General features: G+C 46.4%; 2 protein-coding genes and 2 long non-coding RNA genes across 8 annotated transcripts; 1 reads left to right on the top strand and 3 right to left on the bottom strand.

Moving 5' to 3' along the window:
* Nucleotides 1–21,678: 21,678 nt before the first annotated feature.
* LOC123001378 (uncharacterized) lies at nt 21,679–30,301 on the bottom strand. Of its 2 annotated transcripts, none has more exons than XR_006410201.3 (3): nt 29,783–30,301; nt 28,370–28,495; nt 21,679–24,867 (listed from the first exon to the last, which is right to left on the bottom strand). It is a non-coding gene; the product is annotated as an uncharacterized LOC123001378 (long non-coding RNA). The 2 variants fall into 2 exon arrangements; XR_006410202.3 differs by having other exon boundaries at nt 23,037–24,867; nt 28,375–28,495; nt 29,783–30,131.
* Nucleotides 30,302–31,827: 1,526 nt separating this feature from the next.
* POU2AF3 (POU class 2 homeobox associating factor 3) lies at nt 31,828–40,487 on the bottom strand. Of its 4 annotated transcripts, none has more exons than XM_044386672.3 (4): nt 39,595–40,487; nt 35,491–35,662; nt 33,871–34,100; nt 31,828–32,497 (listed from the first exon to the last, which is right to left on the bottom strand). In XM_044386672.3, exons 2-4 carry the CDS (start codon nt 35,576–35,578, stop codon nt 32,126–32,128), a joined length of 690 nt encoding a protein of 229 aa, XP_044242607.1. In that variant the 5' UTR covers nt 35,579–35,662; nt 39,595–40,487; the 3' UTR covers nt 31,828–32,125. The 4 variants fall into 4 exon arrangements, with proteins under 4 accessions (XP_044242607.1, XP_026361580.1, XP_044242608.1 ...); XM_026505795.4 differs by having other exon boundaries at nt 35,491–35,658; XM_044386673.3 differs by having other exon boundaries at nt 35,491–35,545; nt 39,595–40,484.
* Nucleotides 33,762–45,757, top strand: LOC130544570 (uncharacterized). The gene is made up of 4 exons (XR_008960959.1): nt 33,762–33,978; nt 34,800–35,646; nt 36,351–38,869; nt 41,493–45,757. It is a non-coding gene; the product is annotated as an uncharacterized LOC130544570 (long non-coding RNA).
* A 5,020-nt stretch (nt 45,758–50,777) lies between these two features.
* POU2AF2 (POU class 2 homeobox associating factor 2) lies at nt 50,778–55,673 on the bottom strand. Its single transcript, XM_057316699.1, has 3 exons — nt 55,637–55,673; nt 52,795–53,099; nt 50,778–51,555 (listed from the first exon to the last, which is right to left on the bottom strand). Exons 1-3 carry the CDS (start codon nt 55,641–55,643, stop codon nt 51,154–51,156), a joined length of 714 nt encoding a protein of 237 aa, XP_057172682.1. The 5' UTR covers nt 55,644–55,673; the 3' UTR covers nt 50,778–51,153.
* Nucleotides 55,674–70,508: the final 14,835 nt, after the last annotated feature.

Here is a 70,508-nt window from a genome sequence, read left to right as displayed (position 1 = left end):
CCGCTGACTGAGGAGGCGGACATGGGGCTCTATCCAAGCACCCCTAAATCATGACCTGAGCTGAAGGCAGACACTTAACCGACTTAGCCACCCAGGTGCCCCAATAGTCTACTTTATTCTGCCATATATCTTGTTATCAGATTTTGGGGGACAACAGTACCTCCAGCTACTTAGCTCACTTTAGAGTATCACCACAGTTGTCTTTTTACTTATTCTCTCTGTAGGTCATAAACCAGAAAAATGACATGAAAGGAAAGGTACTTGAGGTTTTTTCCCCTCTAGTTTTGTCGAGGCTCAAGGGTAGGGGAAGATCTTTTAAAAATGCATTTTGCATTTCTCACCAGCTTTCATGATATTAGTGTGAGCCACTGATCTGCAATGTGGAAAACGTGACTAGCTCGGTCTGGGTCCTCTGCCAGACTGTGACCCATGAAGCTGCCCATTTCTAGCGCAGAAGAGGCAGCAAGGAGAAGACGCATACGTAGTGAGACAAGGAAGCTGGGCCTCTACAAAGTAATAACATCTCCAAGAGGCTCAAATTCTCTGATCCTTCCTCGAAGTGGAAGTTGGAGACCTATTCTAAAGCTAAACACGAATTTCTTGAAATCAGAAATCATAGATAACTTATTTTGTAGTAACTTACTTTGCGAGCCAGATGTGAGGCACTCACCTTGCTGAACTGAAGTAAGGACAGCCCGTTGAAGGAATACGGATGTGTGTGATGCAGCCGATTACAGCCAAGCCTCCTTTCTTAGACTCGGAGACACACGATGCTCCTCAGATGCCTTTTTCCCTCCTGAATGCTTGCAAAGAAACTTCCAGAAGCTGGTGTTCTTAATCAACTTGTTAGTTCTTCCATGTACAGCTATGGCTTCCATGGAAGGGCTTTAAAATGGAATTAATTAAATTAATTTCGTTAAGAACACTCAACATACTTCTAAGTGTACCATACAGTACTGTTATCTACAAGCGCAATGTTATACATGAGATCTCTACTCATCTTTCACAACTGAAATGTTACACCCACTGATTAGCAACTCCCTTTCCCCCCCTGCCTAGCCCTTGGCAACCACCAATCTAGTCTTTGCTTCTATGAGTTTGACTATTTTAGAAAAAAAAAAACTCCTATAAGTGGAATCCTGCAGTATTTGTCCTTCTGTGACTGGCTCATTTCACTTAGCATAATGTCCTCAATGGAGAAAGAGAATGTGGCATGCATACAGTGGATATTATTCAGCCTTAAAAAAGGCAATCCTACAATATATGACGACATTGATGAAGGGGTTCATTTGTTCATTCATTGACTCTACGTTATTCAGTGGCGACTCTGGACTAGGCAGGCATCATGAATTGTTATAGATTTCTACTCTGAAGTAGTTTTTGAGATCCGTGATTTTGGTATCCGTGTCCATTCTTACACATGTATATTTAGTTATTTATAAATTATATCCCTGAATTACTCTATGAATATCCATTATAAAACAGTCACAATAGAAATTTAAAAGATGAAGTAAACATAAAATAGATAACATTTTAACTATTAATGGTATAAAAGTTCTTTTAACCTTGCTAACTATATTTAGAAGGAGAAATATTGTTAAATATGTCTAAACTGATTTTTTTAAATCTTTGTGATACTTGAATTTGAAGATCTGGGTCTAAGTTTGACTGACTTAAGTACTTTGAATGGATGTCATAGCTGGAAAAGATACCATACAAAGATACTGAGATCCAAATAAAAATAGTGTATTGTTGGCTGTGCTAAATTACAAAAATAATTTCATAACTCCTTCCATTGGTTTTACAAAGATTTTATTTTTAAATCTGGCTAGTAGGGGTGCCTGCGAGGCTCAGTTGGTTAAGCATCTGCCTTCAGCTCAGGTCATGATCTCAGGATCCTGGGATGGAGTCCCACATTGGGCTCCCTGCTCAGTGGGGACTCTGCTTCTCCCTCTCCCTCTGCCCCTCCCCCTGCTTGTGCTTGCTCTTTGTCAAATAAAAAAATAAAAATCTTAAAAAAAAAATCTCGCTAGTAAATTCCCATCTTAGCTGATTTCAACTAGACTGACTAACTCATTGAAGATGTTGCCTTTTCACATTTTTAACACACTGAGTTAAAACCACTCAAAATCTTTATCTGAAAAACTCTTAAACAAGCTCAAACATTCTGCTTCTACTTAAAAAAAAAGTGTGAAGATAAGAGAGTTTTCATAGGTGACACACATCTATATTGTAATTGTTACCAACAAGATCAATGATGGATATATTCTTAAGTATCTACTAAACTTCCACTTCCTAAATGTTTTTCCCACTATATAAGTTTCTAAAAGCATCATTAAAATGTTATTTTTGCCTTGATGGGCCAATTAAATGCAAATTGTGTTTGTTATTTAAAAAAAAATCTGCAGGTAACCTATTTTGGACAGTCAACTCATCAACCAAGGAAGAATAGCAAATTTAGTATGATTATATATTTTTTAAATATACATAATTCATTTTTCAGTTTGACAGTTCTTCAGAGTCTTTTGCCTTGAGGCAATCAGAGATTCTCTTTGTGGTGCAAGCGTCTCCTACCATTATGAAAAAGGTGCTGTGTCTATAAAGTTAATCACACCGCTAATCATCACGTACCACTTCCTGTGTTGCAACAGGATGGAAGTGAAGGAATGGAGCAAGGGCACCATCGTCACCCTTCCTCCCATACAGAGCTCCCTCTCATCTCTGGGGACACTCTCAGACCCATGGGTCACATAACCAAGTTTGGGCACCAGCATCAGTCCATGCTGGGCTGACAATTCATCCGTGACTGAGAACTGAAAAATCCAGAGTTCCAGGAAATCTTCAGTTCAGGGCAAACTGGGACATTTGGTCCCCCTCCTCCACATACTTTTCATACAAGAAGATTTAGTTTTTCTCATAAATTAGTAGTTTCTTTCTGTGCCCCACTAGATTGTCTCATGTGATCCCTAAGACACATACACCCCGCTTTGGAGTTTGAATGAAAGATTCTTGCTTGCTGGAGTTGTCCCTGAAGGCTCCCCTGGGGACTACTGGAGGGAAGCCGGCTCTGGCCCGCAGAACGGTGCCACTCCTGCTCGAAGTCCGTACTCATCCGGGAACATCAAAATGATGTTGGAGAGAAGGAGCAGTGGTAGCATGGGACACGCGGTCATGCGCGCTCCCTTCCAACTCAAATCGAATCCTCACAAAAGCTTTTCTTTATCCAACCTGGTCCTCAAGTGACACCTGTATTAACATGACTGTCAACTCATTGGGGAAAATCCTAAAAGGAAGCACATTGGTCGTAAGGTCAAGGTACCAATCCAATCAGGCAAGAAACTATAACCGCAGTTCTCAGCTGAGACTGTGCGTTAGGGTCACCTGTGGGGGTTTAAAAATCCCCACATCAGACCGTGACTCGGACCCCCTGAAACAGAACTGCTCCAAGTGGGAACCAGACATCGGGAGTGTTTGGAGCTCGCCAGGTGATTCCAACATGCAGCCGAAGCTGAGAACCATGGCTCACCTACCCTGGCCCCTCCAGTGCTTTTGTGGATTCCTCTTGTGTCTGAATGCTGAAAAGCAGATCTCAGACGCAACTTGTGTGTGACACACAGAATCGATGCTGTTCGACTGAATCGGAGTCGGGTTCCTACCAAACCAGGCAGTGTTATGGTCCTACTGCGTAAGCTCCTCAGAGAGGGAAAGCCCAGAGGTCTTAGCAATCACTACGGCAGGCCTCTGGGGTGGGTAGACTCGGTTGAGAGATAGCAGCTAAAGCCATTTTAAATGCCAATTATCTGACAGCCTGTGACTTTCTTCGTGGGTAGACCCCTAAGCAAATGCAAGAATGAAACAAAGAAAAGAGCAGGGTATTTGGAGCCTTTTCCCTCTGTCTCACCCGTGTACTTTTTTTTTTTTTTTAAGATTTTATTTATTTAACAGAGAGAGACAGCCAGCAAGAGAGGGAACACAAGCAGGGGGAGTGGGAGAGGAAGAAGCAGGCTCCCAGTGGAGGAGCCTGATGTGGGGCTCGATCCCAGGACTCCGGGATCACGCCCTGAGCGTGAAGGCAGACGCTTAACAACTGCGCCACCCAGGCGCCCCTCACCCGCGTACTTTTAAACCTCAGTCAGGGACTGATGTATTCAAATATGGAGCAGGGATCCTGGAGACAGGAGCTATGGTAGAATCCACAGGTAGGCCCTCCCTCCCTGGGTAGTGCGCCACAACGAACTTCAAGCCAAACCAAACTGTAAAGCATGAACCATGCAGGACTGAAAAATCTGCTAATCCCAACGACAGGGTGTGATTCAGCCACCACCAATGTCCTTATTTGCTGTCTTAGAATTCTCCCTATTTCAGTGAAGCAAGATGTGGGTGTCTGTAGTGACTCAGGAAGGCTCCAGAGAGGCTGTCACTAACTTCTGGTAAATGAGACTGGAGACCCTTGCTTCATTTGCCACGGGCAATAAATAATTGCTTGATGTGCTGGGTACTGTGCTACTTGTCGGGGAATTCAAAAAGTCAGGCATAGCCCTTATCACAAGAAACTCAGGGTTAGCAGAGCAAATGGAAGGTTCTAATGTAGTGAAGTGAGCAGAGTGGTAAATAGAAATCCAGGTGCATTCTGTACCGCACACTTACTAAAAAAGCTGTTACTATGATCTCTTTGAATCCTCACAAAAAGCAAATAAGGAACGTACCATTTTAATTCCTGTTTACAGGGGGAAGAAACCCTTAAAGAGGTTAAGTAACTTGTCCAAGTTCACATATTCACCTCAATTCATCAAGCAATTATTTACTGTCTACCCTGTGAGAAAAAGGTGGACGCAGATGAAGATACGGATGAAGATAACCGGGGGGTTGGGACGTCCCCGCCCGGAGCGCCTCAGATTGCACTTACTCAGCGGTCTACGAATGGGGAGAATCCATTCCAAGGGAGCAGGCAGGGCGAGGCGGACACGAAGTTTCAGACGTGTGCTCCAGGACACCCAGTCAGCACCGAATCCGGAACGCATGTGGAGAGAGGACGCGCCATTTTAGGTCAGCCGGCCGGTTGCCCTGCGATCTAGAATCTCCGTGGTTCGTGGTGTTTCCCCTCAAAGTCCTCTGTGCTCTCTAGTAACCTCACGGTGCTAATTATCCATGTGCTGATACCCAGACCCCACGGCTTTTGCTACTAAATGAGATAATACCGTTTGGGATACACGGTATATACACGATGTAGAGAGATAAATGGACGTAGATTCACATAACTAAATATATTTCACGGATAACACAGACTGTAGCCAGAAATCTTACCTTGCTGTACTTCCGTGGTCTCTATGAAGCTTTTCCTTCAACAGACCTAAGTCCAACGGCTGTGTCTGCAGACGCGGCAACATGGCGTGTGCCGAGGCTGCTTCTCAGGTGTCTTTGATTTTCAAAGTTGCCGTTAAGGTTCTGAGCCTTCCATGCCACCTGTGGGCCCGGATTTTGTTTTCTCTATCAGTCAAGGGGAGTATCATTTGCCCATTTCTTCGGGTGAGGAATTTTAAGGATTATTAGGTTGTGGCTGCAAAGCACTCTCCACAAGCTTGCCCTTGGGGGCTTTCCCAAAATCGGAGGACGCGATGATGGTTGCTTTATGTCCGTCATGCTCCGTTTTTTGCATTCCTTTTGATATATTATTCACCCGCTCAACAAATGCTTTAGTGAGTTCAATTCTGTTACTCAAGTCTGACACAATCTACCTGGCGATAGTTTGGATCCCGCAGGTTAAGGGCTCAGTCCCACAAGACTACACCCCACCGCTTCAGACGACAACTGTAAATTCTGACCCTCGGGCTCTAGATTGGAACTCAGAGTATTTTACTTAACAGCCAGTTGGAAGAGGTGCACAAGGCAAAGGGTGCACCCACCCCTCTCCCCAAACCTGCAAATGTTCACCAATCCACAAGCTCTCTGAACCTTACCCTCTTTTCTTTAAATTTATTTATGAGGGGGTGGGTAGGGCAGAGTGAGAGGGAGAAGCAGGCTCCCTGCGCAATCCCAGGACCCTGATATCACGACCTGAGCCAAACCCAGACGCCTGCCCGACTGAGCCACCCAGGCACCCCCTCACCTTTTCGGCTTTTTAGGGAAGCTCCTTACACGGTCACTGATCGACTAAATCATTGGTCCTGAAGATAATTCGACTTCCAGCCCCTTTTCCCTCTCAGGAGGGTCTAGCCGCCAATCACAAGTTGGTTCCTCCGCAACAAGCCCCTCTTCAGGTTACCTAGGGGCTTTCCTAAATCACCTCATTAACAAAACAAAAAACACCTTGAGCCCTCTGTCAGGAAATTCCAAGGGTTTTAGGAGCACTGTGCTGGGAATGGGATACAGACTAAGTTTCTATTTCTTAAAATCACAGTATCATAGTAGCTACCATGTCCAGCCATGGTACTGGGGCACTTTATAAATCAAGAATTCCTTGCCTTTCTTTTTTGTTTCCTGACATAGTTAACATAAATCCGAATATCTAAGGGACTGAAATTAAATGTATTAAACACCTTGGTCAATTTCAACATAGAATTCAGTTCTTGCAAATTATTCATTAGAGTACCCTATCCTGCAGATTTTGATTTAAAAATGTGTTTCAGAGGAAGGAAAGATGTGGTCAGTATGAAGTTTTTATGAGAAAATTCGAAATAGGTATTTCCCTTTATTCTGAAGGGGATTCTCTTTTGTTTTTCCAAATATCTTGGATTTACATATATGCATTTCCCGCTTTTAAACAGAAATCTACATGCCATCTTACTAAATGGAAAAGCATAACCTTTTCTGCACAAGCTGATAAAGAGTGCAAGGGCTTTGGGTAAAGACGCGTTAACGACGCTCGGTCACCACTGTAGATCTGTATTCCTGTCTTTCTGCCTAGGGAAGCAAGTCAGGATGAAGATTTTGTGGAGTTGCAGCGTTTGGCCCTCTTGGCCCCGGGAACACTCACGCTGGTCTATGAACTTGAAGACAAGGAGGCAGAGAGGAGCTTCTCATGATGCTGAAGGGGCTTTTGAGCGGACCTGCCAGCTCACCGCAATGACTCAGCAACAGCTCACAAGGCCGAGTTCTGAGGCTACGGGTTCCCCACTGTGGTCCACCTGCAAGTTCTGATAGCTGCAAGCTCTGATTAGATGCACTTCTGAAAGGGAGTAAGAGGCTCTCTCACACATTGAAAGCCAGCTACCTCATCTCAGGTAGTGGTACATAGCCAAAAGAACAGTTTAGAGCAGACAAAACTAGGTTTGAATGGGTATAATATATGTAATAATATAATTAAAGTGCCCATTGTAACGTCTCACATTTCTATCATAAGCCTTCTATAAATGTTAGTTCCTTCTAAGTAGAAGGCGAGAAGAACTTCTTGCAGCTTACACTTAACATTTAAAAACAGCTCACACGTACGCTAGGAACACCTCATAAAATTTGAAGGCAAATTAACTTTCTTCTAGCTGATATTAAAACAGAATCACCTGGCTACAAAATAATTTACCTTGCTGTTTTTTGCAGTCGCTTGTCACCAGTTTTAGGTCCCACATAAGAGTATCTTTTATATACTTAAATAATGTAGTTGTCATAACCCTATATATTGGTGACCCCAGTTATTAAAATTAGAATGTACGTGCAGACTTACCGAAAACACGGTATATTCTTCTGGGAAAGTTCAATGCGGTGACGTGGATTCATCAGAAGCCTGTGTGCCGAATAACCCATCTGTGGCACAGACGGGCTGTGAGCTGGCAAACAGCAGGGACAGGCACACCTATCCCTGAATTCCTCGGGGTTTTGCCCTAAGGTTACCAGGGAGAGTTCTGATATTCCACATCAGTGTTACTTTTTCCCCCTACACATCATTTTATCATGAATATTTTCAAACATGTACAAAAATTCAAAAAACTGTACAATGAACACCCATATACTCCCCACCTACAGCTACAATGAACATCTACGTCTAGTTTATCACGGACGGATCTAATCCATCTATTTCTCCATTAATCTATTTTGTATTTAGATGCATTTCAAAGTGAGTTGTGGATATCGGTGCACTCACCCCTAAGTACTTTAGGATGCATGTATTAAACTGATATTAGATTAGGCTTCTTGTTTTTTATCCTGAGGTCAAATTTACATACAATGAAACATATAAACTCAATGAGCGCACCTGTATAACTTGAATCTCTATCAAGATACAAAACATTACTATCACTCCCGAATTCCCTCATGCCCCGACGCCGTCTCCACTGCCACCTCCTGGGAGACACACTACCAATTATTTTTCTGCATACATTAGCGTTGTCTGTTGTAGAATTAACATGAATGGGATCATACAGTATACACTCCCTTGTGTGACTCTCCTGTCACTCAGCACGATGCTTTTATATTCATCCACATTGTTGCACATAGACAGCGTCTCTTTCTTTGAATTGCTGAGTAGTATTCCATTGCAAGAACATCCCACAATTTGTTTATCCATTTACCTATTGATTGACACTTGGGCTGTTTCCAGTTTCTGGCTATTATGAATACAGTTGCTAAAAACATTCTTGTACAAGTCGGTTTACTTTGTGTATGTCTGTGTGTGCACACATATGCTTTTATTGATTTTGGGTAAGTCCCCAAGAATGAAATTACTGTATCATACAGTATGTATATGTTTAGTTTCATAAGAAAGCTGCCAGATCTTTTTCCAAAGTGGTTGTGCCATTTTATTCCACATCCTTGCTAATATTTGGTGTATTTCATTTTGGTCTTTCTTTACATTTCCGTAATGATTAATGATGTTGGACACTGTCCTACCCATATTTATTGTTCATTTGTCTTCCTTCAGGAAATGTCTGTTCAAATCTTTTGCCCATTTTTAAAAAGGTAATTTGTCTTCTTATTGAGTTATAGGATCTTTGTGTATTCTGAATACAATTCCCTTGCCTGATACATGTTTTGTGAATATTTTTCTCCAGGCTGCAGCTTCTGTATTCATTTTTCTAATAGTATCTTTTGATGAGAATAAGCTCTTAAATTTGATGCAGTATTTTCTTTCATGGGTATTTATTTCTGTGTCTTATCTAAGAAATCTTTGCCTACCACCCTCCCCCCTTCCAATTTGTGAAGATATCCTATTTTCTTCTAGAAGCTTGGTAGTTTTATGTTTTATATTGAAATCTAAGATCCATTTTTTGGTGGGGTATGAGATAAGAGTCAAGGGCTTTCCCCCCCCTATAAGTACTTTTGACTTTCTAATACCTTTTGTTGAAAAGCCGTTCCTTTCTCCATCGGATTTATCTGATGTTTTTGTTGAAAGTATTGAGTACATAAGTATGACTCTCATTCTGGACTTTCTTTTCTGATCTATTGATACATGCATCTATTCTTAATTCATGTAGCTTTGTAGTGAAACTTTAAATCAAATACGTTAAGTCCTCCAACTTTGTTCTCCTTTTTTCAAGATTGCTTTGAATATTTTTAGGCCCTTTACATTTCCACGTAAATTTTAGAATCAGTTTGTCAATTCCTACCAAAAAAATGAAGCCTAGTAAGATTATGATTGGGATTGCACTAAATTTGTAGATCAATCTACAGATAATTGGCATCTTAAAATATTTTTGAATGTTTTTGATGCCATATTTAATTAAGATTTCTCAACCCTGGCACTATTGACATTTTTGACTAGATAATTCTTCGTTGTGGGAGGCTGTTTGATGCTTTGCAGGATGGTTAGGGCCAAACCTGCCATCTCCCCATTAGATGATAATAGCTCTCCCTCACCCAGTTGTGACACCAAAAATGTCTCTAGACATAGCCAAATATCCCCTAGGGAATAAAATCACTCCTGGTTGAGAATTATATTTGATCTATATTTTAAAGATATATCCTAAAGTCATTGAGTTTTCTTTTAATACCTTTTTAAATATATGTATTTAAATCTATAAATTTCCCTTTAACACTACCTTAGCTATGTTTTGCAAATTTTTATTATTTTATTTTTATTTTATTATTTTTATTATAAATTATTTTTATATTGCATTTTTCATTACAATTAAATTAGGGATATTTTGTAATTTTCCTTGTGATTTCTTTTTTGACCTGTGGGTATGTGGATATGTTTTGTTCACTTTCCAAGTATTTTGGCATTTTCCAGATATCATATTACTGGTTTGCAATTTAATTCTATTGTGAGAGAATATATTCTGTAAGACTGCCAATCTTTTCAAATGTATTAAGACTTGTTTTATGAACCACCATTTGGTATTTCTTGGTGAACATACCATGTTCTCTTGAGGAAAAAAAATCAAATTCTGTAATTATTGGATGTAGTATTTTATACATGTTAATTCAGTTAATGTGGTTAATAGTGTTGTTTAGGTCTTGTATGTATTTACTGGTGATTTTTGTCTAGCTATTCTATCAATTGCTAAAAGAGGGGGTGTTAAAATCTCTATGACTATAAGTTTATTTATTTCTCTATTTAGTTCTGTTGACTTTTGCTTCGTGTATTTTGAATTTCTGTTATTAGGCACATACGCATTTACAGTTGTCATGCCTTCTTTATAAATAGATTCTTTTATCATTCTAAAATATCCCTCTTTGTCTGTGGTCCTACTGTTTGTTTTGAAGTCTACTCTATTTGATGTTAATATAGCCACTTCAACCTCCTTGTGCTTACTGTTTGCTCAGTATTGGTGTTCCTTTGTAAGTAGAAATAATCCTGTAATATTTTATATTTATACTGCATTATTTATGAACAGATTCAGTTTCTACATTCTCCTTTGATCTCCACAGCAATCTTATGGGGAAACGATGCTGTCATCGTCATTTTACAGAGATGAAACTGAGTCCACAGGAATTAAGTGACTTTCCCAAGAGCACCGTGCTTAGGGAGTGGAAACAGTGCCTGGTTCCTGTCTTGTTCCAGCGCCTGGCTCTGGGCCATTACGATAGGCTTTTCTTCGTAGATGAGGTGGAAGGAGAATTGAAGGATTCTAGTGTGGCATGCCGAGTGATAAGTCAGGACAAATGTGGGAAACATGCGGAGAAAGTGGTCCATTTTCTAACAGCTAAAGACATGGATGCTCACAGTTCCTGTCCAGGGCTCCAGGTGGACTCTAAAGAAAAAGCTTTTGCTTATAAAGGCAGCGAGACATTGTCACCGTGGGGTGAATGGAATCATGAAGATCTCTGAGCATCAGAGGGGGTGGGGTTGTGAGCACCGCCGTCATAAGACGCATTTGAAGAGCATCAGTGATGTGTTTCCATTTTGTCATATGTACAGTGTGGCCTGGAGTTAGACGGATGGATCAGATGCTCTCTGCTCAGCCCCCTGCCCTAAGATTCCATGACTCCTTCTTATGGAAGCCGGAAGAAAAGCTGAGGTCTCAAGCTGCCACTCACATGGGGAAACTGACCTTCTCTAAGGAGGCTTTCCTTGCTTCTCACCCGGCCATCTAAGCCACAGGTGGCCGGACTGTTGGTCCTCCTGGGGCTTGTCTGCTCCAGCTGGACCTGGTTGCTCAGCTATGCAAATATCAATTACGAGCTTGAATTTGTGCCGACCTCACCTTTGGCTTTGAAACTTCCAGTGCCCGCATGCCTGCCTGAAAGAAATCTGTCTAGGGAATTTGGAGAATTGTTCGTTTGTTTGTTGTTTGTCTTTTGGGCAAGTGGTGAATTTTATAACTCATAGACATGAACTTGTGATTTTATTAAATATTCCTAGCTTTACAGTGTTTTCTGTAACAAAAAAATCACTTCACCTTCAGTAGCCTCCCAGTCCACTTCACTTCAATCACCTGCTTTTCCTAAAATAAACCGTAGACCTTTCTGCTTCTGTGTCCTTGACATGCCCTTTCTCTCCTGTTGACCGTCCTCCAATGCCCAGTTCAAATACCACCTTCTCTGAGAAACCCCCACTATCTTGTCAGTCAGAGTAAATGACTCTGAGCCCCTGGGGCCCATTGTAGGAATCCTCCCACCTTCTGTGAGGCTCGAGGATCCCCTGGAGGAAACGCATTCCCCTACAAGAGGGGCGGGAAGGCAGAGTTTGGGCTTCCAAGCAGCTTCAGAGCAAACCCACAAACCCACTGGGTGAGCTGTGTTCCCATCACACGAGTGGTCCCCCTCTGCTTATCAGCTTGTCAAGTCCTGGGAAACTCTGCATTGATCAGCGGTGTCTGTTTTGAAGCTGGAGCTGGATGGAAAGGGTTAAGCAGTTAGGCAAGTCCCCTGTGGCTTGGTAATTTCTGGAGAATCCTGGCACAAGTCATTTGCATAATGCAGACTTATCTCCTGGATGATGCAGTGCCCTGCGAGCCCAATGCAAACGAGCTCCAGCTGTGTTAACGTGTGAGGCTGAGGGGCTGCTTGGACCTCTGCTGGGAGTCCTTGCAGGAGATCAGTCTTGCCCCTTCCAGCCCCAGGAACAGTAAAGTACAGATGGAACGTCCTACGTCAGGGGTGAGAATGGTGCTGGTGGCGACTCTCACCTCTTCCTCACCACATGGGGTTAGGGGTACGGTCCGGAGCGTGAATGGGGCAGAGAGATGGGAGGCTCTTCGGTCTAGCCCCAAGACTCCTCCATTTGTGGGCCTCTTGCTGGCCACACAGACGCTCAAGGTCATCTTCTCCCGTGGTCCCACAAGACTTGTTATTAATTAATAAACACTCGCACAGTGCTACTATGTTCTAGGCTCTGCTCTAAGAACTTCACGGGTATTAACTCATTTCGTATGACAGTAACCGCAGCAGTCCTGCTCGGGAGTCTGTGGCCGGCTGAGAGCATGGCCCACGAGGTCGGATGGATCTAGTTTCAAATCCTGATTCGAACAGGAGCGTTGTGACCAAGGGCAAGCTGCTTGGTGCGTCTCTGCCCTAGCTTCTCCATCTATAAAATGGGTTCTGGAAGGATTGCCCTGAAGATTAGATGAGATAATATAAGAGATGCAAAGCACCTAGCCTGGGGCTTGGTGTCTTGAGAGATTGGTGGCACTGAGGAAGAAAGAAAGAAAACCTGATGTCTCAGAGATCCTTCTCCGTAGCCCACGGGATTGCCAAAACATTCTCCCCGGAACGGAAGATCGTCTTCAGTGTTCTAGAGACATGTGGCCCCTCTCCCACTGAACTCTGGACTCCATCCTTCGGCGACCTGCTGCCTGTGGAGGGGTGGAAGGGAGTGTGGGACGGCAGTGAATCAGCACTCCTACCACCGGAGTCTCAGGGTGCTGTGCAAATGGAAACCTCAGTCCTGTGCATTTGTGCTACTGATCAGAGTCATTTCTCTGCTATGGGCTTGGGGGTGGTTGATGGGGAGAGAGAACCCTCCGGCTCACCCTTGCAGAGCAGGCCCCCTGCTCGGAGGAGTTACAAGAGCCCACGCTCCTTATCTGTAGTGAGCTCTGCCATCAGAAGCCTGATGACTTCTCTCAACAAGGAGACCTAGGGCGTGGGACACCCCCTCCTCACCTGGTGGGAGATCGCTGTGTTCTAATCTTGCCCCTTCAGCTGGCTGGGGAGGAGGAAAGACAGGAGTCCTAAGCAGGGGCCTGGGATGTCCCAGGGAAGACATGCAAAGAGGCCCGGGTCCTGGATGGCACAGAATAGTCTGAAGGGCCTCAGTGGACCTGGCAAACTCAGACCAAGGATAACCTTTGCCCCCTCAAAACTTCACTTGACGCTGGTCCTTTCCTTTAGGTCTGGGGCTCTTAGACTCCCTCAGAGCCAGCAGCCCCTGGCCCCTGGGTGAGGAGGGCCTGGATGGTCAGCAGCGTCAGGCACAGGGGACAGGGATCCTGCACGCCCGGCCCTTCACACAGCCCCTCCCCCAAGGTAACCTGCCTGGAGAAAGTTAATGAGTGATTTATTAAGTCCTGCAGGTGACGTTGCTGCTCTTGACCTCCCAGACCCAGAAGGCCGGAGGAGACTGCTATTGAGGGTTTAACGGTCAGAAAACTGATTTTGCCAAGGAGCACACATTTGGATTTTATGGATTTTTGAGCAGCTTCTTTGCAGAGATGGCTCACGAGAGACTTCTTGGTGTGTAGCGAGACTTCTTGGTGTGTAGCCCTGCGCGGCTCCGTGGGGACCAGGTCTCCGCCGAATCGAGATAAGGCAGGTAGCGCTATTACCAATATTTAATCAGGATACACAGGATTGGCTCTGTAACGCCACACCGAGGACCTGTGTTTGTAAACTCTGGCTAAGTGCCAAGGAGAGTCCCTCCCTTGCTCTAAGGGCGAGATGAGGGAGTTGCTTTTCCCCAAGTCAGTCACTGGAATTCAGATGGAGATGTCGTGCTGGGTAGCTCCCCCTTCCCGGATGACTCCATCCTTCACAGCCAGGCTGCCCTCTGCGTCTGCGCTGGGCTGCGGGGACAGAACCTGGGGCACTAGCCCTTCCTTTCTGTGAAAGATCCCTCCCATCCTCCTAATTGGAGTCCCCCCCACCCAACCCACCCCCACCATTATCATCCTGGTCTGCTCTGTCTACCTTCCCTGCTCAGCCCTCGTCAGGGTCACCTGAGTGGTGGCCTCACAGGAATCATTCTCCTCCTTTCTGTTTCCAAATGACTTATTCTAGGGATGTGGTCTTTCTGTGGGAACCCCCTGCCCTGAGAGCTGAGGGGCTCAGCCGTGCTGGGGACGGGACGGTGGGTGAGTCCTGGGTCTCTGGACCTGCTTCCATAAACACCCCCCGATCTCAACAGACAAGAGCTATCACTCACGTTCTCCACCCAACTCCCCTGTGGCTGTCACTTGCCCTTCCGTGTCTTCACTCCTGGGGTGTGTGTGTGTGTGTGCGTGCACGTGCGTGTGTATGGGGGGGATGGCATGAGCTCTCCATAGCTCCCTGATAGAAATCCTGCAGTTGTGTGTGGTGACGACTACTCCCCCGCGGGCCTCTGCCAGCTCCGTGGTGTAAGTGACAGCTCCTCCCGGGTCTTTGGAAGGAATACGAGCTGCCGATAGTGCTTGATCACGTCTGCTCTGGGCGTGAAGTGCTTTCTCCATTACCTCATGCAATTCCTCACTACACCTTCTGAGCTAAGTGCTATTTTCAGCTAGCTGACAAGGCTGACAAGACACAGAGATGTTCAGTAAACTTATTTAAGGTCACACAGCTAGTGAGTGGTCAAGTCCGCATGGAAGCCGAGATCTGTCTGAGTCTACACCACATCCTTTAACACCACATGCTCCTCTAATGTAAATAATTAAAACACCTTTATTTGCAATTTCCTATAATTGCACAAGTAGCACAGGGATGCATTATTCTTGTGAAAAAATGAAAACTGCTCAGATAAGGCTGGAATCCCATTCGATCGACATCCCCTATATTTTGTCACTTTTCCCCACTCGAGTGGTAATCATCCTCAGTTTGGCTCATACAATTTCAGGGCTTTTCGTATCTCACATTCACCTTAGTATGTGCATAGAAAACATTGCATTGCTCAGTACCCGTCAATTCACCAAACTGTGCTCAGAACCAGCATTTTGAAGACTCGTTCACTTCATGATATCTTGACCCTCTTTCCAGGTAAGCATCGTGGATTCATTCATTTCTGTCTGCCACTGCCTAGAATTTGCTATTGTGGGTACACACCTCCGCTGTCTGGTTTCTGTGTCGTTTGTCATTCCACAGTTGGTGAACATCTCAGTGGTTATCGGATTTCCACCGTTGTGATGTTTCAACCAAAATCCCTGGACATGGCTCTTCGTGTACTTTTGTTGAGTATTTTCCCACAGCAGACGAAGCAGAACCGACGTGTGCCACAGAATGCAAATTTAAAATTTTAGTGGATACCGACACGTGACTCTCCAAAGTGGTCGCACCAGTAAGTAACGTTGTAACAATCGTTGGCACATGTGGGGTAAAGTGCCCTCTCTCCAGGAGGACAGTGCGAGAGAAAATGGGCTCTAGCGGCACTAGAGCTCCCACAGCCGCAGGCAGCCTGAGAGGCGGGCGGGTAACCGGCACTCTGAGTCTCAGTGCTCACATTTGCAAGATGGGGCCAACAATCTCACTCACTCAGAGGGCTCTTGCGAGGATTAGTTGAGATGATCTATGAAAGCTCATAGTGTATGGCCATGTCCACCTGAAGAATCGGTGACAAGGATCATTAGCTGCATGGGAAGGAAATGATGAGCAGCGGCCCTCGAGCGGTCTTTCCTGGAAGATCTTTAAGCATAGCGAGCTCACCCCTGGACTGGACCCAGCGCCGTCTCCTGGAGGCAGAGCCCTGGATGGCGGTACGAGGGACCAGCCAATTTCAGAGCGAGCTGTGAGTCGCCAGCCATGACCTCAGCCTTGACAGGCCAGCCTAGCAGAGGTGAAGGCTGTGTAGCGTGGACATTCATCATCTTTTTATGCAAACTACACATTTACAAGAAATGCTCTTGTGCTTTCGAGTTGTCAACTTTTTGCCTTTGAAATATTTCACTTTTTAAACCCTAATTTCTTTCACATTTTGTATGGCAAATGTGCAGGATTCTAGGCCATCGAGGCAATGCCAATAAAGTAGTAAAGCTTTCGTTTGGTGGGTTTTATTTTCCTATCAGCATGGCAAATCTTGGCTCTGACCTTCGCTCGATCTGAGTAACTTTGAGAAAACCGTGGAACTGCTTTAAGTCTCAATCCTTTGTAAAAATTGGATGACAAAAATGTCTATAAGAAAAGCTAGTGCTTATGGAACACTTAAAGAGTACAAGATATTGTGCTTATTAATCACCTTATGTGTGTTATTGGGTTATTACCTAATTTAATGCTCACAATAAGTAGAAGTAGGTGGTGGTCCCTGAAGGCAAATCTGGGTTGAAACCCACTAGCAGTGTAGCCTTGGGAAAGTGACCTAGTGTCTCTGTGACTCAGGAAGTTTTGTTGAGAAGGGTAATGGACTGCTATACAAGACTCCAGGAACAGCCCATGGGATCTCCGTGTGAGAGCCCCCCCGCCCTCGCCACCCCAGCCATGATGCCCCCACCAGGTACCACCCTGGTTGTTGGGCTGAAAGGCAGGGAGATAAAGGCCTTTGTGACAACCTAGGTAAATATAACCATGAGAGCAATAACCGACCCCCAAGTGCCAGGGCTGGGCCAGCTCTCCTGAGGGGTGGCCTCTTGGGCTTGGTAGTTGGTAGCACTGTTGGCAGTTCTCAGCTTGACAGGAAGCAGAAGGGCTCACACATTTCAGAGAGAGGTGGGGTGGGGGCAGGATTTATTTTAAGGAATTGGCTCACGTGACGAAGGAACCTGGCAAATTCTGCAGCATGGGCCAGCAGGCTGAAGACCAGGGAAGGGCTGATGAAGTGGAAACTGAGGCACAGAGGGGTGAAGTTACTTGCCCAAGGGCAAACGGCAGTGAAAAGAGGAGCCAGAATTTGGATCCAAGCAAACTTTCCCTCAGAGCCTATGCGCCTAACTGCTGTAGTCTGTGGCCTTGGGACGATGAGGTCATTACTGTATCTGTTCCCCTGCTGAGTTTTTGAGAAGTTAAAAAAAGGTATGAAGCGTGCACAGTGGCTGGCAACGAGGAGACGCTCAGTGGTTGCTAATTCTGGTCTCTTTGCTCTCTTCTGTTATTAGAAATGAGGCATGAGGCCACGGACAGCCTGGTTGCTATTACCATCTGATTCTGATCCCTGTGTACCCAGGAACAGCGTGCTGTGTGTGTGTTTGTGAAGTCGGGGGGCTGGCGGCTGTGGGGATGCTGGGCCGGCCGCCTGCACGCCTCTGGGTGTCTCCAAGCCAAACCGGAGCCAAGCCCTGGACAGGCCAGGAGCCTGGTGGGAGGTAACAGGGCTTGGGCTGACCTGTTACAGCCAGCAGGCGGATAGGGGCTGGGTGGGTCCAGGGGCCTTTATGAGCCTGCCCTTTGTCCTGGACTGTGGCCTTGGCACGCACCCAGCCCCTGTCTCTGCTGCCAGACGCCAAGCACTGTCGCGAGGATGAGGAACCAGTCAGACGATGATCCCTGAGGCCACCTCACCTGACCTTCTGGCCCAGTTATCGTTCCATCTGACTTGAGAGCCAGGAGGAAGCAGGTGCGCTGCCCGGCTGTGGTACGTGCAGATGATGCTCCTGTCGGCAGGTTGCTCACCGTGGCCTCTGTGGGGTAAGTGACCAAGTGCAAGGAGGTGAGCTCTGGGGCCAGCAGCTCTGAGCGCAAATCCTGACTCCATTTACTAACTTCGTGACCTGGTCAAATCACTTTACTTCTCTAAGACTCAGTTCCGTCATCTATAAAAGGGGCGTACTGTTACTGATCTCTGAGCTGCGGGGTTAGTTCAGTTAAAGGAGCTCCCTTATGTCAAAGGTCATGGTCTAGAATAGGAGCTCCTTTCCTCTCATCTCTCCTTGGAATCACTCCTTGCCTGATGAAGACGTTGGTCCTGAGGCTACCTTCTCTGATGATCTGCCGTCTTCCTTGAGCTTACAAGCATTGAGGAGGGCCCAGTGCACCCTGGGCAGTCCCCGTGCTTGGAGCATGGGCACAGAGTGACTGACAAAGCCAGGCCAGGGTCCCCGTCCAGCACTCTCGAGAGGGGAGGCCAGACTCGGCTGAGACCCAGACGGCGGTGACAGTCACCCTGCAGGGAAAGCACCCCAAACCCGCTGAGATGGATGAATTCTGGTGCATTTCAGTTATATCTCCTGGGAACATGTCCTGGCTGGCTTTGATTGATTTATTTTGGCTTTCAAGTTGGAGCACATGAATTTCTGAATTTCAAAGCCCTCTAGCCAATATGCAAATGGTTTTAATTTGAGGTGTAACAGACAGGTGGAATCGACACTCCAAAGCCAGCACTTCCTTGGTAGTTCCTGCTGTAAGACTGATCACTAAAAAGCAAGACTATTTTTTCCCGTATTGGCTCTCTTCCATCCTGTGGTCCTTTTAGGCTGTTAGGTCTTTTTAGGTGTTAAAGAGGAAAACAAAGAGAAAATTCTGAGAAGAAGGAATTTTTCCCCCTGCTCTTGGATATGACATTGTTTTCTGTGGGTGGGTTTAACACGAGCGGGTTGGAGGCTGTTGTTTGGATGACAGTTGGGTCAATCTTGGATCAGAGAAGAAAATGCCTGGCAACTCTGGGGCTCCCCTCAGAACTCATTTTGCTTCTTCCTTTGGTCTCTTTTTCCTTTAATTCCTTGTGGGCTTTTTTGTGGGACACTCTGGTCCAACAGAAGAGACCCAAAGTAATTTTAATTAAGATAATAGTTGAGAGCATGAGCTTTAGAGTCGGACAGATGTGGATTCCCATCCTGATTCTTCCCTCTTCCTGTCCTTGGGACTCTGGGCACTTCCTTTCATCCTCCCTAGCCTACAGGTAACTTGGTTACCTGTACAACAGAAATACGAAGAGCTCCTGTTTCATTTTGCCGGGATGAAATTCCCAGCTCACAGTACAGCACGCCATACTTACAGACTCCCTCAAAGAGTGTTTAATCCTGTGCTCGATGGGTCACAGTGTGGGTGCACACATAAGAGGAGGGTTGATCTTGTTTTTTTTGGCCCTAAGGCGATCTGGGAGAAACAAGACAGCCATGACCAGAGAAAGATGACAGATCCCAGCCAGTGTGTCCAGAATGGTAAGGTGAATGCGGCAGGTGATGAGAGGAATGGAAACGCAGGGAAGAACGGCCCCCGGGAGGTGTGAGGAAATGCCTATCGTTTACTGAGCACTTACTATGGGCCAGGCTCCACAGGACTGGACCCCTTCATCCTTACCAGTGCCCTGCAGGTGAGCACGTTTACTCCTGTTTTATTCACGAAAGGGCACCGAGGCTCAGAGGTTTGAAATGACCTGTCCAAGGGCATACGGCCAGAAGTGGCTGGTTGGCACTGGAGTCCGTACCATGGAGGGCAGGCTTGCATTGACCTCAAAGGAGGGGTAGGGCTCGGAGAGGCACAGGCTTGGCTTGCTGCCTCGGGGGCTGTGGAACTGTGCCTCGCTAGGAAGCCATTAGGAGTGCTGCCTAGGGCAGGAGGAGGCCCCCTTGGGACCCACTGTGGGGGTTGTCGTGCCTGGAGGGCTGCGGGCAGCAGTGCCGACCAGTCCGGGCAGCTGGAGACCACAGAAGACTTTTGCCTTGCCACAGCCCAGCGGTGAAACCTGACACGCACCCTGGGTGCACAAGGTGCCAGGCATTTGCCTTCTTATCAGGCTGGGCACATTCCACGGCCAAGTGGCCACCTGGGTCGCCTCTGTCAGGATAGATCCACTTGGAACTGTGTACACATTTGCATGGCTGCCCATCCTTCGAGTTTTGCATTTTTGAGAATTTGGCCTGGCTGCAGGGGGTGGGGAGCGGTGTGCTCGGGGTGATGCCCTGGTGGCTGCTTGCTCTTTCGCACTGGCCAGGTTAGGGCATCCTGGGACAAGTCTGGTCCTGGTGTAAGAGGACCTGGATTTGAATCCTGCCCATCTTTCTTGGCTGTATGTCTTTGGGCAGGTCACCTCAACTCTCTAGGCCTCCTCTTCCTCACCATAAAATGGGAATGATAAAAGTTATTAACCTTTGGTTTCATTTTGAGTATCAAATGTTATAGAGCCTGACCTGCTTGCCAGCTGCTCCATAAAACTAATAACCACCATTTTCAATGGTATCAGCTGCTTCTGGAATAGTGAGAGTTCTGAGCTCTAGAATAGTGCACAGGGATGAGTGCAAGAGTGTGTTGGGGGGCTTGATGCCACCTGTCTTGTTCGCACTTGGAGGAACCCGAGCTTCAAATCCAGAGCAGACCGAGGGGATGTGGGCCGAGTTTGAACAGAAGCAAGTCCTGTGCTCCAGATTGCTCAGACAGGCTGTGGGCTTGTGACACAGCTTTGCCCCGGAGAGGTCACCGCTGGGCTGACATGGGGCTGAGGGGGGTTTAGCTCACACACAGGACCCAGTTGGAAACTGTAGCAACCATCAAGTGCGGGTGCCGGTGGGGGATTCTCGCCCGTCGTATCCCGGGCTTACTGGAGAGAGAGCACAGTGTGTGTCCGACAGCCTGGATTTAACTGCAGCTTGCCAGCGTGTGATCTTGGGCAAGTTCCTGCCCCCCTCTTTGACCCTTTCTCACACTACGAGGCCTGCGTCCTTTGACCCCTCCCTCCCCCTTGGCATTTACAAGAGCCCTGTTAGGTTGGCATTATTACAATTATTATTGTGGCGAGCAAACCAGCTCAGACCACTTAAGGGACTTGCCCGAGATCACTTCTAAGAAACCCAGAGTGAGAACGATGTGTCACGTTGACATCAAGCCTCCTGTGTTGCAAACCTCAGCCAGGGGGGCCCCAGGGACCCTTGTGAAGACATTCTGGGCCAGTGGAGACCCTGAGCCCATTCTTTGGCTTCCTAATTACTGTGTTTTTCCAAACTAAATTCCTGCTCTCTGGTGATACCAGCTGGGTATTTGCATAGTATATCTCTGAGAACAATCTCAGGCCAAAACTCTGACATTTTATGAGAAGTTGACTAATTATGTGAGGCACCATTGGTCCGCTGCCATGGAGCAGATAGGGTAGGTTGACTATTTCAGAGGGTTGTAAAAATTCTCTGGACAGTTATTGCCAAAAAAGCTTTCAATGGACTGCACGGTGTTTTTATGGAGACATTTTTTGGGAGGGTAGGTCTGGCTTTAGGGAGAGTCTCTAAAGAATAATCTTCATTGGCCTGGAGTTTTGATTAGTTCAGCCTGAAATCGACTTTATTCTCAAACACCCGGTTGACCAGCCCGCAGTTCCAAAGTCCTAGGTGCACATAACACAGGGCTGGTGGAAAGAGAGGGTAGTTCTGGTTCATTCACGGTTCTCCTCTGAGTTTCAGAAAGTGGACCGACCCCTTCAACGTGGTGGTCCAGTGGATCAAACAAGAATTTTATTTTTCTCCAGCAAATGTAGGAAAAATCAGTGTGTCTGGAGAAGGTGTGGCTTCCGCAGATGCAACCTTGGCCTTGCGCTTGTCTGCAGAAGCACGTGGAAGCTGATGCCGTGAGTACCAGAGAGCAAGAAGGGCTGCCTAGTGGACGGCACTGGGCCAGGAGGGGCAGATTTCTGCAGTCAGGCCTCATGGAGGTCTGAGACCTCGGCTTAATCTTACCTCGCCCAGCTGCCAGCCTGGAGAGCCACGTGCAATCCCCGCACCCCTCTGCGAGAAGAGGTTGGCGAGAGAGAGGCAGGAGCTGGTGACATGAGTCAGGTCCAGAGCTGGAGACACAGTGGTTTGAGTGGCCATTTTGGAGACATCCAACTGGGGCTTGGGAGCTGGCTGACTCTTCTTTCCAACCCTCCACCCCCAACGAGGGCTGCCATCCCTCTGAACTTCACAGGCTGAAGTAGAAGGAATAGAGGACAAAAATATTTTTTTGGAAATTCTTTTTTGGAAAGGTAGCCCATCAGAAGGTACAAAGTTCCAGTTAGAAAAGAAGTAAGTCCTGGGGACACAATGTGCAGCATGGTGACTCTGGTTAACAACACTCCAGTGCATATTTGAAAGTTGCTAAGAGAGTAGATCTTAAAAGTTCTCACCCCAAGAAAAAAATTTTTGTAGTAACTCTGTGTGCTGTGGATATTAACTAGACTTATTGTGGTGATCGTTTTGCAATGTCTACAAATATTGAATCATTGCCTTGTACACCTGAAACGAATATGCTATACGTCAATTATACCTCAATAAAAAAAGAAATGCAGCAGCTCAGTCCCCACCCCAAACCTATTTAATCAACAATCATTTTTAACAAGATTCTCCCTCAGGTGGTTCATATGCTCATTAAAATTTAAGGGAAAAAAAAAGCCAAAGCTGCCAAAATGCATCAAATCCCTTCGAGTGCACCGTGGTCCCCCCACCAGCGGTGTCGGGGTCCCCTGCGAAGAAGGAGGGCTACTGCGCGGCCCCTCTTCCTTGCTCACACGGGGGCAAGTGGGCTCCTTTCCCACGAGCAGTCAGGGTGCACCCCGCAGCGGGCGCTCCAGCATCCTCACGTCCGTCCGTTCTGTTCCATCGGTATTTGGGACCTGTTCCTGGAATACAGTCTGTCCTTCTTTTCTTCTTTCCCTCCCTTCCCTCATCCTCTTTCTCTTTCTTTCTCTCCCCTCCTTCCTTCAACTTCCTCTGCCTCCCTGATTTTCCTTTTTTTCTAGCCTCTTTGTCCCCAACTCTCCCCTTTCTAGACATCGATATTGGTCCCTACCCCTGACAGTCTTGCCTCCTTAACAAAACTGTGGGCTCCCCGAGACGAGGGACCATGTCCCAAACTTGCACCCCTCCTGGCAAATGCAGAGACCTTCTAGAAGTACGTGTCAGCCTCGTTCTCAGGGAGGCCGTGTCCTCTCTGGCCCGCGCCCCTGCTGCAGAGACCAAGGCAGGGGCTCCCTTTCTCCGCATGCCTTCCTGGCCGCCTTCTTTGGCTGTGGCTCTAGCTGCCGCTGGGGCAGTTTCGGGAGCTGCTGGCTGCTCGTCTCTGGCCCCAGATGGCTTGTCCTGTCTTCTACAGCCCGGTGCTCTATCCGCAGCTGCTTGTCTCCACTCTTTTCCAGAAGCAAAGGAGCACGTCTAGAGCTCCCCTTTGCTGCATTTCTTTATGTTCTGGATGGCAGCAAAAATTCTTAGTAGCTGCTGGAAAAACTATACAAGTCAGAGCCTTAAGTTTCTGACTCAGCCTGTCTGAAAAAATAACACAAACAAAAAAAGACAAAATGAATTTGCTGAGCTCTATCCACAGGATGTTATTGCACAGAAAAATCTATCATTACCCACATATTAAGGGCAAAATCTTGGCTTTTCGTCAGTATGGACTGTGACCACAAAGCAAGAGATGCATGAGGGCGAGGGCTCAAGGAGTCTTCACAGAAGAGTTTCGTTGAAACTCAAGGTTAAAGAGCTCATGCCAATGGCGCCCTTGGCATGAACCAGGCACCTGGCTGTTTCATGCACATCCTCACTGAGTCCGCAAACTACTGTAGGAGGCAGGCAAGTATTATTGTTATGTCCACTTTACGCAGGAGAAGACTGAGGCTTAAGAAAGGGTAAGTCCTTTGGTGAAGCTTACGTGCCTTGGGATTCAAGCCTGAGAGGACTCTGGCGGGTGCCCGTGCTCTTAGCTCCTCTATTATTCTACCTCCGAAAGGAAAACCATAGTGTCAAAGTTTAGAAAGTTTTCTGGAAATCGGGCCCTGCAGTGAGACAATCCAGCTTAGATTGACACGTAAATCATCGAAAGACCGCCCTTCCGCCTGTGCACTTCCTGGGGCAGCATTGTCCACACAGTAACTGCGCAATAAACGCTTTGGAATGTGGAACAGCAAATCCTGGCTCTTCCCAAGAATGCTTCCTAAAGGGGCCTCCGGACTTTCTTTAGGACATTTAAAATAACAGCTCCATGGAAACAGCTCCACGGAGTCGTACCGGAGCGGCTTCCTCGTAGAGGCCACGATAATCTGATCAAAGTCTCCCAGTTACTCTTCCATTCTGCACGTTTCCCATTCATCATTTTGTTTTCAGAGTCAGTGATGTCCTCATTCTGCTGATGGGCAACGCCAAACGTGGATGGAGAGGGAGTCAGTAGGGTGCACTCCCCACTCAGGAGAATTCTGCTCTGGAAGCATCTAGGACTTTCCCTAAGAGGATGAGGACATAAACTATGGGATTAGACAGATGATGTTTGAATTATGGTCTTCTCACTTACTGACTTGGGCATTTGATTCAAACTCTAGATTTCCATTTTCTTGTCTATAAAATGAGATAACAATACCCAGCCTGTTGGTTGATGATGGGGGCCAAATGAAATAGTGGCATGTAGGTGGTCTGGCAGACACAAAGTGACTGGGGAGCTCCATCCGTAGTGGTGACCCACTGAAGTCAGCAGAAACATGATTTTCTCCTAAAGCGCAGAGAAAACATAAAAACCAGATAGGCATGGAAATCTTTCCCAAAGGCTTGAATAGGACGCTTCTTAGACAACTGTACCCTTGATGATGCTCGCAGAATCCCCATTCCCTCCAAGACAGGATGGCCCTTGTGTCAGCGCCTTGGGGGATTTGGAAAGATCTTGGAGGGTCTAGCCATGTCACGTCAATGGACTTCCTGGGATGATGCCTGGTGTGACCTCCTTGTGATCAAGGAAAATAGCATTCTACCAGTTGTCCCCAGGACAAAAACCAATTTTGAAGAGGTTTTCTGAGTGAGTAGGTTTTACTCCAATGATTTGTGTGTTTTGGTCATTAAATTGTAGCCCAGAGAGGTTGAGGTCCTTGTCCAACACTACAGAGCAAGTAAGTGATGGTACCAGGAATCAAACCTAGGACTGCGTGGCTCGAGGGCGCTGAAGTCTGGGCTGCATGCTTTGTGTGGAGACGATGGGGTCAATGTCTGGGTCTCCCTGCCTTTGGGCTGCAGGAAGGGGTTGCACTCCCCCCACCCCGGGGTAGACTGGGAGGGAAGACCGAGGCTCAGGCTGCGTGGCTGACCAGATGGGAAGGCTCAGTTATGTCCTCCGTGGATGGCCTCCCCCGGTTCCGCACGGAGCACTCACTTCTCCAGTCACTCTCACAGGACAGAAGACTAGCCTCTGAAAAGGGCAGCAGAGCCCTTTGTAGCTTGGCTCCTTCCTTTGGCCCCTGAGAAATGTTGGGGGGCAGACCTCATCCTCTTCATCTTATTCACAAAGCGTGGCCGTGAGTGAGCACAGAGCCCTCGGCAGAGAGACCCTCCAGCACGCACGTCTGCTTCTGCTCACAGAGACCGTGGCCCAAAGCTACTCACGGAGAGTCTGGCTCCTCAAACCCGGCTCAGAGTGGCTGCTGCGGGGACTGAGAAGCAGTCCCCGGGGGCGCTCAGGGGAGGAGAGCCAGGGTCCAGAGCTCCAGGGTTGACATCTGCCACGCCCATCGCCGGAGACCCCCCACCCCCCCAAACCCCGGCAGCTGCCCTGGGCCGGGACTCTAGTTCAAGTGTGGATGGAGGCCTGGCTGTGTTTGTCTGTCTCAGGGAAAGGGTGGTGTGCGGAAAGATTGACTGAGACAAGAAGGTGCTCAGGCTGAGGAGGGCTGGCGCCGGGGCCGTCTGCCCCCACAGGGGCACGGGGGCTGTCTTCCATGCCCCCCGCTGAATGCACGCGCTGGACACCGAGAGCAGTTTGAGGCTCACTGTGTGGGACCAGGCTGCCGGAGAAGGAAGCAACATCTCTGTGCCTAAATCAGGCCAAAAAGCATTTAAAATGAAGACACCAAGCCCCGCAGAAAGTGAGCGAGCTCTCCCACCTGCCCGGCTCAGCGCCTCAAGTGGAGGTGAGAAGAGAGGGAGAACATGGCAGGAGGTGAGTTTAAGTCTGGCCGTGTGTTCCCAACCATGCAAAGTCCCTCTGCAGCACAGAGAAAGCAGAAGGAGACACACAGAGAAAGTCAAAGAATTTCCATGTGATGTCACTCCGGTGATCCCTCCAGGCCAGAATCCGCTGATAATAATAATGAACATGGGGGGATGTTTACTATGGTCCAAGACCCATGCTTTTGATGAACTTTAAAACAACTGTCTTTCAATAACCTGATGAGGTTGGAAGAGACACCGAAGGTTGTATGCTGGGTTTGTCCCTTAAAGCGACCTCAAAAATGAGCACATGCCCCTTCATCTGTTGCTCCAGCCCTCAATCAGCTGTTTGTCGATAGCACATTGTTGACTCATAACAAGCGTATGTACAGTAAAGATCTTTGGACTGAGAAAGTTCACGGCCTTCTCTGCTGAAAGATGGCGGTGTCCTTGGACAAGTCACTTAGCTACTCTGGATTCAGTTTCCTCACCTGTGGAGAGCAGGTTGATGGGACAAAACCACGGGGTCTCGACCCTGGCTGTGCGTTGGGATCTTCTGGGGGAGTTTACAATATACTAATGCTTATTCACAGAGACCTCCACGCACCTACAGCACAGAAATGCTTGCCTGCAGAAAAACGAGGCCCATCGTCTAGTTAGCACTGTACTAATGAACCTTCTTGGGTTTAATATTATACGATACTTATTCGAGATGTCAGTCACCACTGAGGGGAGCTGAATAAAGGGTATGCATTATTTTTGTAATTTCCTGTAATTTCAAAATAAAGAGTTAAAAAAAATCCTAATGCCCAGATCACCCCAGAGGTTGTGATTCATTGGTGTGGGGTTGGACGTCAGCATCTTTACAACGTCCTCAGGTGTCTGTAACATGTGGCCAGGGTTGAGAACCATGGAACCAGGTGATCTCTGGGTCCCCTTCCAGCCCTAAAATATTATCTTAATCTCAACCCCTATTGAAACTATTTAAATGTTCAACTTGTAGGGGTAATTTTTTTTTTAGTGTATTACTTGCTATGTAAAAAGTTTCTTTTATCTGTCCTAAAGTTATCCCTTACTTGAGGGACCAGAGCTCTTGCCTGTTGACTTTCAAGAATTGCTACCCTCTGGCTGTGTCTTGGAGCAGCTGTTTCTCAACTGATGCCCTTCCTGGGATTCCCGCTGCTGGCCGGGCCACCGTCACTGGCTGGAGACCACTTTCGGTTTGCCCTGGACCACAAGGTGCCACCAGCACTGCTCAGATCTTGGCAGAGAAGGGCAAATGCCTCCCTCTAAAGAGGCTTCACTTTATTCTCTGTACTTCCACCCAAAGCTCTATGGGGAACCAGAAGCTGCTGAACAGCTGGGGTTACCCATAGCATTATAATGTGGCAGGGGGCATATTCAAACAACGCTGAATGGGACTGTGCTCTCACGGTCTGAAAGAAAGCGCCCCAAAACTGGACCTCTCACAGGAAGCCCGCCTGAGAGTGCTCCCCAATTCTCAGTCCTCTGATGGGCCCTCCTTTCAGAGAATGCCTCTTTCTTTGTACAACCATGATGAAATTCTAGTTCCCTTTAGGGTGACCGTCACCTTCCCACAAACTGATCTCTCCCTTGGATTCATCGCCCCCCTCATCAGGGCAGTCTGAGGACGAGAGTAACCACAGCAGTGCTCTTCTTGAAATCTGGCTTACTCCACCAAGAATTGCACAGTAGGGGAGGGGGGTGGTGGCTTGGAGCTGGGGCAGCTCCAGGTCCAGTCCTGACAGGTTAAGGGCAGATGTCTCCTCTTTCCTCCCCATTATCCAGATGACAACGAATGGTACTTTCCCTCTTTCTCTGTCTCTGTCTCTCTCTCACACACAGACACACACAATTTCCACATTTCTCAAGAACCAACAGCATGTCCTCTATCCATATTAAGCAAGAAAAACTATTTTTTGAGTGGATGCCGATTCCTGCCCTCAATGCGTCTGATGCTTCATTGTGTGCAGAGCCGTGCCCTCAGATTTTTTCATCCTCCAGCCCCTACATCTTGCCCAGAGGCCTCTAGGAACATAAGAAATGGGGCTACTTACCCTACCTTTCACAGCATAAATTCGCCTGGCTCTGAACGGCCCACTCTGGCCACACTACAATCCAGCTCCCAGGACCTAGAGACACCATGCAGACCAATCTCGTGTGGGTCATCTCCACACCTTCATCTGTAAAAGCAGGCAGGCAGTGTAAGTGTTAATAACTTTTCTGAGCAGCTCCGCCAGGGGCTGTGCTGCGGGTTACTTAGGGTTTGCGGATTTGGAGATGATGATTAATCCACATTTATTTTAATCTATGCTATTCACAATTTTCATTGGCCTTGATTCTAGACTGAATAATGATTTCTTTGAAGATTTTATTTCTTTATTTGAGAGAGAGAGAGAGAGCGAGCACAAGCCAGGGGAGAGGCAGAGGGAGAAGCAGACTCCTTGCTGAGCGGGGAGCCCGACTTGGGACTCGATCCCAGGACCCTGGGATCATGACCTGAGCTGAAGGCAGATGCTTAACTGATTGAGCCATCCAGGTGCCCCTGAATAATGATTTTTAAAAATGTTTTCTATCAAAAGATAGCACCCCCTTCCCTCCCTCCTCACCCCTCTCCCCCAGGTCCATCGCAGGTAACCTTCTCTGCACTTTACTCCCCGATGTCTGCTTGTGGCTCAGGCCCCAGCCAGGACGCCACTATTCTGGGCCATTGCTTGAGGTGGTCATTTCCAAATGTTTACTGCCTTCAACTGTGTCTCATCTTCTCTCTCAGGCTCCAAGAACTGACCTCTAATTTAAATTTCCCAAGAATTTGAAAATTAGTGCATGTCCATTGTAACTGAACTTCTCCCAGTTTTAAGTTTCTGAAGTCACATCTCCTTTTACCCTCTGACTGCATTTTGAAGGTACAGAATCAGTCGTGCACATAATAAGTGCTTAATTAATATTTTGTTTTATTAACCCAGTGCTTCTGAATAACAAAATTATTCATTCATTGACACTCCCATTTATAATCTTATTAAATGCCTCTGTGGTATGAGGACATGGCTACAGATGTGCTTGGAAAAGATCCAATTCCAAATAGATAATTCCTCCAGGTATAATGCCTGGAAAGTCTACTAACGGGACATTGGGACATTGGGACCACCCGAGCTGGAGAACTCAGTCTGGTCACAGGTGGTGCGACGTTGGGCAGGTTATTTTAGCTCTCCAAGCTACACTTTCATTGTTGATTTAAAAAAACAAGAACAGTAATAGCATCTATCTTGGGTTGCTGTTTGAGGATTAAATGAGATAAAGGCCGGCAGCCCTGGGCCATAGGAAGAGCTTAGTCCCTATTGGCTGCTAGGTCCTAGAGTGGGACGATTCAGACACTGAGCACGTGAGGGCTTTACAGAGGACCATCTCTGTCAGAATCAACTTAGGCCCATTTAAAAAATGCAGATACCTGGCTCCTACTGCAGACTTACTGAATCATACTTTCGGACACGGAGGCAGAGACGTCTGGATTTTCTGCAGCTTCCCGGGTATATGCTGACGAGAGGCCCTCCGGCTTGTCCCAGTGCAGCGGGCAGGTGTTCTCTCTGCTGCCGCAGGGCTCCCGAGCCGCTCTGTGTGAGCTCTAGCGCCTGAGACACCCGGTGGGCAGTGCTCATTCGCTTCCTCGTGTGCCGGGTGGCCTGTTGGCCAAATACCTGGAAAGATCTTAAAAGACCAATTTAAGGTGGAGCTATTCATCGTGAGGTGCATCGCAAGCTCTGTTAGCCCATGTTTCACATTCTTTTTTGACTCTTTTTCCAAACTAGATTTAGGCAAACACTAAGGGACATACGAAGAAAGAACAAGAAGCAAGGAGCAAATGCTGTTAGATCTGCAAGATATTGACTCAGAAGGCAGAGGATAGAAGCAGGGAATAAAAAAAAAAAAAAAAGAATGGCAATAGGAAAAGGATATTTTTGTGTCAACCCCTGGTCATCTTTGGGTTCTCTGCTCTTTGTCCCTTGGGGCCAGCCGGGGTGGGGCGGGGCGGATGGCGTGCAGGGGCTTCCGTCTGTCCGAACAGATGTTTATTGACGACAGGCCAGTTTCAATTTAGTTGGAAACTATTAAAAATTAAGCTTTATTGGCATCTCCGAAAGGCAGTGATTGTTCTGTTTCCCTGCTGGCACAGCTATCCCATGTGGCAGGCTGCAACTCGTTCTGTTTGCCCAAGCCCTCGTGGAGTCTGCAGGGAGGCGACAATGAGGCCTATCCGCTTCCTGATAGAACAAGGCCCTCTGAGGCGGCGCTTTGTCAGCTTCTCCCCCTTGGTCCCCAGAGTGGGGGCCTCTGCTCTGTGCTTGGCACTTTCTTCTCTGTGGACAGTCGGGCCTTCTGGAGAGCTCTGACTAGCTGTGTGGGGGACACACCCGTGTTTGTATGAGGAAGCCGGAGTTTAATGGGGGGATGATTTCAGAGGTTCCAGAGCAGTCTTCCACAGACAACGGCTCAAACCTTTCACCACCAGAGAGTGAGTACAAAGCACAGCTCTGGTGTTCTTCAGACCCAAGGCCGGGTACTTACTGACTGGGTAACAGTGGGCGGGTAACTTGACTTCTCTGAGTCTCAGACTCCTGATTTTGCCGTCAATGTTACTGTGGAGATTGCATGAGAGGAGAGAGGACTGAGAAAACGAAGGCAACTCTGGCACATGGGGAGGGCTCCGAAAATGGTAGCCGAGGCCAGGACCAATGGTACCAGTATTGCCGCCATTGTGCAGAAACTTGGGACATGGAAAACGCCCCCCGGGCTGCAGGGATTCACTGCAGGGATTCGATCCTGTGCTTTAATGCCCTCAGCAAACAGGATTGAACGGTAGAGTCTGGCATAGGTGGCTTAAGTAGCTCCTCTTCACCCTGAATGACAGTTGGGCTTGTTCAAATAATCAGAGGCGGTAAACTCTGAAATTCAGTCGTAAACAACGTGGTCAATCGGCTCAACCAATCTGCAAAAAACAAGCGATGCAATGCACGTTTGACTTACTGCAGAAATTTGGAAGTCTAAGGTAACAATGATTCCAAACTTTGTGGTCCATCAACAGTATGGAGGCTTTCAAGAGAAAAAAAAGAGCAAGTATTTGCCCAGAAAGTTTACAAAACAACACCTTGGACATGAAAAAGAATGATCTATGGGTTAATATTGCTATAGGCAAGATGTGCCATTTGGTCATATTAATATTTCGTTGACTAATGTTAGATATGAGAAGCTAATGATTCATAAATGTCTTTCTCTGATGTGGCTCCAAGATCTACACCCTCATTTGGAGGTGAGGCTGCCTCCCCTTTTCAGCCATCACAGCTGTGTCCACCCTCCATCTCTACGGGAGCCGAGGCATCTCACCAAATTAAGATAATTTAAAATTCAAGAATAAGTGAGATTAAACTACTGAAAAATAATTGGTGATTTCCAGAATTAGTTGTTATTATTCAAACCAATTGGAAACTATCAGAAAATTAAAAAAAATAATAAGCCAATGTTTAATAATACAAAATTTATTAGCTAAAAAAATTAGAATTTGTTCATTACATAGAAAAGTAAAACAACTGACCATTCCCTACAAAAATTGTAACTGTAAGCGTACAAAGTAGGAGTGGCACAGAGACCAGGTCTGAGGACTTGATAATAATGCGTAAGTGACCATCAGAACATTGCAAATGTGACATGGGAACCGGGCTTGTGATATTTTGTTAACAGGCTGCATACTTCCGGTTGTCATTTGGTGTGGCCGAAAGACAGAGATATTCACGCCATGTTCCAAAGTAACGTAACTGCTATTAACTATAGCAGATGTCCCAGTTTGTTCCCCTCTTATAGAACTCGCTGGCAGTGGCTGCTGAGGGGGCAAAGTTCACATAGTCTGCGCTGGGGTAGGAGAAGTACTCTGCGGCTCTGAGGGTGTCCAAGTGCTCGGCCTCGCAGGACGCGCAGTAGCAGACGGAGCTGCTGGCTGAGGAGAAGCAGTCGTACTGCGTGTACGAGGGCAAGTGCGAGGAGGCGTAGTCTTCCGGGGGATAGCCACAGTTTCTGGTGTCCAGAGAAGGGGGAGAAGTGTAATTCTCCGGCACACACGAAGATGCCTGCGCCAGCGAGTAACTGTAGTCTAAGGAACCAGACAGAGTGGAGGAATCCGAAGGCGATCCTGGGGTCTGGAGAAAGCCAAGGAACAAAGAACTTGATCATTCAGACAAGATTAAAAAAGCTGAATAGAGAGGATTTATTAACTCCGAGAAAGAACATGAGGGGGGAAAACACAACACAACACAACACCCAGCCCAACCCAGGGCTGCAGAAGTAATTTTATTTGCTGACTGCATGATTTCAGGACACCTTATTCTGTATTTGCCTTTTTCTTCCCCAACAATAAATCGCCTTGCTTCACTGGCTTCCTTTGTTATAACCAGGCTTTAGAGGATGCTTTGTTCTTAAGCCACAAAATCCCATTGTGCTCTAAGTCACCTGCACGTCCAATCTTGCTGTGGGCCACAATATAAGCGGCAGGTGGCCCCCTGGATGTTCCTCCACACCCTTGACCGTGGAGAACAACGTGAGCACACACAGGTGCTACTGGGGTCTTCAGGGAGCCAGTGTCTGGGAGACTCCAAGACGTGCATCTACTCTTACAGTCGCGGAAGTCTTGTCCCCAGAGGAGAAAGGTACCTTCTGCTTTCTCTTAAGCAGGCCTCCAGTTATTACTGAGAAAGCCTTCTTTGGAAGCCAGAAGGGAACTCGATGACTGGGGTCCTATGTGCGTATCCTGTGGAGTTAATTTCTTATACCCTGAAAATTTAGTCTGATACCTACACAGACTTTTGACAAAGCAAAAGAAAAAAGTATGTATGTTAAAAAAAAAGTTTAAAAAAACTATATGAGTATCTAAAAGACATTGCAAACAACTGGTGTCTACTAATGGAAATCCTACTCCATTTTAAATACCATATTTTCAGACACATGAGGTTCATCAAGAATAGAGAATCCAAATTCTTTGAAGTATGAGGGCTCCTTTTTTACTAGCTGTCTCAGACCCAAATGAGTTCTTGTGTCTACACCAGACCCAAACCACCAGTTAGTGGAGCCAGTTCAGTTCCAGAAGGAAACAAAAGCCCCTCATTGGAATGACGGTTTGGTACTGTGTAGACGCAGCCTTAATGCCATTTTCCAGAAAATCCAAGGACCACTGTTAAAATCAATGATTTCCAATTCACAGATGTCTTAACTAGAGTTTAAAAACATTCAGTGAATATTGCCAGGAAACCTCTTTTTATTGCCACACACCACTTGACTTGGGCGTAGCCGCCTTGGGAAACCATAATCACTCGTGTATCCAGAGGTTTGCCCCCTGCAATGTGTGGTTACCCCGACCCCCACTGAGTTTTCAATGGCTCTCTGCTCATTTCCTGGATGCCTTCCTGGTTGATAGTGTTCCTGTGATTTCTCACGAGATGATGCAAACCCTCTTACAAAGCATTACTACCCCAGAGTAGGCAACAATCAGGTTTTGTAAAGAACTGAGATAGATTACCAGGCTCTGGTTAAAGCAGAAAGGGGCAGCTTGGAAGCTGTCAGGGCAATAGTGCGGAGTGCTCTGCGTGGAATTGAACGAAGGGTCCAGGTGTGTCTCTGTCTGAAGGTAGGAATCAAAGATCTGGTCGAGGCAGCTTGTATTTTCTTCACAAGAAACACAACTGGAAAATTCTCGGGGTTGAAAATAATTGGGCACAGAAGAAACTGGTTCAGTCTCAAAATACATCCCTAGAAGAGAAAGGGGAAAAGAGATTTTTGTGGTTGTTGTTGTTGTTTAAAAATTATACTTACGACTTTGAATAAAATTCTATATTCTGAATATTTACCACGTCTAGGGGAGAAGGGGGTCTTATGAAGTTCTAGAAAAGTTAACAGGCAGGCAATTTGTATTTTTTCATTGCCCTCGTGAATTTGAGTCCCAGTGGATCGAATCTGGTTAATAATGTGGAAAGTGGCTGTAAATGTGGCCAGGGCAAAAATCAAAAGAATGACAATCCGACCTGTGTCCAACTGTCACAGTCAAATAATGGCTCAAGGCTCTATTTTCTTGGACTATGAGGCATCAACATCCCATCTGCAGTTCAAGTAAACCTCACCTCTCAGAAGTAACATACCACACTGTGCGAGGCTTTAGGAAAGCTTCTGAGGTCATGGGAATCAATTCTCTTGATTTAGGCTTATTGCTTTCCTAAACTTTCATGCTTACTCAGTAACTTAAACTTCGAGGAGTGATACAATGGCAATGCAAATGATAAAAACAGAAACCAAGAATGTGAAGTGAATCAGTAGTACTTGCTACAAATTACAAAAAGCAAAAATGTTTCCTTAGGAAACATGTTCACATGCTAACAAAATTAAAATAAATTGTTAGCTACCAAACAAACCTATTCTGAAAACAAGACTCCTCTGCCTTTTTATTATTAATAGGTTCGCTTTCTGATTGCTGGCCTTAAATGCTCAAAGAAGACAGGCTTAGAGTGCATCCATCAGAGGACAATAGAACACTGCATTTTTTGAAGCCTCAAGGTTCCTTCAGGTTAAAAGAAAGTGGCACGGTCAGTGGCGAGCTACCATAAGCACAGATTTCCTTGTACACGAAGCACCGAACTGCTGGCTGGCACAGGTAACACAATTATTCGAATTGGGCTGAGAACACTCATAGTTGTTTGAGCTGCTTCCCGGCGAGAGAGAGAAGGGGAAGGAAGCCCCGTTGGTGGCTGGCTAGACACTTAATCAACAGGAGCAAAGGCAGTATTCTAGAACCCGAGGGTGTCCTGTATACCACCTAACAGTGCATTAGAAAGGATAACAAGTTTCTGAAAACGATTCTGATCTGTGAGTCAAGTTTAGTGACTCGGCGATGAGGGACTGCAGTACATGCGAAGAACCAGCTCTCAGGACAGGACAGGAAGCCGCAAACAGATGTTGCAGAAGCAAGGACAAAAATGTGCCCTTGCTGGGCTTGTATCTGGAGTCCCTATGCCTCGTTCACCTTCTGATTGGTTGGATTCCAATTAAATAGTGGTGTCTATCTTAACCCCCGAATCAAGCACTGAGAGACTTAGAGATGGACTTCTGAAAGAGGTTTGGGGGGAACGGTGATGCTGGTTGTACTGACCTGCAGGAGATGGTGGGACTGGGTCTGGAAGGCGGACGCCGTTGCCTCCGGGCAGCTGCGAAAGCAAGAACAGGACCACAGAGCTCATGAACTCAAAGTGCTCTCAGGGGAAAGCGAAGACATTCTCCCATGAACTTTGTTGCCTTCTGTTCTAAGGTAAGCCAGATTCTTTCTTCCAAAAAAAAAAAAAAAAAAAAAAAAAAGGTGGCTATCGTGACATACAACCAATGTTCTGTTTTTTTTTAGATTCAGCTCTTATGTCGGCTTGGGGTTATTTCCCCCCAATATCAAATTTTCCCACTTAAATTTTAAATTTAAATTTAGATAAAAATGAATGTAAATGATTTGTATATTACAGAGAAATGGAATAGTTCGAGAATACCCAGTAAACAGCCTTTCTATTAAATGATTCAATTTAAAATGAATAAGAGCTAACTTATTTAATCCCAACCATTTGTGACTTAGTCCATCATTTTCTTCAAAATTTTCATATACTCTCTGGCTGCTTAGCGTTAGGAATTTGTTCTCCCAAAAGGACACAATTTCTAACTTTGCTAATCCTGAAGAGCTAAAACTATGCACGTGTTTACTAGCTACGAAATATTACAGTAGAAAATACTTTCTTCAAACTGTAGTCAGTGAGCTGAAGCCTCTCTACATTCTAGGTAATGCTCGGGAAGTATTTCAACTCTTTATATGAGTTGCTTTTTTCACTACTCTATCTGAATACCTGAGATTTAGTGACATTTATGAGATTAACCCTCTTAACTATTTAAAATAAAGCAGCCTGTCTCTTCCCATTGAACTGATAATTGTACTGAGTAATTCAGGATTTTTTTTTTTTTTTTTTTTTTTTTTAGGGTTTCAGATGGTGCCTTTAAAGTTTAAAGGGACCAGCATTGCTCTGCGGTCTATGCTGGGAAGCCAAGCTCACCCCACCTCTCTCTGGGATCCCCAGCTGTACTCACTCCCACAGCGCTCCGCCAGGGCACCCCTGCCAGCCGCTGCTGAAACAGGAGGTGGTGTTAATTTTGAAAATGATCCATGCCGTAATGTCATGAACCAGGAAGCTGGAATCCTTCACCAGCTCTTCATGCAAATATTTGGCTGCAGCTTGAGCTGAAGACCTTGGAAGGAGTGGGTTTTTAAAAAATCTGCTTCACGGCAGAGCTCACATTAACCCCATTCCTCCCCGGGAACGGTCTGTTTGTCCGCCTACCCACATTATCTCCCTCAGGTATGTTTACAGTCTCCTGCTCGATATTATCTTTCTAGTCATGGGTTCACTTCCTACTTTGCTCCAAGAATACAAAGAAAGGCACCTTTCTCTTAGGTTTCAAAACGGCACAAAAATCCACACTCTACAATTTATAAAAACACATCAAGGCTGTTTTTAAAAAATTGGTTATAAAAGGGTAAAGTGTATCTTTTCAGAAATACTCAAGTTTCCCTTTCTCCTAAAGGTAAAAGAAGTGTGTGTGTGTGTGTGGGGGGGGGGGTGTTTGTAAATTGATCTGGCCAAAATAAGGTTTTTTTAGATCAAATTTAAAAATCTGGCATGCACACATTTCTCCCGGCACTCTTTGTCACCTGGCATTTGCCTCGATCTATAACTTCCATTCATGATTGCCTTCTTAAAATTTCAAATGGTGGATACTATTCTGACTGTATAACAAATTAAGATAAATAGCTTCCTGCTTTGTATATTTGATAGAATTAACTCTCTCCTTGTCTTGAAGCTTCCCAGAGGCATCCTTTGACCACTGAACAAATTGGAGATCATCTCGGGAAACCAAAAGGTCCATACCAAGAAGCAGGCATACAATTTCCCCTGACAGCTGGCCTCCTTGAGGCTGAGTGTACCCTCACCGCTTTCCTAGAATCCCAGATCCTTCTGATGGTTCTGAGTGAGGGGTTTTACATCTGGCTCTCCTGATTAAATCATCTGTGTGTTACTTCTCTGTGCCTGTGAGGGCACGGGCCGATATAATCTTCCAGGAAGCCAAGAGCAGGCTTTCTGTGCATGTCCCTGCAAGGCATTGGTTCAAAAGTACTGCTTTATTATTTCTTGGGGGTGGTGGTGGTGGGGGGGGGAATTCAGAAAAACTTCGATAAATCACAGAGCTCCAGGAAACGGATACTGGTAAGACACACAAGTGAAATGTTTTACCCTTTGCTTTCATTCCCGCAGTTAGCTAACAAGGGGAACAGTGGCCAAACCAACCTGTAAGAGGCCAACAAAAATAAAATCACCATGCCCACGTGGGACTTCTCCAGGTGCATCGAAGCAGAATTCTACCACATACCAAACTCCTTAATGAAAGATTATACTTTGTTGTGACCATCCTGATGATTTTTTTTTTTTTTTTTGCATCAGAGGAATTTCCCAGTTCCCTTGTTCCTGGTTTTATTAATTTTATAACCATCTCTGTTACTGAAGGAAGTGATGGTTGAGACTACCAGACTTCCGCTCAGCAGAGCTGGATCTGCAGAAGGATGAATTTAGGGAGCCCAGAGGTAGAAATGGTTTTTGTTTTTGTTTTGTTTTGTATTTTTTACATTAAGAGTAAGACGACCTTGGCCCTATTTTTAGCTCTGCCTTTAGTAACTGTAAGACTTTGAACTTCAGCTCTAATAGAAGCATGCAGATCCCTATTTACCTCACTTGGTTGTTATAAGAACTAAATGAAATAATGAGTGTGTAAGAGCGCTTTCTCTTAACCACTGTAAAAACCCTCTGCAAATGGGAGGAAGCTTTATGGTGTTGGCTAGAATTCTGTACATGGAGGTACTAACTTCTCCAATGAATGTAAAAAAAAAAAAAAAAAAAAATCTGTGCTTTACAGGCTAATCACAGCAAGCTTACACCTGAGCTCGAAACTCTGAGCAAAGGGAGCGAAGGGCCATTCCTGGATAGCTGGCTTTTAATTCTTGGTTGTAATTTTATTTTAGTTGCTTTTCACAAGTAATAATAATGACAGCTAAGATTTATTGAGCACTTGCTAAATGGAAAGCACTCTCCTAAGTGCTTAATATGCAATAACTCATTCAACCCTCAAAATCCCATTGTCTCCAGCTTAAAGATGTGGACACAGGTGATGAGCCCGAGGAGTTGCTCCAGGACACGCACATACCACAGAGAAGCTGAGACCTGAACCCAGTCCACTGGTTCTAGAACCTGTGCTCATCACTCCTGTATCATTTGCCTCTGCCCACAAAGGCCCATTTCAGGAAGCTGTGCATTGCATACAAACAGCGCCAGGCTAAGAAACCATTGTGGGGAGAATGCCAATAAGCTGGAGACAGGACCAATCCTAACACTGGCGATGTGGGCTCGTCTGTCACGTCCCACATCCACACAAGCAACCCACAAGCAACGGTACGATCAAGGGCTTTCAGCGATGAATTACCCTCTGTTGGAGGAGAAGCCCAACTAGGTTATTTAGTTTTGCTGCTGCCCTGAGCACTCTTGGCAGTACTGTCTGCTTTAGAAAGTATATACAGTGGCAGGGTACCCTTATGCCTGCCCATATCACCTCGTGATAACCTGGAACTGCTTAAGGCTTCACATGAAGGAGGTGGTTCTATACCCCGACTTGTCTCTTCTGCAGATGCATGGCCCATTTCTGCTGGGAACTTCCTATGCCTGGTGATTTACGGATAAATGTCCTCAGAGGCTGGGTTTCATAAGAATGAGAAGCAGGGGGCATTTCCACAGAGCTTCTCTCCTTGAAGGGTGCGCTAAATTGAAATGAGTTTCTGGGAGAGAGTTTCTTTGCGCGTGTGAGGGCACACGCACGGTCTTCCCACCAGAATAACACCCTGCTGACCTGCTGGCTGCTGCTCTCCCTGCACCTGGCCGACAAGCCCTTTACATTCAACTATGATCAGTGAGGGAGGAGCTCCCCCCAGATCCTGAGCCCCACAGCATGCTCTAGCTGTTCTTTGTGGCTTCCTGCGCTGAACTGGGAAGACATGCAGCACAAAAGTTGGCCAGGTCTGGGGATGGTGACTGAGCTTACTGTGACCTCCTACACCTTTCCAGACACAGGGTTAGATGAGGCCGAAGGCAAGGCGGGGAGCAAGGGAAGGGCTTATGCTTACGGTTCCCCCTGAGGCGGCCTGGTGGGCCCTTCTCTGCTGCAGCAGCTCCTTCACGGTTATCTTCACCCGGACACCTTGATACACCTTCGGTTTTTCTGGGGAAAGGCAACTGAGTCAGTGGTCAAATGGGAGGTTTGGATGTCAGACTGGGATGTGGGGGGTCCTCCTTATAGGCTATGAGGAGGGAGGCCAGGTTTCTAAGTTTGGAGAATGCTGAAAGACAGGTGGGAAGGAACCCCAAATTTCACCAACTTGAAAGGGTGAGGAGAAGCTGGGCAGGTTTCAGGGCCCTAGTGGGAACAGAACCTGTGAAGATCTGTGGGGCCACCCGCCCCAGGCTAGGCCCTATCCCTAGACCAATAGCACACAGGGTTTTCTGCTCAGGAATGTGGAGAGCAGCCTAGGGAAGCTCACCACCTTGGCTAAATTAGGGGAACCGCGGGCTCTGGGCCCAGCCTGGGAGAGGGAATTATGGGCCTGGGAGGGGCCCACGGCCAAAGCAGGGGCGCCTTCTCTGATCTGGAGCCGGTGACGCAGCCCACCCCACCGCGATGCTCCCACCCGTGTGTTAGATCTGAGTCCTCATCTTCCCTACCAGGCCAAGCGCGGCTTCTGGGGAGGCTCTAACCTCTACATGCCCTTGGTCTGGAAGCCAGCCCTGGGACAAGCGGCGGGCGGGGGTGGGGGGCGGGTTGGAGAGCCCTGTCCTCGGGCAGCTGAGGGACTTGCTAGACCGACCACAGGAAAGGGACCAGGCCCGGGGCACGCACTCCCCCCCTCCCGAATTTGTCTTCGGCCCGTCTCCCTGGCCCCCTTTCTCCGCCTTTCCCGCTCTCCATCTTTTCCTCCTCCCTCCTTGGGCCCCCGCTCCAGCTCTCCCTTCTTCCCGTCGCTCCCCACGCCCTCCCCTTCTGGTGCAGGCGTCTCTCCGCAGCGCACCGAGCCTCCGGCCACGCCGAGCGGGGCTCTCGGGACGGCGCAGCCCGCGGGGAGGCCGCCCTCGGGGCTGGCGGGGCCGGGCCCGACTGCGCGGCCCGCGGGGAGGCCGAGCGGCGCCAGAGGGTTGGCGGGGAGGGAGTCCGGGCGCGCCAGGAGCGGGGCAGCCGCGGCCCCGGGTCGGCCCGGCGGAGCCGCAGTGAGTAGGTGAGACTCGGCGGGCTGCTGGGCCATGCGGGGCCGGGCCGGCGAGGTTTCGCGATCGGGGGCGGCCGCGGGAGCGCGGGCGATTCCGGCGCAGACCTCGACCCTGGAGTGAGCGCCGGGGCAATTGCGCGGGGAGGGGCGGGTAGCCCGGGCGCCGGGCCACAGAGCAGGGCCGCCAGCGCCGCGCCTGGTCACAGCCGAGACCGCAGCCGGACAGCAGGGAGCCCCCGCGCCGGGTCCGGGGAGCTAGGGGGTCTCCCCGGGAAAGGAGGCTGCGCTGTTCGCCGCCCAGACCTACGGAACTCCGCGCCTGGCCCGCAAGGCCTGGGCTCCGCGCCTTCGCGGCGGTCCAGTCTCGCCCAGCCGCCCCCCCCCCCCCCCCGAGCGGCTCGTGGCTCCGGTGGGCAGTGGGTGCAGCCTCGGGGCCGCAGAGGGGCTGCCACCGCCCACACCTGTGCGGCGGGCGGCGCGCGCGGCTCGAGTCCCGGGCTCACCGTGAGCCTCTAGCTCCGCCCGCCGCCGCTTCTGGGCACGCAGAGTCCGCGCCGAGAAGTGCCAGGGTCACAGCCATGGTGAAGTGGAAGGGCGGGTGGGGGACCGGGGTACGCGGACGTCCGCAGTGGCCCAGCGGGCCTCTGGGCCTCTGGCCTGGGGAGCAGGCGCCGAGTGGGAGCGGCCAGAGGTGGCCCGTGCCCTCTCGGGATCCCCGGCTCATACTCGCATGCCCTGACTTTGTGCCTCTCTGTTCTGTGCAGGAAAAGCTGTGGAAATACACCCGGATCGCAAGGCCCCTGGCTCGCGTGAGCCTACCCCAGGAGAAGCAGCCCAGTTACCCGACATGGTGGTCAGCAGACGCTGGGGCGCTGGCTGGATGCTGAAGCTGCAGGGACTCGGCGCCTCCCAGGGCTCCTGTGCAGGGAGAGAAGCAGAGATGCAGCATTTTTAAAGTTTCACAAAGCATCCAGCTGCACCCAGGTTCCTGGAGCAGGAGACAAACAGAATTAATGTTTTATACCTTCGGGTATAGGTTTGAGTTTTTTCCCCCTCATGCCAAGTATTTAAAACCTCTAGAAACCCATGATTTGACAATCAATGATTGCGCGATACTTTCAATTTGAATATTCAAAGGCTTCACAAAATGGACTATCTTCTGCAGAAATCCTGCACACAGCCTCCCCACAGACAGTCCAAAGAAACAGGGAGTGAGACCCCTTTGGGTCCTGGGCCTTGCTTTTAGTGTATTTTAAACATTTTGCCCACCTTTCCACAGACAGAGCAGGAGTCCTCAAAGATGCTCTGTATTTCTGCCTCAAAGGCAGCTCCGGGAGCCCCGAGTGACTTAAGGGGCCCTTCATGACCGCCCGAGCCAGGCTGGCCCATCAGACTGATTCCTGTATCCCTAGTCTCTGTTTTAAGGGAAAATCTCGGCTTTCGGGGAGTGAACATGGCAGCCAGCAGGTTCGGCATAGGAGGGAGTCACCCTGGCTCCAGGTTACAGGCCTCAGGCCTGGCAGAGGCCTCAGCTCTGTGTCTCATCTCCTTCTGGCCCCGCCTGGCCACCCGTGGCTTCCCTGCCTTTGGTCAGCTCTCTGCCTGGGCTCCCGACACTGCCGGTTCAAGTCAGAATGCCTGCCCATTCAGACCCTTTGCTCCTCCACCAGGAGCTGGGATGTCTGTGGGGCCTCACCCTCGAGATTTTCCAAGGCTGGCGTCTCTTGCACTGTGAGGTTCCCCCTCCTCTCCTCTTTCTCTGTCTTGAGCCGTCCCTGCCCTTTGTGCTGCAGGAGCATGTGTTGAGAAGCAATGATTAGGTTGACTCCTGCTCATTTTGGCTGAAAGGACATGGATTTGTGTTCAGGCCTTCTCACTTTGCGTGAGAGGTAGGAAATTCTTGACGCCAGGCTGCCAGGCTGGTGCAAGCCTGAGCCCCTCCCAGACGACACAACTGTGCTGGGTTATGTTGTCGGAGGACTTGTGGTGCCTCTTCCTTGTGATTGGAAGCTCAGGAAAACAGGAGTGGTCCAGAGAGGAAGTGAGTGCCAGGCCAGACCCCCTTCTAGTCCCTGAGGGAAGAGGGCAGCCCCAGAAGACAGAGAAACCGGCTGGGGTTCCCTTTGCAAATAAGCCAAGACATTCCCAGGATGCCAGGCCAGGTGATGGTTACGATGGTTACAGGCCTCTGCTCCCTGAGTTCTCTGAAATGCCAAGAGGGGAGCTGAGCCCCATAGGCCCCAGAAAAATCATCCGGATTCCGGTAATGGGTCCATTGCAAGGCAGGACAGGCCCAGATGGGGGAGTGGGGTTCTCCGAGGGGACCAGGCATTGGAGTCTGGGGTGGGGAGGAGCTGCTTGGCAGGGCACTGGGGCTGGGAACACTTGAGATGGCACCTGGCCCTGGAGGGCAGGACAGGGGTGTGTTTGTCTCTAGCCCAGCTGGAATCTGTCAGCCTCTGCAGTCTCTTTCCGTGGAGGCCTCTGAGCCTGTGTCCTGAGTTTTCCTGATGGGCTTCAGGCCTGAGGACCAGACTCGGGAGGAGGGGAAGGACACTGGGAGCTCAGAGACCCCCTGTTTCCTCTCTCCCTGCCCTGCCCGTCTGGGGAATAGTGAACAAAACTGTGGACACAGGGAGGGTCTCTTGTCCTCAAAGCTTCATCCATTACTTCTTTTCTCTTTTGTCTTTCTCTTTTCTGTTTTTCACTTATTTTTTGTTTGCTTTGTAAAATCTTTCTTTTGGACTTTCTATTTACTTTTTTCCAAGTTAGTTTCTTTCTTTCTCTCTTTCTTTCCCTTCCTCCTCCCACCCTCTCTTTTCTTCCTTCCTTCTTTTCTTCCCTCCCTCCCTCTCGTTCTTTCTTTTTTTCTTTCTTCCTTTCATCCCACCTCCTGTCACTGCCTTCCCCGTTTCTCGCCTGCATTGCTGTCCCCCCCCCCCCCCCGAGTGTGTCAGTTTCCCTCTGTTCTGGGTGCTTTCTCATTTCTTCAGGCTTACTCTCTTTGCTAACCTCTCCTTTTGCGTGGAGATGGGCAGCGGTGCCAGGAGGCCACTGAGCTCCCCCGGCCTCATCGCTGCAGCTGATGCTGATGTTTGGCTCCAGGGTATTCGCAGAAGGCGGGCGGAGGCTGGGGCCACGAGAGATGAGGTCCTTGGAAGTCACAGGGTCTGTGGAGACAACGAAGACCTCTGTCCCTTCCTTGAGAAGCCTCTGCCTGAACCACGGCAGCAGTTCTAGGGGCTTCCATGTTGGCCCCTGCGCTCGGCATGGGTGTTCCAGCGCCATTGCTGGCCGGCAACCTCAGAAAACCGGGTTTCCTCAGGCCTGAGCCCCGTTTTGAGAAATACGTCTCCTGGTTTTTACCCCGACATGAAGGAGTTTGGGTTTCTATCATGTGTTTCTATCCTTGTGAAACCCCAGCACAGATAGTTAAGATCCAGTCATCGTGCTTGTGGGTGCAAAGGAGAGTCCTTTCTAATGAGTTCCGTGACTCCTACAGATCCGTGTGTGTCATGAGCCTGGAGCAACCAGGTCTAGCCCGAGACCCCGTGGAGTTGGATGGTCCTCACAGGAGAATTTTCTAAGCCGTGTCATTTGTTGAGTGTTTACTGGACATCCGGCACTGTATTGTATAGACTCCGCGTGTCACGGAGGAGGCTCGAGGGGCGAGGGCCACGCCCAAGATTTCCGAGCACAGGAATGGCAGGACCGGGTCTCAAACTTGGTAAATCTGCCACCAAAGCTCTTGCTCTTCACCATCAATGCTGTCTTGCTGATCCTTTATAACAGAGGCTTTCGGCCTTTTTTGACTTGAACCCACGATCATAAGTCCATTTCACACGCTCACATACTGTATCACAACCCTTACGTGTTTATTTAACGAATCTCTCATGAAACAATGTACACCTATGTATACGAGGCATTCTGACCTTTCCTATCCTATTTTTTCCCATTTCATTCTATTTGTAAAAAATATATGCTGGTTGGGCGTCATGAAGATAATTTGCTGACCCACGAATGAGTTGTGACCAGCACTGGAAAAATTCTGTGAGATGGGCAAACATGCTTGTCAGCTCCGTGCATGTGAAAGTATTTGGTTGTGCTGTTTGTGTTCCTGTCAGGGTGTGTGAGGAGACCCAGGCAGGACAGCATGCCGACTTGAAAGGACTCTGTAAGGATTGGGGGTGCCAGAACCCCTGAAGGGGAGACCGGCTGGAGGAGAGGGTGAGCTGTTCATTAAGCTAATTACAGTTTGTGCTTCTCAGACTAGGGACTTTTCCTTCTCGCTGGGGGCCTTGTCACCTCCAGGGTGTCTGCCCTGAAATCCTGATAATCAATCTGGGGTTTTAATAAAAGACTGAAAAAAAAATGTTGTGAGCTTTCAACAGGCTTTAACAGGCTCACTTGCTTAAAAATATAACACAGGGTCCTGATGTTTGGATGTTGAAAGGGACCTTTGAGCTGTTGAATGAGTCTTAGAGTCTTTTTCCAACATTCCTGCTGGTGGTCAGCCAGCCTCTGGCTCCCTCCACCACTTGGCTGAGCTCCTGGCCTATGGGGGACATGCGTGGAGGAAATGGGAGCCCTGTCTTTGTAAGCTAGCCTGTTCCACCATTTAAATAGAATGATCATTGATTGAACCAAAATCCAATTAGGTATTAATTGTGTACCAACTATGTACCAGGCATGATAGCAAGCACCAGGAACACAAAGGCAAATCAATCCTGGTTTCTGCCATCAGCTGCTCTGTAAATAACATGAGATACTGATCACCTCCTCTGGCCAGGCCCCATGCTAGGCCTGAAGAAGTCATGCCCAGCTCTGCCCCTGCCCCAGGCCATTTCTTTTTGAGGCTTATTATTTGTAGTTTCTCTAGTTTTTCACATATTCTAGTTTTCCAGGTCTCTGGGCCACTGAGCTCAGAAACCCTCTAGTTTGTCACTGACCTTCTTAGAGTCACTGAGTACCCAGAATAGTGGGAATAGAATACATTTATTTTAAAGTTTTAAATGGAATATTTAACTGAATTTTTTGGCAGGCTTTCATATGCAAATGACACTGCAGAGCATTTTATTTTCCCCCCAAAGTAGGAGATTTCATGAATATGAAAAGACTTTCGGTATAAGGAAAAAGGGGGTTTATTCCCTCCAAATTTGACTACAGCTCTAAAATTCTCTTTATTAATGCAAAGTTCCTTTGTCATTTTGATTTTGGGACACTGTTACCAAACCTTGTGGGAAATATCAAGTTCCAAAAACATGGCAGAAACAAGCCCTTCCTGGGCCCAGAGTGAACGTTTGGTCCATATGAAAATGACCAGGAAAACTCACAGATGGAAGGTGTTTAATGACTGGTGGTCACTCAGGCTCTTCCCGTAAAACATATCCAAAGTGTTAACTTTTCCTTAAGATGCTTCTGTAGGGAATAAACATTTGATAATTTATCGTTTAAGTAAGGAAAATACTGTCAGATACTGCTTGAAAAGTTTACCTTTTACTTAAAACAGTTTTATTATGCAATATTTGAGACATATGAAAGCATATGAAGATGACGGTACTAAAAGCCTATGAATATATTACCAAGGTTCAGAAGGAAAAAAAATGAAATGATCTTTCATTTATGACTAAATTAATTTACTAAGCATTAAGCTTTTGGATTATTCCACTCAAGTATTTCGTTAGGAAGAAGGTCAGTTTTCCTAAGACACAAGAGCTAATTCTTAAATATCATTTGTTTTGTCCATATTTTCTTCCTTTTGGAACTTGTAAAGATTTTTTACTGTCCTCCTCTTTTGGCCTGTAATGTACTAACAATGATAGTACGTATTGCAAACCCACACCCCTTATTTGTCAGAGGTTAAGAGTAGAGGACACTTTTGTATCCAAGATCAAAGATAATATGGTATCATCATTTACAGATAATATTAGAAGATTTTCTTCTTATTTACTTAGCCTGATCTTTAGGGATTCTAGTTCCATATCTATTTATCATATTTGTTTTATTTACACCAGAGATAACACCCAACTTTGAATAACTTTTATTCATCAGATTTCTTAGCAACAGTACGCGTAGATACTAAATGAATACATAAACATTCTTCCGTCCTATGTCAAAGTTCAGTAGTATTCCTTCTTAGAGGAATTTAAAAATACTAAGCCAATCATCTTAGATATAGTACCACTCCTACTATCAACATTTGCAGAGACTATGGCTAGTGTGAAATACTAAACGCGGTTGGGTTTTCTTACACATCAGTCTCAGAGAGATGTGACCCACAGTCAGGGTCTAAAGAGTTAATAATTTTTGTGGTATAATTTTAGTTCAATTTAACAAGAATTTTAGTGAGCACCTGTACTATGCTGGGCACTAAGCCAGATGCTGGAGACACATCGCTGAGCCATTCCTGAGTCCCCTGGTTGGTAAGTCTGGTCAGAGACTCGCTCTTCGGCTCCGGTGGAGATCCTGCATCTAGGCTGTCTAGGGTCGGTACTTACCAAATAGGGTCTGTGAAGGATCAGTGTAATGTTTTGAATAGAAAAGATACTGGAGACAGAACCCAACGGTAGGACCTAAAGAAAGTATGATTTTGGTGTGTGGTTGGTAGAATCACTATAATGTTAAGGTGACTTAAACCTGGGAACCGTCAATAGTTTTTTGGGTTTTTTTTTAATTTATTTATTTAACAGAGAGAGAGAGACAGCCAGCGAGAGAGGGAACACAAGCAAGGGGAGTGGGGGAGGAAGAAGCAGGCTCCCAGCAGAGCATGGAGCCCGATGTGGGGCTCGATCCCAGGACCCCGGGATCACGCCCTGAGCCGAAGGCAGACGCTTAACGACTGAGCCACCCAGGAGCCCCTCATCAATAGTTTTTTAAGCGTTACTGATGTTTTATTTCTTGTGAATGTATTGAGATTTACATATTTTAAAAAAAGAGCACAAAGATACTAGTAATGCTTATTTTTTAAAAGATTTTATTTATTTATTTTTGTGAGAGAGAGAGAAAAGTTGGGGGGGGCAGAGATTGAGAGAGCACAAGCAAGAGTGAGGGGAAGGGCAGAGGGAGAAGTAGACTCCCCCCTGAGCAGGGAGCCTGACGCGGGGCTCAAGCCCAGGATCCCAGGATCCGGACCTGAGCCAAAGGCAGACACTTGACCAACTGAACTACCCCGGTGCTCAAACAGTTATATATATATGTGTGTGTGTGTGTGTGTGTGTGTGTGTGTGTGTGTGTGTGTACATCGGTATGTATGTACGTGTATATTTTACTATTGGGATTAGGAATTCTTTTCCCTTTGTGGAATTTCTTGCAGAGAATTCTAGTACTTTAGAGTACTAGAGAATTTCCTCCCCTACCACAATAGTACCATTATATTCTATTATTAACGAAGCTGTAGCAAGTCATACTGCTCATTTAAGAGCATTTATAAAACAAACGAGGTAAAGATGCGGTTTTCTTTCATTGCCTGGAGTTTGCATAACATTACAAGAGGAACACAAACACTCTCAACTACATGCTTTTACTGTCTGTTTCCAGTGATTTTGGGGAGGATTGTGTATACTTCAGTGTTTGCAGGGGCAAATTCGCTTTCTGGTTCTTCTGACATTATTATCTAGCCAGCTTTCTTGGGGAACATGAACTTGCCACCACCATTTCTGCTTACCTTCAACCTTAAAGGACCTAAAAGAGATAGTGTTTTGAACCTGAGTTCTCTGATTTTCCCTGCTTTCTCCAGGAAAGTTAGGAATCTGAGGATAGCAGGTATAGGGAAGGAAAGGGAGATGAGGATGAGCATTTTTCCCCCTGATGCTGGCATCGTGCATTATTATGACCAGACTAAGTCCCCAGCATGCAGAGGGACATAGAGCATACTTGAGTGGGAAACAGGATAGAGAAATAGGATTCATTTCTGTGTCGTAATTTTGTAGCTTGGTTTCACTTTTTGACAAAGTATTGCCAATTCCCAGAACAACAAACCTGAACCAAACTGAAATATAGTAATAACATAGAAACACATTGTCAAGCTCACTAGAACTCCCCCAAATCATTTACCACTTGGCATTACTAACACCACTCCCCAGGCCTCCACCCCCTTTAGACCAGGTAGCTTAAATGGATACTAGATGCAATATAAACCTTTCTTGTAAATTAGTTCTGTGAAGCACCATGAAAGGGCTTGGAGGCTTTAAGAAGAACGCGGATCGCACTGCACTCCCTGCATTTACCTCCGCTCGGAGGTCTGGACACATGGTCTACACAGGAGAACTGTGTTGTGTGCTACTTTGTAACAATGGTCAGCAGCGGATGACTGGAATTATTATGAAATGTATACAACCAATTTAGAAAAAAATGGCTTTTGAGACCCAGATCTCTTCTTTCAGATGCAGGGACCTGGATGACAGATGGCTCTGCCAAAGATCCTGGGACCAGGACTGAGGAAGTCTCACTGGACTTAAAAAGTAGCTTTCTTGCCCGCAGTGGAACTTGCCCTTTTCCAGTGAAGAGCTAATATGGAGCAAATAGAGATCAGGCTGTGACAAGGTGTGGTGAGAGGGAGGAAGTAGGGCAGGGGACCCGGGGGAGGGCAGCCCAGTGTCTGGGGACCATTAATGTTCCTTCCTGACCTGCTCCTTTGGGAATGCTCTGTCCCATGAGGCTCCGTATCCAAGCATTTCCATGCGCACTCCATAACTTGGGAGTGTATTTGCTTAGCCAGAAGATATCCACTAAGGCACAGAGAAGGAGGAGTATCAATTAGCCACTTCTAAGTGTGAATTACTGTCCGTATTTGTTTTTTCTGGACTCCTACACCAGGGGTAGAGCATAGGACACTGTAAGAGAAGATGTGATAGAAACTGTATTGAGTGGCTTTAGACAACCGGGTGGAACCGGGTGGAACCAATGGGCCCCCAGGAGATGGAAGGAAAAGGCATTGGGTCAAGAGGGACCAGAGGGGTCAGGAAAATGTGATAAGGGAATAAAGGAAGGAAGGTGGCAGGAAAGTAGTAGAAGGCATGGGGATGGGACCCATGGGCCTTGACCTATGCTTTGCAAAGTCAGTGTGTGTGAGGTTTTATGACAGGCTTGACTTACAGCCAGGCCCGCTGTTGGGTGGGAGTTGCTGTCAACTCAACTGGCAAAGGAATCTACCCCGATCAAATGTACAGGAGACAGAGGGAGGCTCCAGATGTCAGCGTCTTCATTTATACGTGGTAAGAGCTGTCCGTTTTGGACCAATGAGCCACCAGCAAGGTCTTCCTTCAAACGGCACATGTTGTGGGTCAGGCTACTGGTGCACACCTGGCCATAGGTCCTTCTCCAAAGCCCCTGTACTTCTTGGTGTTTTGTGGTCTGTTGTTTCTTGCCAACAGCGCAGCTATGCTCTCGGCATTTTCTTTCTTTATTCTTATTGGATCACAGAACACTGCTTTTACTAATCCACTCTAACGACTATGGGTTTTTCCATCGGAAAAACAATGTCTGGCTTAATTAAGGCTACGATGGATCAAAGAAAGTTTTGGGCCCATATCATTTTTTGGATTAGACCCATTTTTGGACATCCTAGACTTTAGGGCGGGGTCAAAGCTATGTATTTACGAAGCGACAGTCTCCTGACCTCATCGTATTTTAACCACAATAAAGCATTTACATATGGTGCCGTATTTGTTGCTGGGCCTTTACAAGTCACTAAGGAGAGAAACATATAATAATACTTCCCTCTTTTTAAATTAATTTTTAAAAAAGATTATTTATTTATTTAGAAGGACAGGGAGAGGCAGAGGAAGAGGGAGAGAGAGAATCTCAAGCAGACTCTGCACTGAGCACAGAGCCCGACATGGGGCTCGATTCCCCGACCCTGAGACCACGACTGGAGCCAGAATCAGGAGTTGGACGCTCAACTGATTGAGGCACCCGGGCACCCCAATACTTTCCTCTTTAAAAAATCACATGGTATAAAATGAGTTTTGTTTTATGTGCCCTAATCTATATTACATCCTATGCTTTCTCTCTTATTATAGAACACACTTAGTTCATAACTAAGAAAAACGGAACAGGAAAATCAGTATATTTCACGATCCGCACAAACTTTTTAAATGTAATTTAAGAAAAATATGAGCGCTAAAAATGGTATTTCAAAGCTAACAGAAATTCAGAACGTAATGGGTTACTAAAGTTCCAACGACACATGAGTACCCGGTGTCTCACTAGAATACAGTCCCTGAAATCCTGAATTAACGTCACGTTGTATTTCAGTGGGGTTGTGGAAGGAGGCTTACAAATGAATGCCGTGGTCCGCTTACAAAGGGTGGCATGATGGCCTATTCTAAAATCCAGCTCTGAATGAGCTGGAAACACCCTGCAAACGATCTGTGAAATACAGAACCCAGCTCAAAGAAAAGCACGCAGGAGTCCTTTGGGCACCCCTCAGTAAGCTCTGCGGCATTCGTACGACCCCCACGCCATGTTCCCCTCTTCTTTGGTCCATGAAGTAGGGTCCTGAAGGCCGGAGGTGTCTGCCCCCTCATCTGGGGAGAGGGGCACCACCTTGTGTGGTAGGTCATTGGACATCGTCATGAAAGGGGTGAAGGGATAGGGGGGTGGCGTGGGGTACCCCGGCACGTGGTACAGATCCTCCAGCGCATGCAGAGAGTAGGACGGAGCCCCAGCCAGGGGGGCCCCCCAGCTGGAGCTCCTGTGCGGGGTGGTGCTCCCTGACTCCAGCTGGGAGAGGCAGCCCGCGCTGGGTGGCAGGGTCTGCAGGGTGTCGGTGGGCACAGGGTCGGCCTGGCTGAGACCATCGGGCACCGTTTGCTCCCACGAGTCCCTCTGAGGAGAATGGAAAGGTCACTGGGGTTAGTCACTAGGGGGTACTCTGGTGCAGACAGATTTCCTCAGCAACACTGGCTGCCAGTTTCCAGAGCGGCCTGTTTCCGGTCTCCTCCCTCTGCCGTCCCCGCCTCCTTACCAGGTAGTTCCCTCTGGTGTTTGACACCAGCAGTGAGAGCTTTAGTTCCTTTCTGACTCTAGCATTAGACTCCCTATATACATTATAATTCTTTTCCCAGAAAACAACATTAAATGAGTAAAATGAGAGAACAACAGAATGAACAATAATACAGCATTTTACCGTTTCCAACAAACTAGGTCTTGCTTTCCTTTTGAGCCTCACAACACCCGGGGTCCTGAAATGCCCTTTCCACGCTGGGGATGTCAGCTCCAGCTACTCCCGAAAGAAGGAGGTCTCTAAGCTACATGATGGGCTTCTGCCCACCGTGAGCCAAGGGGTAGGAGCTTCCATAGGCTTGGAGCTGGAAAGATCTGGGTTCTGTCCATGTCTGTGCCAGTTACTACCTTCCTGACTCTGAGTACCTCACTCCGTTCATCTGTAAAATGGGGCTTTAATAAGGATATCTGGCGTTGTTGCAAGTTTTAAATGAACAAAGGCACACAGAAGTTCCTGGCTGGAGTGGATACTCCATAATGTTAATTCCCAGCCCCTTCACCCCCCTTTAGTCTAAAGTCCCATCTTTAGAGAGTCATTCCTTTGTAGTTGAAGGCTTTACAGTTTTCCATAAGATGGGTGTCAGTATTCTTCAGATCTTTATGAACTCACCTCTTTGTTGGGATCGGGGGAGAACCAGATTCTATAGGGTAGAAATACGGTGGGGAGGGGCGGCTCGGGGACTGGGAGGGCAGAAGGCCTGAAGCGCCGGCTCCGGCGGGCAGATTACAGCCTAGTCTGCGGGAGATGGGACCTCAGTGTCTTCCCTTGTGTGAGGGAGGAACGATGGGGGAACATCGGGCAAAATCAGCAGAGTACTAACAAAACGGATACAAACCCTGCCATATAGTCGTCCCCTCCCAAGCCCCTGGGGAGACCCACTGGAGGTCGTGGAAGCGGGAATCCTTGAGGGAGGCCCCTCGGAGCCGGTCCTGGTGCAGCAGCCTCAGGGGTGTGCAGGGCGAGCAGACCCGGCCTCCACCTGGGGCCAGGCGCCCGGACTGCCCAGACGCGCGGGCCCAGCCCTCGGCTACCCCCTAACCGTGGCAGAGCTGCATACTCACAAGCACGAAGTGCGTCGTGGGGTCCCCGGGGAAGGGCGGCGGCAGGAGCGGTGGCAGGGGCGAGGCGCTGAACAGAGAGCCGGTGCTGGGGGTCAGGCCCGGGGGCCGGTGGTCTCCGTAGGGCTCCGGGAAGTAGGGATCCAGGAGGCCTGGGTGGCTCTGCCCCGCGGGGGCCTCGCAGGCAAAGGGCTTGGCCGCTGGGCCCGAGGTGCACATGTCGCTTGCGAACTGTTTAGTGTTGTGGAAGTCTGAGTCGGAGAGGAACGATCTTCTGACCCCATAGTAACCTGACATGACCGGCGAACCTGCGGCCAAAGGGAAAACAAACGGGCAAAAATTTCCGCCATGGGAAGTCCGGGCCTGTCTGTGGCAGCTGACACTCTCCACGGGGAAGCGGTCTAATGCAGGCCGGTCACCAAGACGAGCATCTAAGTAGAGACAGGTCTTGAAAAGCATTAAATATTGCTGCATTGCCCCGTTTAACTGGTCCAGCCCAAATAACTAATATGTTTAACCTTCTCTCTGCCTTTGGAGATGAGTTCATTTGAGATGGTGCAGTAACTCTTCTCATTCACTCACTCAACATACATTAGGCACTTCCTGTGTTCCGGTTACTGCCCTAGGAAAAGTTTGGGCGTGAAGAGAAAGGAAATCCCTCGCCATTCACATTCTGTCGAATGAAGGGTCTTTTTCCCAGCGTCTGAGTCCGGTCCCCATATACGCAGGACGGCTAGCAGCAGGCTGCCCTTGGGCTCGGTGTCTGAGACTCAGGATCTCTAACCTCGCGGCTACTACAATCCCACCCCCATCGGAGGCAGGTTGCATGCTTCTACTTCTTCGTATACTGACCTTCCAACGTATGTCTCGTACCTAGCAGGCATCAAGAAATGGCTCGCTTGCTTTGGGATGATAGAGCTTTTGCGCCAAGTCAGAGGACTACAAAAAAAAATGTGTTTTCTGGCTTTGAAGAGTCTCGTGTTATTTGCTGCCCTCTTGTGTCCATGCAGAGTCCCTGACTCAGTTCACCTGGGCCCTGGGAGAGTTTGGGAAGAGAAGACCTCGCACAGAAAGGTTCCCTTGGGGGAAAACAGGGGAAGAAGCTGAAGCTAAGAAGAGTCTCACTCATGGCAAGGCCAGTAAAATTGTCCCATAAGGGAAGAGAGGTGTTTGGTACAGCCTTTCAGACCCAGCAGCTCCACGGTAGCAGGAAACACATCATCATTTAGAACACATTCGGGGACATAGACTCAAGCTCCGTAAAGTGGGTGGGTTAATGATTCCAGCTGGTGGCGGACGTGGTCTAATTAGCTGAGACCTACACCTTGAGGTCACAAAAAGGCTGAGCGGGGAGGAAGATGCAGGCGCTTGTCTTTCTTACCTTCCCCCAACCAGAGTGGGCCACTTGTGGACTCTGTCCCCGCCCTCTCTGCTTACGCGTCCACAGGGAGAGAAGACCGTTCTCCTTTGTTATGACGACACAGTCACACATTACTCCACCTACACGGCTCTTTGGCCCTTGCCACACAGTGTGACACTTTATATTATGCTCACTGCTCCCTCACCTGAGTTACACCCCTCTTTCTAATCCACGGGGCAGTTCCACGGGGCAGGGCTTACGTCTCATACATTTGCTGTAAATCCAGCAGTATAATACTGTGTTCAACAATTATATGTAAATTTATGCATGCATTCAGAGGAAATCAAAACTCCCTATAGAAACTTACAGCAAATTCTACTCACTCTACTTTCATCTTAAATTCCATAGCCCCAAACTTCTAATCTGCTCATGAATTTGACAGCTGCGGTTAGGGGTTTCATCATAAGCATGCTTCCATAGAAGAAAAATATCTGTGCAAGTGAAAATTAATATCAATAGATAAGATTCTGTTTCATGCCATGAATTTATATCCATGGGAGTCATTAAGGCTGAGAAGAGAATGAGGAATAGGTAAAGAAGGCATCCAGGATCTCACATCTTCGCTTCCAATTTCCAAATAAAAACAACCACCAAGAAAAAAACCTGTGCTCTCTTAAGCATATATTTTTCTCCTTCAAAAGGGGAAGGACAATTTGAGATAGCAAGAGAAGCTGCAAAAATGTCCTTCTATAGATGGGAGCAAATGTAACCAGATTCGGTGATGGTAAACACGATTAGAACATACACCATGAGACATTCAGATACGTGAGATCTCCTATTGCTCTCATTCCTCTCCTTATCCAGCTCTGAAGCTTACTAAAATTATTGAGAAAGCCTATGCCACTTCTGAGTTTGGGATCTGAAAGGAGTGTGTGTGTGTGTGTGTGTGTGCGCACGCGGGCACACGCACATGCACACAGGTGGATGGGAACCCCCAACCCTATTACTAAGAAGAATGCCCCTTTCCCATCCCTGCAGGAGTATTTAATGAGACCTATGTGTTGAAATGAGGACCAGATGCTTATCTAAGTGCCTGACCTATAGAGAGCACCCAATAAATGGTAGTTCCTCCATCTGCCCACCAGTCTCTTTCTGTTCTAAAGCAGGTGCATAATCTATCAGATCACCGTGCCAGCATTTTAGACATTTTAAAATTGTATCAAGGGGCTGATTACTATTGCTTCTGCTCACTAAGCTTCTGCTGGGCAAGGGATGGAAAGGCTGCCTTCAAGACAGAAGGAACTTTGAATTCAGGAATGACTGAATTAGGTCTGTCTTCCCTGATTTTATATTTTAAAAATACCTAGTTTGAAAAAGTAAAGTTTCCAAAGTGCTGTAAGGCCGTTATAAAAGAATGGAAGCCCCAGTGCCTGACTTACACGCAAAAGGGAATTAATTAGCTGCTGGTTGGACTCAAGCACTCACCTGGCATGTGAGCAGACGCAGGCGGGGCGTCGCGGGCGCTGCTCTGGAAGGCAAAGAGAGCGCAAGTGTTGTCCTTAGTTGCAAGTGTGAATTAAAAAAAAAAAAAAGATTAGGAATACATTTTACAAGCTTTATTTTCTGATACTAAGAAACATATTGGGGGTTCAACAAGGAGGGCAACCAAGATTAAGAATTCAATACCACGGGGCGCCTGGGTGGCTCAGTAGGTTAAGTGCCCAACTCTTGATTTGCACTCAGGTCATGATCTCAGGCACTCAGCGGTGGGGGAGGGCAAGGGGTGTGTGTGCTCAAGATTCTCTCCGTCTGCCCCTCCCCCCACTCGCATGCTATCTCTCTCAAATAAATAATCTTAAAAAAATATTCAAGTATCAGAGAACAAAGTTTTATGAGAGACAGAGAGAAACCAAAGTTAGATTCTGGTAAACATGCTAAAAGTACAGGTTAGATGAAACAGAATAATTTGTCTTTCGTTTTTTATTGTTCGTGGGAATATCAACTATAGATCAAGTGATTTATAGCCATACAGGACCTTTGAAGATATAACTAGTTATATTAAGATGAAGTCATATTGAATTGGGGTGGGTTCTAAATCCAACATGACTGGTGTCCTAAGAAGAGGAGTGAGACACACAGAGACAGACACAGAAGAGAGAAGGCTACGTGAAGACAGGGACAGAAGTTTGAGTGATAGGACCTCAGGGTAAGAACCAGCAACACCGGCAGCTGGTAGAGGCAGGGAAGTATGCTCCCCTAGAGCCTTCGGAGGGAGCCTGGCCCTGCTGACACCTTGATTTTGGACTTCTGTCTCCAGATTGTGAGATAAAACATTTCCGTCACTTTAAGCCCACCCGACCATTTGTGGCACTTTGTTACTGCAGGCTTAGGAAGCCAACATAGCTACTGACGAAGAAACAGACAATGCAGTGTAGTGTGAGAAGTGACGTGGTCGGGGACAGATGGAGCGAGGGGGGCATCTAAGCTGGTGTCAGGGATAGGGCAGGGAACACATCCGGGGAACGGGGGGAGGTGATGCCAAAGCTGACCTCTGGAGGAAGGGTATCTAGGTATGAAGAGTCCTAAAGTATACGATTGCAAATTCTGGCTCCACGTTGCCCAGGAACAAAGTCATGTAGGAAAAAATAGCTGTTGCAAAAGTTAAGAGTCCTCAACATCTGGTTCTTTGGATCTGAGCCCCTGTCCCTCGCAGTGCCACAGACTCTCAAAAGTTGGAAGAGATGTTATAGAGAGCCTTGTGTAACCACCCACTCAATGCAAAAATCCTGTCCATATTATCAACACTGGTACAGTTAGCCTCTAGGGCTGCAGAACCCAGCACCCTCTCCCAAAGCCCATTTCTTCTCTGGGCACTTCTGGCTGTCACAAAGCAGGCAGAGAAGAATCACTTTCTTCTTCTTTTTTTTTTAAAGATTTTATTTATTTATTCAACAGAGATAGAGACAGCCAGCGAGAGAGGGAACACAAGCAGGGGGAGTGGGAGAGGAAGAATCAGGCTCACAGTGGAGGAGCCTGATGCGGGGCTCGATCCCACAACGCTGGGATCACGCCCTGAGCCGAAGGCAGACACCCAACCGCTGTGCCACCCAGGCGCCCCAGAATCACTTTCTTCTTTCTCATCTTTTTGGTCCATAGGTTTAACCCTTCTTCTATATATGGCCCTTCAAATATTTAAAGACAACTCATCATTTCCCAACTATCTTCATCAGTTTGGGTTGCTATACCAGATACTATAGATAGGGTGGCTTGACAAGAAACATTTCTCCTGGTGCTGGAGGCTGGAGGCTGGAAGGGTGTCCGTGTGGTCGGGGTCTTGGTGGGGGCCCTCTTCCTGCTTTGTACATGGCTGGCTTCTCACCATGTCTTCATGTGGCAGAAAGAGAGATTGTCTCTGTTATGTATCTCTCCTATGAGGGCACTAATCCCATTCACCAGGGCTGCACCCTCACAACCTAATTCCCTCCAAAGGCCACATTTCCAAATACCATCATGTTGGGGCTTAGGGCTTTAACTTAGGAATTCTGAGGGGACACAAACATTCAGTTCATAGCACCAAAACGGATTTCACTCTTCTCCAGGCCAAATATTGTCCAACCACAGGGCACCTGGGTGGCTCAGTCAGTTAAGGGTCCAACTCTTGATCCCATTTCAGGACTTGATCTCAGGGTTGTGAGTTTAAGCCCCACACTGGGCTCCTTGCTGGGTGGGGAACCTACTTTAAAAAAAAAAATCCTCCAACCAGTCAGAAGGAGCATGGGTTCTTTAAGTGAAGACTCTGGAGCCAGAGTGTATGTGTTTGAACCCCAGCTCTGCCTCTTACTAGCCGTGTGATCTTGGGAACCTGAGATTAAATGATATCACGTACGCCGAGCGCTCCGAATCATCCCTGCCCTAGAAGCAGCAGGAAGTGTTAGCCCTAATCCCTCAGATGCATCTCCATGCCCCTTCAGATCTATGGCATATTCCTCTAAACCCTTCCTGATTTATGTGTCTTGCTGTTTAAGAAACTGACACTTTTAAGTGGGAGAAGGGGACCTTGGGCAGGCAGGATCAGAGGTGGGTGTAGATCGGGGTGCCCTACATCTTACCCGGGAAGGAAAGGAGGCGGTGATTAAACATAAAGCCCTGGGGTAGGGGCACATTTCCCCATCTTGCCAGGGCCCATCTTATTCAGCTCTGTCTGGCGGGGGGCGCACACCCTCCGGCTTCCGCCTGGGTGTCCTTATGTATGTACAGTGTGTCCTGAGTGCTGCCAGGGCGATGTCCTGTTGCTCTTCTCCCCCCTGCTCTCTCTGCCTGCTCCCCAGAAACGGCTCTGGCCTAAGCTGGGCCAGGCTTCTGTGAGATGCTGGCACATGCCCCACCCGATGGACAGAAGTATCAGCACCCTAGTCTCCCCTCAGCATCAGTGGGCCGCACCTGTATTTGCTGGAATGGCTCTGCCTCCAGACTCTTCCCCCAGGCGGGGATAAAGCTCAGTCTAGGCTGACATGGTCCCTTACAGCTTCCGGCGTCTCTGCTGAGAAGGCTTTCCTTTTATTCTCTTGTACGACCCTCAGTCTCTGGAATCTTCTTACACTCCTGCTTCTGTCGAGGCTTCTTTATCACTGTGGGACAGCCAGTGCTGCCCCTGCCCCCAGCCCAGCTCTAGCACCTGAAGACCCTACAGTGATTTCCCGATTGCGAGTCTAGTTGATTCTATTTACTATTTGATGAAAAGAAGCCTCTTGTGTTCATTTCTCCTACACGGTGTTACCTTCTACCTGTGGTGGAAATTGCAACCCTGTTTTCATTGTTTATGGTTACCCGTAACGTTTTACCTTGCATATGTAACAAAGACTACAAACGATATCTGAAAACTCCCACTGACAAAATCCTTAGAACGCTAACTCTCACTATGCCTCTCATAACCCACGTGAGTATGCTGTTCTCTTGTATTTTAGCTTGTTTCTCTCTATTACATCTTCCCAAAGTAGACATCATAATTGTCATCATTTTATTAAGTATATCTGTATTAGATTTTCTTACGTGTTCACCATTTTCTTTGCTTACTCTTTTTTCAGGCTTTTTTTTTTTTTTATTATTCATTTTCCATCTTCTAAAGTAATCCTTTAGAAAATTCCTTTCCTGTAGGTGATGGTGATGGTAAAATGTTTCAGTTTTCATTTATCTGAAAATACCATGTCTTTTTCTCTCGTACTTGAAAGATAATATTGCTACATTCACAATCGTAACTTTATAGTTATTCCTCTCTCAGCACCTCAAAGATATCGCCTCACTGTCTTTTGGCTTCCATGTTGCTGTTGACCTTGCAGTTATACTTTGGACAATTTTTCTTTCCTTTCTGACTGCTTTCTAAAAAAAATTATTATGGAAGTATAGTTGACACACAATGTTATATTAGTTTCAGATGTACAATGTGGTGATTTGTCAATTCTATACGTTACTCAATGCTCAACCGTGGTAAGTGTAGTCCCCATCTGTCACCCTACAACGTTACTACAATGTTATTGACTATGTTTCCTGCGCTGTACTTTTCATCCCTATGACATTTATTTTGTAACTGGAAGTTTGCACCTCTTAATCCCCTTTACCCATTTCACCCATCCCCCCATGGCAACCACCAGTTTGTTCTCTGTTTTTAAGAGTCTGTTACTCACTCAGCATTATACACTCTACCTCCATCCATGTTGTTGCAAATGGCAAGATTTTATTCTCTTTTATGGCTGAGGAATAGTCCACTGTATATGTGTGTGTGTGTGTGTGTGTGTGTGTGTGTGTGTGTGTACACATCGTCTTTATCCATTCCTCTGTTGAAAGACACTTGGGCTGCTTTCATAAGTTGGCTATTGTAAATAATGCAGCCATAAACAGAGTAATGCAAATATGTCTTTGAACTGGTGTTTTTGTATTCTTTGGGTAAATACCCTGACATGGAATTACTGGATCATAGGATAGGTCTATTTTTAATTTTTTTAAGGAACCTCCATACTGTTTTCCACAACGGCCTCACCAGTTTGCATTCCCACCAATGGTGCACGAGGGTTCCTTTCTCCACATCCTCGTCAACACTTGTTGTTTCTTGTGTTTCTGATTGTAGCCACCCTGACAGGTGTGCGGTGGTATCTCAGTGTGGTTTTGATTTACATTTCTCTGATGATGAGTGATGTTGAGCATCTTTTCATGTGTCTATTGGCCATCTGTATATCTTCTTTGGAAAAAAAAAGTCTATTCAGGTCTTCTGCCCATTTTTTAAAATCTCTGTTTTTTATTATACTCCCTTTGTCTTCAAGTTTCTTCAAATTAATCTCACCTTACCTCTGGAAAAGTTTCAACTGTCCTCTCTTTATATATCGCCTTGTCTGTATCATCCCCATTCTCTCCTTCTGGGACTCTGTTTAGACGTATGTTAAACCTTTTACCTTTATTATCTATAACCCAAATTTCCCATTATGTATTCTCTATATCCATGATTCTCTGTTCTGTATTTTGCTATAAATTGCTATAGGCTTCTTCAGATCTACATCCAATTCACTAATTCTTTCTTCAACTGTAGTTAATTTGTTGTTTTACTCATATACTGTATTTTAAAAGTTATCAATGAATACATATTTTTTAATTTCTATAAATTCCATCTGATTTTTAAAAAATCTGCTTGGTAACTTTTGATAGACTCTAGTTGACCATTTGCTACTTATTAAGTTACTGTATATTTTGTATTTGGTAATTCTAATATCTGAAAGTTCTAGGAATGTAAATTTATTGTTTATTGTTTATGCTGACTCTCACTCATAGTGGTTGGTTTCCTTATGCATTTGGTGATTTTTGGTTGAAGCTTATAGCTGGTTAACCTTAATCTGTAAAAATCTGGTGTCCTAATTTGAGACTGCTTTCCTTCAGAAGATTTACATTTATATTTCTAGGGAGCCAGCTCCCTTCCAGTTTCCCCAGGTTAATCCTGGAGTCCCAAGTTCAGCTCCCCAACCTTGGCAACCATTCAAGGACCAGTTGATGCATAAAGCTGATTTGGACATCTGTTCTCAGAGGAACTTGCCTTTTTGGTGTAATCACCTTCTCATCACTCAACGGCTTAATTTCTGATAAAATCTTTCCCAGCCCCCCATGCCAACACTCCTTCCCCCACATCCCCTGCCCCTCTGCTTTGGAGATTTCCTTTACTTCCTGCCAGGTCAACAACTTATTAAAATGTGTTTTAGGCAGGACCCAGTTTTGTTGTGGGTGAGATCTCCCCACCCCCAGACCATCTAGTCTGACCAAAACAACTGAGTAGCTAAATATCGCAACTAGATGTAGATACCTTTCTATTTTTGCACAGCATAAAATATTTTATTTTCCCATAATCTTCAAATTCTCTTGCAGAGATTTAAATTATAATAGAAGTAATTCATAAACCCATACTTCTGATTTCATAAGCAAACTGTTTACCACATGCCCAGATGTGTTATACATATTATCTAATTTAATTATCACCACAATCCTCAAAGATAAGTAATATTAGACGGACTGAAGAACAGAGAAATAAGCCACGTTATTGAGTAGGTGGAACTGATAGTGATGGTGGTGGGTGGGGTCAAATAAGGACCTTTGGAATTTCAGAGTCCGTTTCTTAACTAAAGCACCATGCTGCCTCCCAAACGTTTTAATATCTCAAAAATGAAAATAGGAAAATATACGTAGCTTAAACTTTTTTTTTAGTACACAGGAGACTTAGGGACATCCAGAGAGAGCATGTAATTATGCGAAAGCTCACAAAGAGGACTTAGTGAGATTGATACTTCCCTGTCTGATGCATACATATCCTTAGTCCTTCAGTGGATACACTATTTGGGGAGGGGGGTCAGCTTTATTACAGTACAATTTACATATAATAACATTCCCAAATTTTAAACATACAATTTGATGAATTTTGACAAATTTTGATAGACTCCTGTGACCCACTACTATAATCATTTCTATCAAATCAATTATTTTACAGCTCTGAGTGCTGCCCTCTCTATGGTGACCTGGGAAATACTTAAGGGGGTAAATATGAAGGGCGATGATAACGCACCACGTCAGTTTGCCTCACAGAACATCGAACTGAGTTCTAAAGGCCCTGGGTACGGACCGGGAAGGGCTTCACTGGACAGATTTCAGAGCTGGTACTTACTCCCCCAACTCATTCTCGGATTTTATAAGTTGAGAAAGAACAACCTAAAATATGAGTCTTTAGCATGTCACTAGTTGTCGTTAGACATACGAAGGGAAAACTCTCATTCCTTTCTTCCTTGTTCAAAATATTATGTTCATACAGTTGCCTCTTATCATATGAATCCTCCAGGAATAATACTGAAATTAATATTGAGGAGCCCATAACTTTTGACCAAGCAAGATGGTATATAATTTTTATTTTGCATACTGCAAACAACAGGATCTTGCAATGCCAGGTAGCCAAATTCGGAGGTTTATATTTGAATGAAATTTGCCAGTCTGCAACTTCCTGTAGCTAACACAGCAGCCTCGCAGCTGCCCCAAAAGCCCCTCCATGAAAATGAGTTAATTTGAACTAATGGGTCACCGAGGTAGTAAAGTGATAAGATTAGGAGTTTCACCTTGAGTACATTTATCATCATTTTTATGACCCTATAATATTTTAGGTGCCAACGGAGTTAAAGAAATATATTGAAATGTACTAAGGAAAAGATCTCCAAATAGCATTAAGATTTTTCATACTGGTATATAATTTATTTTTAAATTCTAATGACATAGTTTAGAAAGCATCTCTTTAATTTTTGCTACTAATGCTAAAATAATAGTAATCACAGCCCCTTATGAGTAGCTGGGCTCCCTTTTAAAGGAATTCATAGCACTTTATATATTTAATATCTCACTGTCATCCCACCTATGGTTGAGAGATGGGTCAAGATGGTGACACTATACTGAACATTCTAAAACCATGTTTGTTTGGTTTTTTAGATTTATATGTTTATTTATGAGAGAGAGAGAAAGAGAGAGAGAGAGAATGGGTGGGAGGGAGAGGAAGAAAGAATCTAAAGCAGACTCCATGCTGACAGCAGAGCCTGACGCAGGGCTGGATCCCACGAATGTGAGATCATGACCTGAGCCGAAACCAAGAGTCAGATGCTTAACCAACTGAGCCACCCAGGTGCCCCTAAAACCATGTTTTAAGATCTGGATTTAGACCCACCATAAGTCATATGATTTTCCTCCAACTTTGAAATGAATGTACAGTTAATGCTGGATGTAACACAGTGAGTCTTCAAATGGTTATCCATGTTAGGTTGGAATACCTTATTCTTCCAGAAGAAAATGGGCATAGAGAATCAGATGCCTTTGTTAATGTTAAAGCATGTAGTAGAAGCAGGGGCATTCTGATTGGTGTAATATCTTATACCGTGAATGAACTATGCCAAACCCATTCTAATTTTATTCGTTTTGCAACATTTGAGGAAGGTTTTGATTTATGGGCTACTTATCTGAGCTACATAGTAATTTAACCATAAATAAAAAAAAAATCGTCCATGATGAATGGGAACTATAGTTCGAAGCATCTATCTACCATGTGTCAGGTGCTTTATATGAGGTTATCTTACTATAAACTAGATATTGCCACCTCAGGTTAACAAATAAGGAAACCAAACATCGGAGAAGTTACGTAAGGTGCCCAAGATTGCCCATCTAGTAAATTCCAGAGCTAGATTTAAACCCAGAGTCTCTGACTCCCAAATTTCTGCTCCATCAAGCTCTTAATGATGGAACAAGAAAGTTCTCTGCACCTGCCCTTCCATCAAACCAGACATTTCCTGGGCACCTCTGACGCGAGAGGCATAGTGCCGAATGTTGCATGTGCGAGACAAAAATGCAACCCCGGAGCTTCGACTGGGATCTACCTGGGGAGACAGGCCATTTGTGGTGGATTAACTATGGCCCCAGTTGCTTTGCTGCCTCTTCCACCGAGAAGTGAAGTCTGTCCCTCTACCCCTTGAGTCTAGGATGGTTTTGTAACTTGATCTAATAATGTAACAGAAGTGATGTGTATACTTCAGAGTCTAGGCCTCAAGAGGACTTGCAGCATTCACCTTCTCCTGCTTGAAATACTGCCTTATGATCTCTTAAGGAAGTCAGTCTCGAATCCTGAAGGATGAGTGACTGTGGAAGTGAATTCCAATGCTCCTGCTGACGGCCAGTACCATCGGCCAGACATGTGAAGGAGGCCATCTTGAACTTCCAGCTAAGGGCAGCTGCGTGACTGAGCCCCAGGGACACCAGCAGAGGAAAATCCAGCCAACCCACAGAATTGTGAGAAATCATAAGTAATAGTTATCACCTACTAAGGTTAGGGTGGGTTCTCATGCAGCAACAAGTAACTGGTGCAGACATACCCCTACTCATGGTGCAGAGCTCGTGGATTCCAATGCAGGCTAGATCATATAATGTGGAGGTGCGCTGGAGGTGAGCTGCTGCCGGGGGGGAGGGCAACCAAACACATTATATAGTGGGAGATTTTGGAGTCCATGCACTTGGTTTCCAAGGGCATGGCCCATGCTCTACATACGCTGGAAGTCCGACAAGGGGGAAACAGAGACAGAGGATTTGAAACGGACACTGAAGGATGAGGGGATGCAGATAGGAGAAAGGAGGCTCCCAGGTGTGAGGAATTTTGTGAGCCAAGCACAGAAGTGGGAAAGTGCAACCCTTCTTCAAGAAATAATAAGCAAGTTGGTTTGTCAGGAGTAAGAGTTTCACTTAATTGGTTAAATAAAAATGTATTGTGTGCCTACTATGTATCAGGATTATGATAGTTTCCAGAAGTAAAAAGAGGAATAAGGCAGGGTTCTGTTCTTAGGGAGCACACAGTTTTATAGCGAAGACAGTAGCATAACTGTATAAACAGGGTTGAGAGGAAGCATTTCACGAATACTTACTTCATGCCAGATTCTATGGCAGGCATTTTGAGTATATTAGTGTGCGTTTCATCATTTTTATTAAAGATTCATATTTATGTGGTTTATGTACCCTGCACTGTGCTGAATGACGGACATGTGTTATCATCACATCCTCACTATTAACTAATGAAATAGATTGTTGTAAGTTATCTCTAGACTGTAGACTGGGAAACTAATCAGACAGTATAAAGGACTTGTCCAAGGTTGCAAAGCCAGTAAGTGACAGAGCCTGATTTCGTGCAGGTAGGGGGTGGGGGTGAGGGGCTGCCTTCTTGGGGGAAGGTGGCTGAACACACTTATTGTGGGAGAGATCTGAGTCTGGTTTTGAAGGATGAGAGGAAGTCAGGAAGCAGAGAGGATATGGGCCATTGTATTTGAGGAGAAAAGCAAAGGCTCGAATGTGCGGCCAGCATCGACGACATGGAAATGTGTGCAGGAAGCTGGCCGACAGAAGGCTGAAGAGAAGCTGGTGGAGGATGTAGGAGCCAAGTTATAAAGGACTTTTATGAGCCATGCTGAAGAGCTTGGACTTTGTCCAGTAGCAGGCAATGGTCTTTTAGAAGCTCCTCAGCCGTGTGGACATAGTGGTATTGGCATTCCAGCAAATTTAATCTGGTGCTGAAAATGGTGGGTCAGGAATGGATGATGGGTGAGTGTATGCGCTACTGCAACTGAACAGAGATCCAGCGATGAGGGGGTCCGATGGGCTCTCCACGGGGGCGGAATGTCAGGAGGTCAGCAGGTAACGTTTATATCAAACTCGATCTGGCTTTGTTTTAGAGCCTTCCAAAGGCTGACACTCGCTGTGTGAGTGCTGCCAAGGGCTGCTGGCCACCTGTCCCAGTTGTACCAATTCCTGGGGCTCTTTCTGCCTTTTCTTCTTTATCACCAACTTCCCCGCTGACGCCTTTGTATGAAGAGGGGGCTGGCACGTCCCCCTCAGACTGCACTATTTACAAAGAAAACCCCCCTACATTCTTAAATGATTTAATAGTATATTGTATAGGTCCAATAAACAATGGTGAGGAAGGAATATCGACACATATATCCTTAAAAGCATCTGCCTTTTCTCCACAAAGCCCTCGACTGCAGGAGATGGACCTCACAAAGCACCTGCTCACCTGTTCTGTGCTTGGCTTTCGTTACCGCCGGTCTCTGGCGAAGTAGGACGTACTATGCAATTGGTATACAACGGAGACAAAAGCGGGTTAAATGATTTGCTTATAGTCTTCAAATAGTATACAGTTAACACTGAAGACTTAAAGTCTTGTTTAGATTCTCTCTTGGGCGAAGGGAATTTACCACGAGAACATTAATTTATGAACGTTTGTAATAGGGCATGTAAATATTGAACATAGATTTTGATGTTCATTGACCTGTTAGTACAACAACGTTATTTCTTTTTAATAAAATGTCACAGCAAAGTTCTGGAAGATCGTACATGGAGCTAAGTGTGTTGACCCTGGGGTAGTAGGACAAGGGGATGGGGAATCAGAAGAGGTCAGCAGACTTCTATTTTTACTCTATACCCTTTATTCTCTTGGAAATTTTACCATGCATTCTTTTGTAATTAAAACAGCTCCTTAGTAAAAGTTAACAAAATGGAATTTAGGTCATATCTTTATTGTAAATCTCAAAATAAAAAAAAAACTATGATTCCAAGTGTCTTACATTTCTGTGTATGAACTATTTTATGTCCTTTGAAAAACTAACACAATTACAGAATTCTAAATTTCTGACAGTTTCTTGACATTCGACTGTTAAAACTCTCCTGCTGGTCACAAAATGATGTCTGGGCTGTCTCTGTGAGAAAGTGATTCCTGTTGCCTAAGTTACAAAATGAAACACATTTCTTTTTACCCCTGGTGCGCCTTCGGGACGCTCTGTGTATTTACGTAGCTAAGTTAGACAACAGGAGCCACAGGGGCTGCTCGGTGACAAATAGTCCAGTACACTGTGGCTAGAACGGCATATGCAGACCTTGAGCCCGGCCAGATGGACTTGCCATGGCTGTTTCACTGCAGAACCTGATGATTTTTACAAGCTGCAGGAAAGAATTCACCACTAGGAAATATTTTAGACGTCATGATATTAAAAAAAAGAAGAAGAAGAAGAACTACAGGACCAATAGAACAGCTGAAAAAATAAGTTGCTTGCAAAAGGTTCGCCTTTATTATTGTTTTTAAAAAATTTTTGCAATTGTGAAAGAGCAGGTGGTTGGGTGGGGAACGTGGAAAACCCTGGAAATGTGGTTCAGTTCTACAAACAAGGCAGGATAGTGGGCTAATTAATGTCGGACAATGGGCTATTTTGAAAGGCCATTATATATAAAGCCTTCATTCAAGCGAATGCCAAGGACATAATATGTACGTCTGTATTCAAACGTGCGCATTTTGAGTTGACAAGGCATTGCCTGCTCAGAAAATGGTTTTTTTTTCTTTTTTAATTCTTTCTGGGCTCACAGAGGGGGTGAGCTGGCAACCTTAGCAAGCAATATGCAAAGCACTGCAATATAAGAGGAAGCAAAAGGTGTGGGGGAGACACTCCTGGGATAGACACTGATTACCTTGAAAACATTACAAATAAGTGGATCCTTCTGCTGGCAATTCAGGAAAAAAGTAGCAAGGGCAAGTGAGATGCACTTGTTAAAGAAAAATAATAGTTTTCCTAAGAGATTTAACAATCAAACACAAGAGGAAGAGGTATTTCTAACAAATAAGAAAATAAAACACTAGCAAAGCAGGAAGACAAACACTGGGTCATCTGATGACCATTTGCTGTGTCCAGGCAACCAGGAAAATCTTACTAAAGCCAAATCACCTTGTAGGATGGGTTCAGTTCATGAGAGCTGAGATAAAAAGTAATTTTAAGAAATCAGAGAAGAGCATGGGTATTTCTTGTAATAGATGTACAGATATTTTTTGCACTTGTATGTCTTCAGAGCTTGGGACCACCGCCCAAATCTTCCCCTTCTTCAACCATGGATTCAATTTAACTTACAAGTGCTCTGTTCTTTGATTTGACAAGATAGTCACAGATGCAATGGCTGGGATTTTTTCCTTGAAAAAGGAAAGTATGGCCGACTCCCTAAATTTAAAGCATGGGTAATCAGTTCATAGTCTTCTTTCTTCTTTTAGCCTCTTCATTATTGTAGCACCACATCAGAATACCAAAGAAAAGTAGCACAGTCTATAAACTGTCCAAATTTCAGCAGGTTTTGGGGGGTATATCTTGATTAAAATTGGATTTTGATATCAGTAAAGGCTGCCATCTGTCTTTAGCATGGAACACTAAAAACTGGCTTAGTGTCTAGGAAATGAGACCATTGGTGGTCCACCTCTCTTCATCTTTTCCCAACCTTTCATAGGAAGTTAAGAGCATAAGGAGAATACTCTCCCTTTCCTTGGTGGCTGTTATATTTATCAGGCATATGCATATGAGTCTTTAGTGTGTGAGATCATGAGAGAATGCTGGACACCGTGGAGACTGGAAGAGTATCTAAGAGGTGGATCACCAGAGACAGCAGGTCAACTGAGCTGGTAAACTCTGCATTTCCCTGGGCTCAGGCATCTGTCTCTTCCAGCCCTCAAAAGGGAGCCGATATGCTGTCTGCCTTCTCAAGTGGGAGAAGTGACATTTGATATCCATTCCCAGGAGTGAGCCATGGGCTACCAGCTTCTCAGGAAGTGAGGTAGTATTCAAAAAAGAAACCGCACTTCATCAAAAGGCATAGCAGGAGAGTGAGCTATCAGCAAGAGGAAAAGCTCAGCGAGAAGTAGGCTGGGTGAGGTAGACCCTAGAGATCTCCAGGAGAGCAGCAGGGAGGCGTCTGCAAGGTCTGTGCGGTTCAGGAAATGTTTTCCTCTTTTTATAGAGAGGCCAAGAGATCAGAGGTCCAGGAGTGGTGGGGAATGACAGAGAGGAATGACAGTCTGGAAGCAAGTTCTAGGACAGAGCTAGAGATAGGTTCTAGAAGGACATCAAGAACTTTTTGTGTCTAGTTCTTTCGAGGATGTCTGCATATCATAGAAATGGAGGGTGCTGGTTCTGATTGAGACTGGGTGTGGCATCATCAAACAATCTGTGGAATCACTGCAGGGACAGGAGGGTTGAGAGGGATCAAAGGTCATGACCGGCACCCAACAGCATGCGTGGAATCTGAAGGGTGACAAGAGAGCTGAGTGGAGGTCCTGAGGCAAAGTGGTTATTCCAAAGCTAGTCCTTCCTTGGACCAGAAATGTAGATTAAGAAGGCAAAACAAAGGCAATCCAACAAACCTGGGTCAAATCTATGCTCCGCTGCTTTCTACCTGATATTTATTTTCCTCATCTGAAAAATAGATATGAGGGCCACCCTTCCAAGGCTGTTGTGCTTCTTGCTGATAAATGGCATATACTGTAAAGTATATAAATGAAAATATTTGTAAGTCCCTATTTCAGAGCTAGCAGTAGTAAATGATAACTATTATTATTCAACATTCTTATCTACCCCAGAAAGAACCGAGGTGACAGGAGGAGACCCAGGCTTCAAAGTCACCTTCACGGTGCCACCCATACCAGTCTTTGACTAGACATTAAAGTTAGTGTCAGAACACTTGCACTCCACATAATTGGTCTTGTGCTTTATGTGATTTTTCTGTTCCCCATTTCCCTTGCAAACTCAATCTGCAAAGCTCTGCTTGAACTAGAGGAAAGGGGATTTAACTTTCTCAGAAAACAGAGGGGTTCAGCTTGGCCTTGGAAGTTGGGGATAGTGTTGTCAGTGCGTGGGACATGTTCCGAGGTCAGGAAAAGCTATCAAGCCAAACTGAATATTGAGATGGACTCTCTACTTCTATTCACAAGGACACTGAGACCCAGTGAGAAGAAAGGAGTTGCCCATGATCACTGAGAGCCAGGAGAAGGGGTTGAAACAGACAGAGGAAGGAGCATTTTTCTTTTGGTGTAGAAGAGATGTCCTGGATGTGTTTTTCAGAGCTTCAGAGAAATCAAAGAAATCTTGAGATGCTATGATATACGGTTGCCAATTGCCTATTTTTTTAACCACTTCATGAGAAATCCAAATGCAAATTGCAGATACAGACATCGCAATGTTTACACTCGGTGGCAACTGAAGTGTGCATGTGATTGGTACTGCAAAACAGCAGCTGGATATATAACTAAGCAAACCTCTAACTAGCAGTCTTGATAGAAAGGCAGGCAGTTATTATGGATGGAGCTAGGCAATACACATCTGTCTCACAGTTAGAGTTTTGCTATCTGTCAATAAAGATCAAACACTTTCAATTACTCTAAGCCATAAATGCACTCTATGGCACCCATTTACCTTCTGTTACTCCAAATTTTCCCATCAATATGTACTGTCATCAT

Source organism: Ursus arctos, unplaced genomic scaffold (genome assembly GCF_023065955.2).
Source record: "Ursus arctos isolate Adak ecotype North America unplaced genomic scaffold, UrsArc2.0 scaffold_22, whole genome shotgun sequence".
Taxonomy (NCBI): domain Eukaryota; kingdom Metazoa; phylum Chordata; class Mammalia; order Carnivora; family Ursidae; genus Ursus; species Ursus arctos.
Note: the sequence above shows the minus strand (reverse complement) of the source record. Positions and strands in the feature narration are given on the sequence as shown.

What these genes read in the sequence shown, in the direction of transcription:
- POU2AF2 (XM_057316699.1), bottom strand. An exon ending in CCACGACGCACTTCGTGCTT is followed by an intron (nt 51,556 to 52,794) that starts GTGAGTATGCAG and finishes CATTCTCCTCAG; the next exon opens with AGGGACTCGTGGGAGCAAAC.
- POU2AF3 (XM_044386672.3), bottom strand. Translation starts at nt 35,578, where the DNA reads ATGAGCTCTGTGGTCCTGTTCTTGCTTTCGCAGCTGCCCGGAGGCAAC. An exon ending in AGTCCCACCATCTCCTGCAG is followed by an intron (nt 34,101 to 35,490) that starts GTCAGTACAACC and finishes TTTCTCTTCTAG; the next exon opens with GGATGTATTTTGAGACTGAA. An exon ending in TCTGCTTTAACCAGAGCCTG is followed by an intron (nt 32,498 to 33,870) that starts GTAATCTATCTC and finishes GGCTTTCTCCAG; the next exon opens with ACCCCAGGATCGCCTTCGGA.